Source organism: Cinclus cinclus, chromosome 6 (genome assembly GCF_963662255.1).
Source record: "Cinclus cinclus chromosome 6, bCinCin1.1, whole genome shotgun sequence".
NCBI lineage: Eukaryota > Metazoa > Chordata > Aves > Passeriformes > Cinclidae > Cinclus > Cinclus cinclus.
The window spans coordinates 7,856,165-7,925,835 of NC_085051.1; the positions used below are offsets into that span (position 1 = coordinate 7,856,165).

A 69,671-nucleotide genomic window follows, 5' to 3' on the forward strand; every position below is an offset into this window, starting at 1 on the left:
CTGGGAGAGACCGCTCCGACCCGACCGGCAGCGACCGGGGGAGGATGCCGGGGCGCGGGTGCCGCGCCGCGCACGGAGAGGGACCCGTGTGCCTGGGCAGCGTGGCCCGGAACAAATGTTGGGAAGGAAGGAGCTGGCACGACCCAAGGGAATGCGAACGGCTGCCCCGAGGGCTCGCCCTGCTTTCCCGGAGCAGCTGCTCGCCGGGAAGGTGTCGGGGGTGCAGGGTTGTTAATTAAATAGGGTCCCCCCGGACGGGCATGGGAGGCGCGTCCAGTTTCGACCTGAGAGGGCAGGGCCGTGCGCGTTTCTTCATTTAATAATAAAGCCTTCCCGGCCAACTAAAGTTGTGAAAACAGAAGCGCGTGTCCTGTGCGTGAAGCACCACAGACAGGCGGAGGGACGGGGTGCAACTTCCTCGCTGAGGGACCCTCCGGAGTTGCCCGACGGGCCGCGGCGTGCAAGGGGAACTGAGAGCACGGGGCCTCCGACATCCTCCTCCTCCTGACAGACGAGACAAAATGGAGACAAATGGTCAAGCAAACGAGCAAACGAGAAAGATGGCCAGACAGTCCGTGCAAAGAGATTACATAAACACACAACTGTGCGACAACATGCCCTGTGATCTTTGGCACTGCTCTCCCCCAGGGTCGCGCAGGAGAGATGCTCTGTCCTCCATAGCCAGCCGCCCCTGCCACCAGCTGGAGTTTCTGCCATTGGTGTCCTACCACCAGCAGGTATTCCCGACACCCGTGCAGCACCCGGCTGATGCTGAAGCGCCGAGGCCGCGGTTAATCCGTGCTCCCCAATTTACGGCCTTCCCGCTTCTCCCTGCACCGCTTTGGTGCCGGACAAGTCGCTTCTCCCATGCATCGGCCTCACCTCCGGTGTTCCCCAGCGGGCCTCAAGCTGTGCTGTCAGCCCCTGGGAAAGTGAGACTTTAAGAGGTGTCCTTTTTTCATGGAGACAGCACGGAGCAGAGCGCTCTCAGGTACAGGCGGCTCGGCCGGGAGCAGGAGTTATTTACAGCGGGGCCCCATCACGCGTGGACAGAATGTCCTGGAGACGGGGATGAGGCCCCTGCAGGCTCCGGCGGCTGCCGCCACCTCCCTCCCACCCCGCCAGCTCGTCTACCCTTAGGTGCTGGAGGGAGGCCTGGCCACCATTTTGCTGCTCCGCTGGGATATTTTTCCTGGGTGGTGGTGAGCAGTGGGGGTGGGGTGTCGAGGAGCGTGGCCTTCCCCGGTGTGCGCTGCCACCGGCTGCGCCTCGGATTAGCCCTCGCCCTGTCCCCTGCCACCTCTGTGCCCCTCTGGGAAGGTGAAACCTTTTAAGTGAAAGGAAAGACCTTAAAAAAAAAAAAAGAAAAAAAAAAGGATTAGAAAAAGAGCCATCTTGGCGGAGGGGTGGACGCCCCAATTGTTTGCAAATTTTGGTGCGCAGCAAACCCATCCTGGCTGGGAAAAAAACAGGACTGAGGAAACTGGAGAAAGGTTTTCCCTTGGGATTAGCTGCAAAGAGTAGGCGTTCAGGTTGGGAGTGCACCTTTTTAAAGGACAGTATGGCAGGTACATGCCTGTGACAGCGATAATAATAATAATAATAATAATAATAATAATAATAATAATATTGATAACAAACAGCAAGGCACTAGTGCTGCTCTGCTCCCCTCCCCGGCGCCCCCGTAAAATAATACTGTCTCCTTGCATTTCTCTCCCTGGTGCCTGTGTGTGGCCTTAGCCCCATTCATCATTTGGCTCCCAGTGCAGAACTCGCTCCATTTTTAAAATTATGCATGATCCACTGAAGAGACAATTTGGGTTTCCCCCACCTCTCCCTTGCCCTTGAAGAAAGCGAGCCCTTGTCTCATTTGCATTAAAACCCTGCTCTCTATAAGCTAAGCAAAGGGGAAGGACTTGAAGCCTATGGGATGGCTTTAGGGCTCTGCCCCTTGCTTTTGGCTCTCTCTCTCTTTCTCATTCTCTCTCGTGCTTTGATCTCTGCTTAACAACAGTAACGTCACAGGGACTACACCAGGAGAGTTTTGTTGGAAGTTAGAAAGTTTTGCAGCCTCCAGAGGGCTGTAGCGGCAGTAGCAGAAGCAGCATCCAAGGGACTCCTGGAAGGGGAAGAGAGAGGGCGAGCGAGCGACTGACTCAGTCCTGCTGCAGAGAACTGACTCGAGGCGACGAAGGCAGACATGGAACATCAGCTGCTGTGCTGCGAGGTGGAGACCATCCGACGAGCCTACCTGGATGCCAACCTCCTCAATGACAGGGTGCTGCAGACAATGCTGAAGGCGGAGGAGACCTGCTCGCCCTCCGTCTCCTACTTCAAGTGCGTGCAGAAAGAAATCTTGCCATATATGAGGAAAATAGTTGCCACTTGGATGCTGGAGGTTTGTATCTTTCCGGGAGAGTTCTCCTTGCAAGCTCCGGCACCGAAACGAATTAATCCGGGGAGCTGCTGCCCCGTCTCCCGCCCCCCCTCCCCTTCCCCCGGGATCGCTTCCCCGGCGCGGCACACGTTGCCTGCCCTCGGAGACGCCCGCGTGGACCGAGGGGAAGCGGCCCGAGGTGGCCGTGGCCGCCGCCGCCAACGCCGGCTCCGCGTTCCCCGCAGCCGCAGCCGGGTCCCGGTGCGAAGGGGCGGCGGACGGGCTCCCCTCCACCACCCCGCCCGGTGCCCCCGGGGGTCGGGGGGTGCCCGGCACCTTTTCCGGCCGTCGGGGCTCGGCGGTGCCGGCTCGGGGAGCCGGGGCAGAGCCGGCTCGGGGCTCCCCCGGCCCGGCGGGGAGCGGCCCCGGCCCGGCCGCCGAGCCCCCGGCCGCCGCCAGCCCCTGCCAGCTCGCTTTTTCTGGGGATTTTATTTTAAATTAATATCCTTGTACACGTATGCAAGCGGCTGCCCGTGCCAGTATTATGCGCCATCTTTGTTCTTTTATTTGCAAAGCAAAAGTGTTTATTAATCGGGAGAAAAACGAAGAAAGTCCCGGGGAGCAAAGCCAAGGGTGTGTGTGTGCGTGTGTGTGTGTGTGTGTGTGTGTGTGTGGCGGGGGGGAGCGGGGGAAGGGGCCGGGGGAGGAAGGTCCGGGGCCGGGGGACCCCGCTGGGGCTGCGGGCAGGGGGACCGGCCGGAGGGGCTCCGGCGTTTCTGGGGGGAGTTGCAGGGTGAAAGTTTCTTTGTTCAGCGCGAAGAGAGGCTGGAGCTGCGGTCACCCCTCAAAGGCACGCTTGTGCTGCGGCGGCGAGCGGCAAGGTCGCCTGGGAAAAGCCGGTTGGAAAGGGCCTCGTCCCTGGCGGGACACGTCTGGGGGGGCTCCCAGAGGGAGCCCCAGGAGCTGGGCTACATTTTCATGCCTTTTCGGAAGCCCTGGGTGCCCGCGATGTATTTTTAATTAATTTTTGAAACCGCAGCGCCCTGCCTCGCTCTGGGAAATGTCGCGCCCGGCTGTAATGCAGGGCGAGAGAGGGAGGCGGTGAATTTCACTTCGGGGGATCCCCCTGGAGCCCCCCAGCAGGACCAGAGGCACGGGGCTCGGTAAAGGACCCCCGCCGCTTCATTTTCAGCCTTTTTTGAGAGCTCGAATAATTTTTTAAATATTTTTAAATATTTTTTGAAAAGATGACGTCTGGGGAAATGAGGCTGGACGCCACCTTTGTGTCTCGACCAGAGAGGGGAATCGGCAGCACAACGGCAAATTAGATGAAAAAATAAAAGCAAAATAAATAAATCCGGGACCGAGCCCTGCTCTGCACCCCGTTACAAACCACGGGGGTTCCCATTTTCCTCCGCTTTCCGTTTTCTTCCCTTTTTAAAAATTTGTTCTTAGGGGCTGGAAAACTGGGCGCAGACCTCTTCTTCGATTACCCCCCTCCCCTTTTGCCAAGAATCGCCTGTGGGCTTCTAACGCAACATTTCCCCCCATTTGTCACTCGTGACTTTCATTTTCTTTGATGCTGCTGCGTTTCCCATATTTATCCATTTTCCCCAACTGCGTTTCCCCCTCGTCTCCTTCAACCTTGCCCTGCAAAGCCTGGGGTGAGGGAGGAGGGAGGGCGAGAGCAGTGGGACAAGCCTGGCTTTCGCCTCAATTAAATTATTCTTCAACGATCTCTCTCCTTCTTGCAGGTTTGTGAGGAGCAGAAGTGCGAAGAGGAAGTTTTCCCCTTGGCTATGAATTATTTGGACAGATTTTTGTCGTTTGAACCCCTCAAGAAAAGCCGATTGCAATTGCTGGGAGCTACCTGCATGTTTGTGGCTTCAAAAATGAAGGAAACTATTCCTCTGACCGCAGAAAAACTGTGCATTTATACAGATAACTCCATTAGACCCGACGAATTACTGGTAATTTCACGTTCCCGTCACTTCAAGAATAATAATAAAAAAATAGAAACAAACGTTAAAAAAATATAATATATAAAAATACATGAAAAAAAAATGAATAGAAGAACGGCAACCCCGCACGTTCGGAAGCGCCGGCCGAGACTGCGAGGCTGCTGGAGGCGGGCGGGAGCAGTGGATGCGGCGGCGGGCTGGGATGGGATGGGATGGGATGGGATGGGATGGGATGGGATGGGATGGGATGGGATGGGATGGGATGGGATGGGGATCGGGATCGGGACCCCCCCGCGCTGGGCGGCCCGCGGGCTCCCCCTGCCGGCCCCGGCGGGCGCTGCCCCGGCGCTGGGGGAGCCCCGCACCCCGCCCCGACCCCGGGACAGCGCGGCGCCCCCGGCACCGTGTGCGAACGGCTCTAACCACGCTCCCCCCCCCCCGCCCCTCTTCTTCCTCTTCTCTCCTTCCCCCTTCCCCTCCCTCTTCTCTTTGCAGCAAATGGAGCTGCTGCTGGTGAATAAGCTGAAATGGAATCTGGCTGCAATGACCCCCCACGATTTCATTGAACATTTCCTTACTAAAATGCCTCTGGCAGAGGACACCAAGCAGATCATCCGTAAACATGCTCAGACTTTTGTGGCTCTGTGCGCTACAGGTATGAGCCCTGCACGTTGCGCAAAGCGCGTTGCTCCCCGACACGCGCCCACCCCCCGGCTTGTAAAGCTTCCCGTAGCTGTTGGTCTCAGGCGTGCTCGCAGAGCTGCGGGGAGGTAGTTTAAGCCCCGATTATTGCCCCTTGTTTGCAGAAGGTGGATTACTTTGCCAGAGGTAAGTTTCTCTTTTCAGAAGATATTTCGCTTCTGAGTCGGAGTTCTGTGTGGTTCTCAGGGAGGGAGAGGGACCACCCTCCCCTGCTCTCTGTAGCTCAACGTGCCACGATTTCTTCGCCTCCCCAGCCCGAGTTTATGTGGGGGCTGCAAAAGGCTTACTGCCCGTGTGGGGAATCCCTCCCCGTGTGGATTCATTCTTTAGGACGAGTTTTTAAAGGCGGAGGGAGATTTTCCCTGTGAATAGCACTGCGTGGGGGTTTTAAACCTTCCCTCTTCAAGTTGCCTCTTCCCCCCCTCCTCGGTGGCTGGTGGATTGGAGGAGGGCCACGCGGCACAGAGGCTTTTCCTGGCACGGGACCGAGCCGCTGCCATCTGCACCCTCGTGACCACGTGCTGTGCTGGAGCCATGAGCGGGGCCGGCCTCCAAAGACGCCAAGGAGTCGTGGTATCCACGCTCCAAAACCTCGGTGGGACGTGCGCGGCTGGTGGCACCCGTTCACGCCGTGTAGCTTGTTTTCCAGAGGTTGGATTTGGTATAAAAATGTTGAAGGAAGATGGCAGGCGCTCAGAAGGGAGGAAAAAAAAAAAGTTTTATTTCACAGAACCGGGCCCCGCTGCAAGGCCTAAAGATAGAACAACCAAGCCATAAAAGAGAAGTTTATAAACGCTGGCATTGCTCTTCATCTTGGGCGTGAGGGGCAGGCTCGTAGGTGAGGTTGCCTGGAGTAATGCTCGGTGCTGGGAGCACCACAACCTTCAAACCACCGGCAGCAACTTTTTGGGAAAGTCCAATGTGTCCCTCCATGCCAGGTTCCACCAGATACGAGGCTGCTGCGACTCTGGAGGCGGGATTTGCTAAGTTTGAACCTAAAAAGAATGACCACCCGGGCTCCCCTTTGGATGTGGGGATGTTTAACCTAGGTTGTTGTGTTGACAGGGATGAAAGCAAGAGTAGTTCAAAGGTTGGAGACTTGCTAAGAGTCCAGTACTTTGATCTACTGTCAGTGTTGTTATGTTTCTTTTAGGAAGCACATCCAGAGCCTTTATTTAACACTGCTACACACCACAGCTGGAGAATGGATCAGTAAATGAGAACCATGTTCTGGGAGTTTTACTGAGCTTTAAAAAAAACCAGCGCTGAGCTCAGAATTGGGGCCCTCTTCAGCTCCCTACTGAAGTTGGGAATATTGCCTGGGGATGGAGCACTCAGGAAGGCTGCCACTAGGCTCTTATTGTTATTTTTGGATGTCAGGGTTTTCTCTACCTTTTGCTTTTCTCATGACTTCTTTGTTGGCTAGTGAATATCACATGTGGCTTAAGCAGCATCTGGACTTTGCTTTGCTGTTGCTGGGTTGTGCTGCATTCTCCCTTGCCAAAACGAACCTAGATGGACTGCAAGTGCCTTGTGCTGCCTGGATGCTGTGGGGCCTGATCCAAAGTCCACTGGAAACACTGACAGCTCGCTTAAGTGGCCTCAGGGGCAAGTGCAGTCTCTCCTTTGCCTGCGTCCTCTTCTGTAAAGGAGGTTCTCCTAAGAAGAGACTGCAAAATAATGCTTGCTTAGAAAACAAACCCTTGGCCAGTTGGCTTACCAAGGTGAAAGCTGTGGAAGTGTTTGTAGATGAGTGTGTACGTGTTTGCTTCAGGAAAAGAAGGTTGCGCTGCAAGGTGAAGTTGAGGGGAATTCCTCCTAAGCTCCCTCTCCAGTTGTCTGTCTAGTAGAAGAATTGGGTTTGTTTGATTTGGTTTGGTTTTGAAAAATCCATTTTCACCAAAGGATGCCTTTGTGCTGTGGTAGGTTCGGGAGAAAAAGCGAAGAAGAAAAAAAAAAGAAATAAAAATTACCAGGGGTTGTTTGAAGTTAACACATAATTGAGCTTAATGAATGGGGCTTTGGCATGGCCGAACAAGGCAGGGAGAGCTCAAAAGGAAGCAGGCCTCTTTTGGCCCAAGTTAAGACCGGTGTTGAGGGAGAACTGCAGCTCTATACAAGCATAACAATGAACAGCAACAAATATTGGAGCTTCAGCATTTCATTATGTTCCTCTGGTTATCAAAACATACCAGGCTCCTTTTTATTATTTATTATTATTGCTATTATTGCTGTTAATACTGTTGTTGCTTTGGTCCTCTCGGAAGGAGAAAGAAAGATCCCCCTTTGAAATGAGGGTGTTACAATTCTCCCATTCTCCGGCCTTTATAAAATTGGAAGTCTCAAGGTATGTGACCAGTTGGAACCTGTTGCATCTTGCAGCAAGTGATTTATGTTCACAGTTTTGATTTGCCTCAATGAAAAGATTTTCATTCATAGCCCCCAGCTCTCCAGACGGATGGAATTGCTGCTCCATTTAAAAAGGAAAAGGGGTGACTCGCCTTGTTAGGAATTTTTTTAAAGCGCTGCAGCGCCTATATGCCTGCTTTGTCCTCCCTTCAGGGTGGCTGGCATTCTTCTCTCTCCTCCCCCTCCTCTCTCTCTCCCTCTCTCTCTTTTTAACAACGCTGAAGTTGTTTATTCTTTTTGGATGAAGTCTCAGATAGGCTATTGGGGATGTGTGCTTCAATTGATGGGGCCCCCTACCCCATTGTGGCTGTGTCAGGTCTAATTCATCTCACCGAAGCCCCCTTGTTCCTGAGCGCTCAATAGCGCAAGATGAGGCGATGGAGGCTGACAATGATGCCACACTCTTCACTTGGGGGCATCCAATTACAGGCGAGAGGGGCCCCCTGATTAATATGCTGAAATTAGTGGCCTCTGCCACAAATAATTCCTTGTTGAGTTGTAACAAAAAGGCAGTCCATGCTGCTTGTCTGGAGTGGTTATAGGGACAGACACAAACTGGTCATTTAAACTTCATTATCACTTTTCCACCTTGGAAAGAATGAGGGTGTGACTATGAATCCATGTTCTTGTTTACTGCTCCATTTAAAAGAAGAACGCAAATATTAATCCCAAACGTGATCCTGTCAGGACGGGCTCATTAAAGTGACACATTTTAGTCATGTCCCATTTGTGGAGCTCCATAAACAGTGTCGGGAAGGCACTGCCACCCTACCCCTCTGAGCAACCCCATCCTGGTGGGATCCATGCTGGGAATCCCCCGTTTCCCAAGTCCACCTGAAGCTCTGTGTCAGTATTTCAGTTCAGGAGTGGCTTTGGAATGGCTACAGTGCCAATAAGCAGTCTGGACTGCTGCATTTTTTTGGGGGGAGGGGGGAATGATAGCAGCTTGCTGGAAGGGTGGGTGTGTTTATATCCACCCGGAAACAGGCAGCTTAGGAAAAGGGGGCAAACCAAATTTATTTTCATATGTTTATTTTAACATAAACGAGGTGAGTTTATCTTGAGTTTGCCTTTTTCTGGCAGTGCATCCTCAAAGCTTGGCCAGAATTTTGTGTATCAGTTTAATTTTGGAGGTTCGCAGGATGCTGGGCACAGTGCCCCTTTGAAGGTGGGTATTGGTCAGGGCCACAGTGAAGTGTCAGAGGTGTCTGAATAAACAGAGTCAGAGCCAGGACTTCCAAGGAGTCCTGAAGGCCTTAGTTCCACTGGTAAAACATTTACACAAAAGTAATTTTATCATAATAAAGGAGATGCATGATTTAATACTTAGACTGTTCCACTGAGCCCTCTAAGCTGTCCATTCCTTTGATTTCATTCAGGGGTTTGACAGATGGTTTATACTTTTCCAACCCAGAGGAAGTTGTATTCCGATAAAAGCTGAAGGCACGTATCTCAGGTTCTGGTGTACATTGTGGCATTTCCCTTTCTCCCTCACAAAATTGGACCTTGACTTGTGCCACTTGCTTCCTTTGTTCCTGATTCTCCTCCAAGGTGTTCACTGCCACGGATCAAATGCATTCCTGTTCAGTAGAAAAGAGTCTTATTAGTGGACTATTATTATTAAGAAATTAGAAAAACTCAAACCAAACCAAACAAACCCAAAGGAAAAACATGCTAAATGGCAGAGATAGCCCCTTAAGGGATCCTGGGAGTGGCTTTGTGGAGAGACCTACAGCAATGCAGTCTGGAAGGGGGCCCAGCCTCTTGCCAGCATGGTGTCACATCAGAATGTAACTGATTGTCCGCCAATTCTTGGGACCCCCATCACTTAGTTATGCCACATTTACATTAAATCCCTGTTGCCAGGATGGATGGCAGCCACTGACAAGAGACTCAGTTGAGACAAAGCATTTTTAAGATGAAACCTTAATTTAAATATGGATTATCTGCCTCCTGACAGGGTTAAGCAGTCTTTCTCTTTTCTTTCTTTTTGTTGATGTTGCTGTTCATTAAGGCAATATTCCTTTGAGTGTCAGAGCAAAGGTTTCTGCTTTAATGGGCCCCAGGACTCGTTGTTAGAATGCACCTTGTATCTGACCATGTAAAACACTGCAGGATGTGAACAGGTTTTCTCAGATGTGCAGTGCCATTGACCCCTGTGGCATTATTCACAGGAGCAAAGTATTTTAACACTGGAAGAATGGGGGCCCTGCTTTTGGTGAAAGTACCTTGAAGTGATGAATGGCCTCCCAGGCCGGGTGGTAGGAAGGGCCACTCTCTGCAGAGCAGTTGCTCCTGTGGATAAGTGTTTGCAGGTTTGGACCTGTACGTTTTAGAGCAGGAGGCACCTTTCTGCTCACCATTTTCCCTGCCTTTTCGGATGCAATAGTTGGCAGCTGAAAGCCATGCTGGTACAAAAAGTGTATGTGTATGGACAGGCTTCTCCCAAAGCAATCATTTCAGTCTTTTTTTTTTTTTCTCTCTCCTTTCTTCATACAGATATTAAATTTATTTCAAACCCACCCTCCATGATCGCAGCTGGCAGCGTGGTAGCAGCTGTGCAAGGCCTGCATCTGGGGAACACTAACACTTTCCTCTCCTATCAATGCCTCACACATTTCCTATCACAAGTTATCAAATGTGATCCGGTAAGTGACTCTTTCTCTCGGTTGATCTCCTGCATTAAGGGTTTTTAAGAATGAATGCCTGCTTACTGCACGGGAGCTAATCTGACAGTAAATCTTGGGAAAGGTCAAGCCTCAGTGTGGGGGTTCTCAATGTGTTCTCTTGTGCCCAGCCTGCTTGTTTGGCTGTCATGATGCCCACTGATAATCTGTGATGATGCTGCTGCAGTTCCCAGATGGGAATGGTACATCCAGCTCTGGTGCCTGGGAGAGGAGGAAGCCCTGCACCGACTTAGGACGTGGCAGAGGCTGTCTTTGGCTGGGGGTAATTAAACCAGGAGCCCCTGTAAAACAAAACTTGGGGAAAAAGACCAGGAAACAGTTACTGAGATCCTGTGCTATCTCTGACCTTATCTTTGACCATTCTTGAGGCCTTTTATTGTGCCAAGTGGTGTGAAAAAGCTCTTCTTAAAAGAGTTATAATGATCTAATTTGGTTTATTACGTGCTAGACCTGCACGGTAGCTGGTATTGAATTCCCTTTTTGGAACAAATGTTTGTCCCACGACTTTCTGACAAGGTAGATGGTCCTTGCAGGACTCTTCATTTTGCCCTGCAGCTTCCAGGAGATGCACATCAGTAACTAGTGAGCAATAAACCTTTCATGAGTGAATGGGCCAGGAAGGGAGCCTACAAGGAAGACCTAAAGTCAATGATCCATGTCATAATGGTGTGTGAAGTTGGGGCAGAGTTGAGCTTTGTTTTGTAACAATGTGGAAGACCAATAAATAGATGCTTTAAAAAGGTTCTTGTGAGGTCTCCCAGCGCTGGACAATGAGTCAAATAAAGACAACTCTGTGGTTAGGGGCAGAATCTCGGAGATGCTGTTAAATTATTTTACATGTTAATAATTTAAATTCATAGAAAACTGTCCCAGTCCAGCCACTGCAAAACTGAGTTTGTGTGATTGCGCTTTGTTGACAGGATTGAGCGATTTCATTGCAATTAATTATTTGCAAAATAATACTTTACTTTTGAAAGACTGTGTAGAAACAATTGCTGAAAAATGCAGTATCTCAGCTTGTTATTTGGATCACCTGAACAGTGCCTCAGTTTTGAACATGTTATTTTTGCCACTTATATCACTGCAGCTGAGGTAGTGCAGTGTGGAAGTGTTAAATACTCTAAGAACCTGAAATGCTGAATACTCTTAAGAAATGCTGAAATAATGGGCTTCTCAGTTTGGTATGCACGTGTGATGCTTTTAGGCAGTTTGTGAACAATGCAGATAATTCCAGTGTGCTGTTGGCTACTGTCCAGGGTGAGATGTTTGAAGCAGGTACTGAGGGAAAATACTTGCTATGTGTTCAGGCAGCATCTTGATTCAAACAAGATGATTTAACCTTTCCTGGTGCTGGGCACTGAAGTGGATTCTCTCACATTGTGCAGAACAACAGCCTGTCCTTATTTGACTTAGTTGATGACAGAGCTCTTGAGAAAGAAAACAAAATTGCTTTAGCAAGAAAGAGAATTTTTGATTTCATTTTAACTGTCCTGAGTCATTGCAAGGCCACAGTCTGTTTGACCTGGGCTTGGTTAAAAGCTTGAAAAGGGAGTAACTCCCTTCCAGCTTCCAGTGCTAAATGCATTCACCTGTTAGGCAGAAATAAGGATTTTGTGTGGATTGCTACAGAAAATAAGCATCACGAACTTCTGTGTATGTACAGGTATATTGTTGTGTTTGGAGTGGAATAAGGGAACAGCAGCTTCCACTGCAGTTGTTCTGAGAGAGGAATCTGCTTGGTTTCATACAGAGCATGATTTTCCTTCAAGGAGACTTTCCCAAAATACCTATCCATATAACCCACGGTTCCAAATGCCATTCCTGCCATCCCATTTCACTAGGATTTGTATGAAGTGTGTTATGCCCCAGTGATGGTTCCCCTTTTCAGGGAACATGTTTTATATTGGATAGTCTTGCAATGTTAAGACCAGGGCTGGTGTTCCCCCTGATGATCTGCTAGCCAGAGCAGCATGTCTGTTGGATTTCAGGTTACATAATTATACTTTTTTACCTTTAGTCTCAAAGAAAGTTGAATCTAAAGTAAAATTAATATCACCTGATTGGAATTCCTTTATGGTTCATGTTTATATGTTGGTAGGAGTCCAATTTCCCATTTTGCCTTTGATCAGGGGTAATTAGAAGTCAGATAATCACAATTAGAAGTCTTGGGCTGTCTTCCATCATTCTATTCTTGACCCCATCATCCAAACAGATGGAATTTTACCTGACATTCATTTCCAGGCCAGAAATTTGCTAAACTAGATTAGATTGGGTCTCCATGCTGTCTGTTAGTGCATTGGAATTCGCCTCCTGCCTGCCCCTTCTCAGAGGCACCTTCAAACATGTGCTTGTTATCCAGAATGGGTCAGGCAGGAACAAAGGATTTCCAAGCAGTTCCTTTTTTGTTGTCGTTTGTTTCCTCTCCTATCTGACCCCTGTAGTCTGATCATGTCCACTGTGTCTTAAAGGTATTTGACCACATCAGTTAAGCTAGCAAGTCTTTAAAATTTTTTTTTCTCTCTTTTTTTTTTTTCCACTGAGGAGCTTAATTAATCCAGGAAGAGTTTATGACCTTGAACAAACTGTGGGCATTGAAAATTTGGGTAGTCAAGCAGAAAAGTTTTTGGGAGAAGTTATCAGAGTGTAATGCACAAGTTTTGTATTTGCTTTTCAGTGTTGGGAAATATTGAGAATGAAAACATCTTTGCTGAGGTTGTTCACAGTGAACTTTATGTTTTGCAGTTGTTTTTTGCTAGCTCTAATGTATTCCTACAGGCAAACTTTATCTAATAGTCATGTGAATAAGACATGGACAAAATGCCTTGAAGAGTAAAAAACTTTTTCATTCAACTGTAGCTTAAGACAGCTTGTTCATAATAAATTGTCAAGATTGTTTTTTAAAAAATCAGTTACAACATGACACACTCTGAGAATTTTAAATGAAAAAAAATTCTGTGGGCAAAAAGTACCTTTTTTTACCTATGTAATTATTCATAACTGGACTCCAGAGGGAGAAGAATAGATATTTATAGAAATTCTTTTGAATGGTTTTAGTTTTCAGAGCTCAAACATGCTATATGCAAATGGCCAGGACTAAAAAAGCCCACAAAACTCACCATAAAATCCATACCCACCTGAAAAAAAAAAAAAAACAAAACAAACCAAAACCCAGGATGGCTCATTTTGCTCCATTTCAGTTTAGAACACTAAACATGCCAAAAGGCAATTATCCTCAGAAGTGGCTTTGTAAAGCCAGGAACACCTAAAGCTGTGTTGGTGCTCTCCTCTGTAATGTGTCTGACTCCAAGGGCGAGGGAAGAGGGAAGTTCGTGGTGCAAGGGGGAGCCTTACAGTCAGGATTGATCCATCATATCTGGAGGAGGGCTTGGGCTTGGGTGCAGGGACTTCATAGAGACCTTATTGTGGAGGCCAGAGGTATGCAGGAGCCAGAGGCATGATGACTTCAGGATATGAGGCGTTTCTTTTTGTCATTTAAAACGCTGTGTGTCTCTGTCAAGAGGAAATATTACACTAGGGTTTAAACCAGGAAAGGTCATAGGTTATGTGTTTTCAGTGAGCTGTAACTGATGGTCTGATCTGCTTAGAGGTAGGATTAACCTCCCTCTCTCTCAGAAAGGACTTGCAGAGAATTGTTTGCTTGGGTTTCTAATCTTATTTTACCCCAAATGCCATGTGCCCTTATTGGTGGCAGAGGAGATTCTTGTGGTAGTGGAATCACTGAAAAGCTGGTAGATCACACAAGAAGCCTCTGAATGAAGGCAGAATTGAAACTGGGAAATAAAGAAAACAGCAGGCAGGTCACCCTCTCAGGAAAACAACATTCATTCTCAGTCATGCACATCCTAACACTTTTGACGGCAATTTATCATGGAAGACTGGGTTCACCGCAAGGGCTAACACATGTCATAGGTTAAATCAGAAAAGGCAACGCTGAAAGGAAACTTCAAAGTCCTTAATACACAGAGTTAAAAGATGCTGGGGGGAAAAGCTTACGATGTTTGTTATGAAGATAAGGGTAAACAGCATGCTGGATGAGTTTTGGCAAAAAGCTGTGGGATTGTTTAGCCTATTTAGGGCACCATTTCTGAGTCACTGCAGTGGGTGTACAGGCTTCCACAACCTGCAGGAAGTTGTGCAGGTTGAGCTCAAAGGCCTTCTCCAGTTCTGGCTGCTGGGAATCTGATGCATCTCCTCATGGTGTGGCATAATGCCTGGGGGAAGTTGCCTTTGCCCACCACAGACAGGATCATTCTTAGTTCTTCATGGTTTTTTAATTCTCAGCGAGGCCAGTGCACCCTCCTGCACCCTCAGGAGGATTGTGTGCACATCCAGCTTGGAGAAAACACTTTGGACATGAGAGGAAAAGGTCTCACCCGACTGAGATTTCCAAGTGGATGTGGTAGCACACAGAAAGCTTGGATAGACTTGGTAGTGCATGGTTAGGGAGGTGCTTCGTGGTGCTTCTGAGAGACCTCTCCATTTTGGGGTCGTACAGTCCAGTGCAGTCCATCTCTGGAGATGCTTGCAGAGTTAGGAGTTTATCAAGGAGTTTATCAGCTGCACATTGCAGCAGCTTTGGGCACGGGCATCTAAACATATATATATATATCTGTGGCATTTCCAAGAACTTCCTGTCATTGGAATTCAACCTGGGGAAAAAAGTCACTGTTTTTGAGCATCACTTCTAGCAGACTCTACTGCTGAAGTATTCCTGGGGAAAACGCAGCAATCACAGTTGTGAGCAGTGGGCTTGTACAGAACTGTAAACAGCACAGGCAGAGAAGCAGCAGTGCAAGGTACAATGTGCAAAAAAAATGGGATTCCTCATCCACATGGTTGGGTGCTGCAGCTCTTCCCACCCTCCTTTCCAGCCTGCTGCTCTCCCAGATAACCTGGTAACATTTCTCTTGCTTTGTCAAGAAAACTGGTATTTTAGCCTGTGATCTTTCTAAAGGACTCTTCCACTGCACCCTCCTGCAGGATTGTTTACGAGCCTGCCAAGAACAGATTGAGTCCCTCCTGGAGTCCAGTCTACGCCAGGCACAGCAGCACAACGTATCTTCAGAAACAAAGACTGTAGAGGACGAAGCAGACCTCTCCTGCACACCTACTGATGTGCGAGACGTGAACATTTAAAGAGGACTTCTTCCTAAATGGATTTGCTTGGCAAGAAAAGCAGACAAAGAAAGGGCATCTGAGAAGGAATCGGCATCAGGATCTCCCCCCCAGAAACCCTTTTCTCCAGGACATTTTTATACCAGAAGGGAAAACCAGTCTCATGATATTTTTTCTTGCTCTGTCTCCCTTCCATCTGTGACTTCAAACAAACAAATAAACAAAAAATACCCCAAAAACTGTCTTAAAAAAAGAAAAAAATAGTATTTGCATTACCCCCAGGGGTTTGTGCTACAAAAATAGAGGATTTTATACAATAATAATCAACTAGTTTTTATATTAAAGTGTTCTTGTCTGTATGTTGTAAAAATAGGCATTAACACACGAAATGTCTCCAGGGGAGGTATTAGATTTGATTTCCTACATATAAAACAAACCAACCAACCATTTTTAAAGTAGAAGAGGGTTTTTTTTTTTTAGATAGTAAATGAAATATTCTTTTTCTTTAAAAAGCATAGCTTTAACGCAGTTCTAGGCTTTTCTGTATCTTGCTTGCTTATGCATTTAGTCACTTTATAATTCATCTGTAAATGTTTATTTTATTTCCTTAGGTTTTTTTATCCTCTTCACCTTATAAATGGTTAACGTAACCCATAAGTTAGTGTATGTTAGTATGCAGCATTATTATATGTTAATCTTTTTTTTTTTTTTTTTTTTTTTTTTTTTTTGTGCCTGTGGATTGCCTGTGCATTGAGGCATTTGTACGGTTCCAGCTTAGCATGGTTGGGAAAGGCCAATGTACTACTCATACAGGATCCTATTATAAAGAGAAATCAAAATAGTGACATAATATATTATATTTTTGTAATCTTCCTATTTTTGTAGTTACCTGTGTAAAAATGCTGGTCTGACCCCACAGATACTCAGCCTAATTATGGTCAGGTTCAATCCACAGTTCAGTCTTTCTTTTTTTTTTTGTTTTTTTTTTTTTGTTTGTTTGTAATATTCTAAAACCATTCCATTCAAAGCACTTTCAGTCCATTAGATATAGGAAATACATTCTTTTATTGTGTGGGATTTTTTTTTTGTTTGTTTGTTTGTTTTTTAATGGAATGGTTTGGAAATATATAAAGTGCTTGTTGGCAAACTTGGAATTGCAAAGCAAGTGCATTTAACTATGGTGTTAGAGGAGAGGTGATTCTTTTTTTCCGAAGGTTGTGTTCCAGTGAGAGAAAATTGCATTCACAAATTGCCAGGATATCTTCCTTTCCTTTTCTATAGAAAAGTTTGAAGTTTAGAATCCTTTGGTGCCAACTCATCTTTATAAATTAGGGGCCTTAAAGGTTCACATATAGGACACATAGTTTTAAGGATTATCGCTAGATGTTTTTACAACTGAAGGTTTTTAAACACTAAAATATATAATTTATAGTTAAGGCTAAAAAGAATATTTATTGCAGAGGATGTTCGTAAGGCCAGTATGATTTGTAAATTAATGCAATCGCCCCTTTTGAAAAAGAAAATCTTTCTACCCTTGATGTTGCAGTTTTAACCAGCTTATTAAAGCAAAAAAAGGACACGCTTCAAAGAACAAACCCAAAACCAAGCAGTCTATTTGGCCCCTTCCTAGACATTTTCAAAAGCAGTCTGCCCATGAAAAAACGCCATAGTTAATAGATATGAAAATTGGAGTACTTGAAAGAAGTTTTTATTCCAGTATATGCCCCCCTTTTTTTTTTTATTTAGCTACAAATAGAAAATTTGCACATCTTGGCTATGTATCTTTTTATTATTATTTTAGAAAGTAGCTGAAGGGACGTGGACATAGCTGTTGAAGTTGATGCTCGAGGAGAATGTGATGGTGAAATGTATGTGAGAAAACTGCCGCTGAGGTGTTGATTGTAAAAAAAAAAAAAAAAAAACCAACAACAAAAAAAAGAACAAAAAAAGGAAAAAATATAAAAAATTCAAAAGATAAAAAAAAGAGAAAAAGACAAAAGAAAAGGAGTGGATGCTCCATTTTTATTGAGCTGCTATGGATAAATTCCCAGCATGGTTTGAAAAAAAATTAACATTGCTTTTCTGTATCTTTGTCATTGTGTTTTGCTGCTATTTTGTGGATCAGTTTTTTTTTTTTGTTATACAATGTCATATACTGCCATGTAATAGGTTTTAATTTTCTCATAGAAAATTATATTATTGACATCAATTTTTTTGTAGATTTTTTTATGTGATCAATTTTTACTTAATGTGATTACTGCTCTATTCCAAAAAAGGCTCCTGTTTCACAATACCTCATACTTCAGTTACCCGTGTCTAGACCAGGTTTTGATGTTCTTACAGTGCCTCATAGTTCTACTGCAAATGGAAATGCATCGAACGTTGCTCTGAATGGGTCTCTGCATTAATTTAAAAACCAGCAGACATTTCAGAAGATCAAGTAATGTCAAGGGTTGGTTGGGGTTTTTTTTGTTTTGTTTTTGTTTTGTTTTTTTTTGTTTTGGTTTGTTGTTTTTCTTTTTGGGGGGGTGGGTTTTTTGTTTTTGTTTGTTTGGGTTTTTGGTTTTTTTAAATGCATTTTATAAAGCTGGATTCTTTGTCTGATCTGGGGTTTATTATCATAGTAGTTTTAAGCTGTGTTATTAGCCACATTGATATATGAAAGGTGCATTATAATATAACTCTTGTGTGCCACCTGATGTGGTTCTCCCTCTGCTGGGACACATCATTTGGTATGATAGGTTATCTTCTGGAACTCTAAGTATTTTGTGTGTTTAATCTGTTATGATATACTAGGGTTTTTTTGTTTGTTTTGGTTTTTTTTTAATTATAGCATAATGCTAATTTAAAAAAAGCCTGTAAATCTCATAAATAAGCCAGCTAACAGAGTTGTATGCTGAAGAATAATCTAGCTGTTGCCTGTATGCTGCTAAACCAAAACAGAATTAGAACTCATTTTGAGGCAAATGCAGTTAAGATCCTACATAGTGCATAAATAAGCATTGCAATGCTACTAGCAGACGCAGGACCCAGGAGGACTGGATACATTCTGTCCAAATTTCAGGAACATTTCTTACTGCTTACCTCATAAAACACTTCTGTTCGTGGCATCTCTGTGTCTCTGAACCAAACATCATTACTGAGTTTAGTGCTTGTTGGTTTTATTTTGTGTTACACTGCATGGCAGTGTGTACTGCAAATTTCTGTAAAATATGGCATGTGCTGAAAAAGGCCAAATCCAGATGAGTGGGTTCATGTGCCAGCAGAGATGCTTTATTTGTCACGTTATTATAACAATCTGTAGTAAGCAAAAGAAATTCAGATTTGTACATTTTTATATTGTACTTATTGGCATCACTGGTCTGAAATGCACATTTTCACCAACAGACCTGTAACAGACAAGTTTCCAGCAAAAAAAATCTAAAGTCTAGAAATAAAATTGGTAAAACCCAACTGCTGTCATCTTTTAATTTACTTTTTTCTTTCCAATTGCCTGGGAAATGCTGAATGGTTGTAACACCCCAGTGCTGTGAGTAAAGCACATGACATTTTCCAGGTTTGACTCTCCACATTTTAATAACTGAAGACCTTTTGTTGTTATTTTAGGAAACCGTGGGTGTTTCGAGCCATGGGTAGGTAACTGCCTGCCTGTCACACCAACATGTCTTTTAAAAGAAGCAAAATTATTTTTTTTTTTCCTGCCTGAAGACTTCATTTTTTAACATTAAAGGAAATTAGTCAGAGTAAAATGCCCTTTGGTGGTTCGTGTGAATAAAAGGTAAAACAAAGTAGGTGTTGGGTAGCACAGAATGCTTGCTGGTATTTTCTCATCAGTGGAAGGTGATGTGTCCTAGAAGACCTTTACAGAAGACACTTGGTTTTAAAAGTCATATGGTTAAGCTGCCTTCTTCTGTGCCTTCCCCTCACACAGCTTTTATAGCTAAGATAGTAAGGAATAAACCTGAAAATATTAATACAAAATATTAAATTAAACCTTTAAAATATTAAAATATATTTACATACTAAAAGTACGTAAAAATAACTGGACCTAGGACATGAATATAGGAATTAGATATTATTACAAAGTTAAATGAGAAAAAAATTATAACCTGTGCTCCAATACACATTCCAAAATATCTCTGAAGATGGGGGATGCACATTATCAATTATTATTACCATTATTTTCAGAGCTGAACACAGCAGAAACAGCTTTTTTTCAGTGGAGATGGTCAAGCTTATAATCTATGTGTTTGATTATTTATACTGTGAAATTACTCCTGCCTTAAAAAAAATCTATGTGAAAGGCCAAGTGCTTGTCCTCCCTGTCACAAATGAGAAATTCGCTATCTGCCTTCTGAGTTTCTCATTGACTAAACTTCACATTACAACTCATTCTGTGCAGCGAGTGCTACACAGGAAATGAAAAATGAAACTCCAGAGCTAACTTCTAACGTGTTAATCGTTGTCTAGTGCAGCATAAGCTCCTTTCAGGACAGTTACCACTAGATGGGAAAGCACCTGCATATCAGAAGAATCCCAGATGAGCTTGTATGAGCTCGGTGGTTTCCCAGTCATTTCAGCCAGAAACCTGAAGCCTGTGTGGCCTGCTGTAAAATCCCAGATCAGGTGGGTGAAGCAAAACCAGTGCAAATGATGTCTGGTTTGTTCCATTTGAAATGGGCAGCTCCTCTGTACAGTGAGTTACACTGGGAGGTGTAGAACACTGAACAATGACCTGAACTAAACTCACAAGGGCCTCAAAAACACATCAAGCCAAAGCTGAAATCCATCTGGGCCAAAAATGATTCATTTTCCCCAGCATATTAAAAAAACAAACAAACAAACAAACAAAAAAAATGCAAAAACCCCCAAAAGAATAAATAGTTTACTTTTGTAATTGTAATGGCTCATCCCTCTGATCTTAAGTGTCTGAAAACCAAGTGAAGACACACTTAAGGGATCTTGACTTCTGACAAAAATCTTGTGCTGATAAAAACATTACAGTGATTCAGTGAGGAATGTAAACCTGTGTTTGGTTGAATGTGTTAAGTAGGTTTTGCCATTTCTATTTCTTTTATAAATGCTATTAAACTGACTAAGTGCTGTGACTTAAGTAGGTTTAAGCCCCCATAGTCAGCTCTATTATTTACATTTTCCTTCTCCTGAACATCACCTCTAAATGCAGACTCCTAAACTCGAACGTTGGGTGAACTATGCCAGTATTACTCACATTGCAAAGGGCATAAAGACAAGAATGTAGCAAGAAAAACAATTTACTATAGGCTGTAAAAAGTATGCATGTTCAGCTAGGCTATGCTGTAGCTTATTAAAGGGAAAACTACTGTATTTTTTTGTATCAAATTGAGACATGTATGAAGAAAAATCTCCCAAGAAACCTCCCAAAAACGTCCCCAGTTCCATTGCTGAACTCAGGCCATTTGACAACCTTTTATGAATACTTAAATGCAAATGATCTTTATTAAAGAATAAACAAGAACTAGCAAATGAAGTAACTTGTAATTCACTTGCATGCAAAGCACAGCTGGCATTTTAAGTGATAGCAAACTCCAGAAGATACAGGAGAAAGAGAAGGTTGGAGCTCTTGTTTTTAAAAGAGTCATAGGGATTACCCATGCACATGAGCTACACACTCTGAGATTCCTGCTATGGGACAATGGCAGTGAAGCTATAAATTATGGCATTTTAATGAATTCCTGTCAGCATCATGTTATGAGAAATGTATCTCTTCAGACAAACAAGGTATTTTTACGATCCCACAAATATAACTGCTTGTAGAAATTGCATTGGCATGGCCAGCGTAGATTCCCATGTGGTTTCTGACTGAGTTCCACACCATATTCCAATCAAGTGACAAGAAAAGGTTTGCAAATTAGTCAACAGGATTGCACCTATAACATGACATTTGCCAGACTTCTCATTTTGTTCCTTATGGCCGAGCAGGACCAAATGTAGGAGGAAGGAAAAAAAGTTACCCTTTTGCTTCTTTAATGTGATAAACATTTAAAAGTGAAAACAGAAATAGTTCCTTGCTGATCCTATAGCACTTGCAGAGCCCTACCTAGACCTGTCATCCTTTCTGCCTGTGTGAAGACCAGGTATTAAAACATCTCATATTTCAGGGAATTCACCAAGTATTCACAGGCATACCTTTCTTGAGGGCTCTCACATGAAGGAAGAATTATTGGCAGAAAGATGCCATGTCCACGGCATTTGGGAATAAGGCACATGGGCAGCATCTTTATTCTGTGGGGGCCCTGCTTGGTGCAGGACCTTGACTACAGAAGGAGAAGAGGGTAAGAGGAGCCTCCTCCACACCAGGTGTGGAAAAAGAGAATGGCCTGGGAGCGCTTGTGCTGACAGATACATGAAACAAGAACTGGCTGAGGGCAGTCCCTCAGGGCTGGAGAGAGCTCCAGGTACAGATCTCTATCAGCACCAGGAATGCTGAACCGAAGGAGGAACTGTGACATGCAGGGGCCAAGCTCCAAGCCAAGACCTGACACGCGGACTGGCCGGAGAAGGAATCCTCCTCTTGACCCATGTGGGGAACAGAGGTCTAGACCTCTGAGTACTGCTTGCAGCATGTGCATCACAGAATGGAAATTGCTACCCACTCACCCTTCCCTGCTGAGTAAATAAATTTTAGGTTTGATGTTGCCGAGTGGTTTTGTTTCATCCATCCCACCTGGCAGCAAACCCTGTGACACTTGGCATAACTCCCTCACAAGACATATTCATAGATGCCTGGTGTCCCGTGCCAGCCACGTCGCCGTTTGTGGTCTGGGACATGATTTGTAACGTTAGCAGCAGTCTCCAGGCAGCTGGGCTGAGAGGGGCAGATCCTCACCCAAGGCCCATGAAAGCACCAGCAGGGCATTACGACAACAGCCCCGAGCCAGCCTGAGGCAGTGACCTGGTGTCCTGAGCCACCGCTCTGATGGCAAACTGTCTGCAACGGGCAATTGAGCTTTTTGATGTTTCATTTCTCCCCTTTATTAGATTGTATCACTCCAGATTGTGCAAATACGGGGTATTACTTTTGAACAGCTTTCTTTCCTCCCTGAACACCCACAAAACAGAGTTCTTCTTACAACTGGCTATTTTAAATACGAAGAGCAAAGCTTCAGCCCATGGATGCTGTTAAATTTCCAAAAGGCATCATAAGTTATTTACTCATCAGTAAACATTATTTCTTGTAAGTGTAATACATTTATTTTATGGATTTGACTCAATATTTCCGTAGCCATTTCAGTCACTCACTCTGATCATTTTATTCCTTTTAGACAACATATCTGTCAGCCACATATGTTACAGGTTTCTCTTTCCATGGAGACCCTTGGACTGCAAAAGATCAGAAGGGCTCTTCCCTTATGAATTACGATTTTCCAATGTCAGTGAAAGAAGTTTCATCTGCCTTCACCTCTGCATGACGGTGTTCAACAGCGCTGCAGAGTCAAACAATGTAAACATGTTCGTGGAACGTTGTTTCTCTCCTCCACAGACAGCTTTCCAACCACACAAATTCAGCCCTCCCATGTTTTTAAATCCCTCTGTAAACCTGCTCAACGTGTCTTCAGGCATCTCTTTCCCCCATGTTTCTGCTGAAGGAGTATTTCAGGCAAATCATAAGGCAAAACTCCTTGAAAATCTGTCTCCATGCTTTTCTTTAACACCAATTGTTTCTCCCTCATTAGTTTGAGGAATAATGATGCTACTGGAATTTTCTGAAATTTGTCCTCCTCCTACTACATAAGAGAACTGAAAAGAAGACCAAGACATAAAACTTCAAGCCATATTCTCAAAATGTGGTTTTAACAATATACTTATGGTGGAGCAGGTTAATGAACTCCCAAATTGAGGTCCAATCATTCTCTACCCTAATCAGGTGTTCTGGCTATGACACCTCAAACGATGCCATAATCCATGTGGGTTTAGGTTTCAGTGTATTTGACTACTTGCCCCACAACCAAGGTCTCCTCAGGAAGGAAATACACTGCAGATATAACCCCTAGCTCAGCTTAGAAATGACATTCTGTTCTATCTGTTCTTGGTCTCAGAGTAATTTGCTTTTTCACTTGTATTTCAGAAACTGTCAAGAGCTCACTAATAGTAACTTCTGTATGCGTGTGTGTTTTTAACAGAGGTAAACAGGGTCTCAAAAATTCAATGTCTGCACATACATTAAAAAAAAAAAGAAGCAGGCCAGTTTAGAGAACAATGTAGGCATGTGTTTTTAAACTACTGTTCGTGCAGTCTGGTCAGGGCTGTGTGACACAGTATACAGTGTTTTGTCATCCAAGGAATGTCTTTGATCAAGAGTTTATGCAAGAAGAAAAAAAAAGCCATGAAACCCTAATCCGTTCCCACAGTCCAGTAAACGTGAGCTGGACAAACAGTGGACAATAGCAGCAAAGCTTGCAGCTGGAACAATGGCTGCAACTAAAAAAATTAAAGGGTTGCTGACTCACAGTTCCTACTGTCAAGAAAGATTCCACATAGTGTTGATTATTCCCCAGAATCCTGAAGATGCTGGAAGTTAAAAGTGTCGAGATCAAGCAGCGAAAATAGGAGGCTAAAACTCAGAAATGGAAGACAGTGACAAATGCTGAATTGATTCTGTCTGATGCACAGTCAGGATGCAGGGACTGAATAATCAACCTCCTTTCTGCTGAACATTTTGCTAAAATAAAGCTCCATGATTTTATTAGGAACAAGTATCAGTTAAATTCTTTCAGACAGGAGGCCACAATTTCAGATGCCACACAAGCAAATTCTGCACAACTAGAACACAGCTTTTTGATTTTTCCAAGACAAAAGTTTTATGCCATTTCTTATTCCTATTCAGAAATATTCCCAAAATCAGATACACAGAATGCTGCACTAGTGCTCAATTAGTTATGGTTATAGAATAGGATAAAATAATTTAAAACATTGAACAGCAAGCTGCTTTCAAATCTAGTGAAATAATGTGGTTTTTTCACCTTTCATATATTCCATGGGTTTAGGAAGCCTCCCATGTTTCAGATGAGCTTAATGACCATGTCTCCTTCCACACAGTAGTGCAGCATTTGATAAGTAGCACTAAAGAATTCTAGCATGAAAAATGCTGAAAAAATGTAATTACCACACTTATGGAATAAACACTCCAGTGATTAAGGTAGGAGCATTCACAGTATGGTGTCAGATATTCAGGTTAGCTATAAATGGACTGTGCAAGCTTTCAAAACAGGACACAGAGTTTTTATTATTATTTTTCTTATAACCTCAGGCTAGGCTGGTCCTGCAATTCCAAACCCTGGGACACACTGAAGTGTTCCAACAGTGCATTGCTCCAGTTGGAGCAATCAGTCCCAATCACCACAACTTGCAACTGGGAACCTGCTGAACTCCTCACACCTCCCAAATCCCCATTTTCCCTGGTGATACATCCACTTCTGTGGGAATGTGTACTGTCACAACTTTATCCATTAAAAAAACAACTCTGGCAGACTGTAAAACGAGAATCTTCATGGTTACTTGCCAAACTATGAAAGCTGAAGTTTGAGGCTGCAATTAGATCAGAAGCCATGGTTGTAAAAAGCTGTAAAGGGCAACTCAAAAATAATTCAACAGGCACCAAGAACAGAAAGAATTACAACATTACCAGAAATATTAAGTTCTTACTCTAAAGCACCGTGGGATATTAGGGTGCAGGCAGACTTCTGATAGATGGATCTCCCTTTACTCCAATGCAGGAAGTTGTATTTCCAGCCAAAGTGTAAATAAGCACCCATAAATACAGGGCAGGCTCAAACTCTCTCTTGCATTTCTTCAAAAACCAAAACCTACATAAACGTTGAAAGTGATCTACTTGAAAATTCAAATCCAAATTTAACCTCACATGAAAATTATCACAACCTTGTTTCAGAAAAACAGACTGGGATTCAAATGAGCCAGAGAACCTCTACAGGGCTGGTTTTGAAGCAAACAATTGCATACCCAGATTCTTCTTTTTTTTTTCTGATTTATTTCACCCATTTCTGTCGACTGCAGGTATTGATTCAAAGCTGGAATTGATCACCTTCAGTACAGTTGACAAGAAATGGAAAGGAAGCTCCTTAATGAAGACAGAACAAGAATTGTGCTTGGGAACTTTACCAAATGGTATTCAATGGTATACTCTTTGCTGATGCCTCAAAATTCACTATTTATTGTACTCATCACACACTGCAGAAAGGAAAATTACAACTCTTCTGGAACTGCAGTGACTTCAGCAGCCTAGAAGTAAATGAGCTGTGTATCCACCTTTTAATAAAATTACATATTCCACAGGCTCAGGTGAGAGATGATCATGAAGAGAAAAAAACAAGCTAGAACGCAGTCCAGGCAAGTCAGAAATTGGTGAGTGAAATGTTTCAAACATTCCTCCCTAAATACTGAGCTGTAAGTAGGGGTGGTGAATGAGTACAGAGATGTATTCTTAAGTCTCACCTCTGCAAAATTTCAAGCTTCTTGGACAATCTGCACCAAGCCACAATCTCTATGTCCTGCTTTATTAATAACCAATATCATAATGTACAAGGTTACATATTTTTCTACATCTTTGTGACCCTAAGACAAAGACAAATTGATATTCTTGATGTAACGTGGGCTTTAAATCAGGCATACCCAGAACCTCAGCTGTAAATCAGACATAAGAACACCTCTACAGAATGCTGGGAATGCTCCACTGCCACAGCCCTGAATGTCGCACAAACCCCCACAGCTCACTGCAGAAAACAAAAACATCAGCACTGAAAAAAGCACAAAACTGCACATCCAACAGAATTTTGAACTGCAGTTCATTTAATAAACCAAATCAGGCTCACACAAGGTGCGAAACAGCAGATATTCAGAAAAATACAGACTCATGGAATAAGAGATTCCATCAGTGTGTACAAACAAACTTAATTAAAGACCTAATTAAAATATTAAAGCCCTAATAACCATAAACTTGGTGCATCTCAGTTGAAAATGCTGGTTGATACAATACTTACAGTTCAGTATACGTATGTTTATATAATAATTTACTGTAATGTTATTTTATTAAAAATAAAACTAAAGCATTACAAGAAAATTAGCCACCAAACCAATTTTCCAAATAACACTCACCACCTGACTGCCAAAGACCCTTTCTCTCCTGAGCTGAACAAAAATAATTGTGTTTGATACAATCTCTGGAGCAGCATCTTGGCTTGTCACTCACATACCACACACTTGTATGAAGCAAATAGAAGTTGGAGCTCTCCAAATTGGAGCTCTCACAACCCTGCCCTTGCCTTTGCAGAAATTTTTGCAAACGAGCAAACAAGTACAAATTAATTCACACCTCAACGTTACTTCATTTCACAGAAATTCTCCACATAATTAGGATTATCGTGAGTGCGTACATTCTATACTGCCTAATTTAACAATTTCACCTACGCAAACATTTGTCAACTCCTACAATCCCACGCATCCACTAGATGGCTCTGACACTGCCTGTGTGCATCAAAATTTACATGTAAGACAAATAAATGAACCAAATCCCTCAAATCTGTCTTCATGAGGCTGCACTGCGCCATGCAGGCAGAGACAGACACACACAGGGTACAGCTGAAAAAGAAATTCTGGAATTCCTTACAGAACTGGAATGCAAAGACATCCAGCAGCCCAAGCCAAAACCTGTTCCAGGTATTTCTCTTAACTAAGACAGTTAAGTACATGCAGCTGGCAGCATCCATTGATTTGGAATGAGACTAAAGAGGTCACTTTTCAAGGCTGGCACACAAAAAGCTGGTCTGTGTAAGAGGTACTAATAAATACAGTCAATGAGAATCACAACTCTTCTAGCAGTCATGTTTATCTCACCCACCATTTAAACTGGAAACTTGCTGGGGTTAGATTTTGTGGAGTTTGTTCCCTCCCCCCCCCACCAGTCTGAAAAACTACTGGAAAATCCAGGTGCAAATTCCATATTCTGAGCAGGTGTCTTCATCCTTCTCCTTTGCATTCCACCCTCTGCCCACAAAAATGTTTCCTGCTGCAAAGTCTGCAGGGAATTTATTTTATTTTCCTGTATCCACAGCATCTACACATTGTGTAAACTGAATGATCTGCAAACACAGATTTTTAAGTAACAGACATCCTTTAAACAAGGAAACCATGCAAATGCTTGTTTTCCTTTTGAGGAATTATTAGTAAAAGACTAGCAAAGAATTAAAACAAATATTTCTATTTAACAGAATTACACACTAGTGTGTGTAATATCCTAAATAAAACTTGGAGATAAATGTTAAATAACACTGCAAGCCCAGTGATTTTTCCCTTTCCCCTTTTAACATCTCTACACTGTATTGATTTTTTTTTTAATATAAAATAATATAATATAATATAAAAGTAGATAAACACTTTTCCAGTTCTGTCCTTTTAATGTTCCTTTTTCTTTGGTCATCCATGTTTATCTTCATCTGTTGCATTCAAAATGTTAGTGAAGATCTCTCAGTACCAATTCTAAAATCAGACTGAATATTTAGCATTGAACAAATCTAAAAAAGAATACACAGAAGTGTTTCAAAGGGTCTGTTTTCCAAGAAGAATGTTCAACAAAACTCCCAATTGCTCCATTTCTCTTCTTCTGGTCCCTCTTGTAATTCAAATTGTCAAAGATTATTTCCAACTTGATTTTTAATTTTTTTTATTTTATTTTTTATTTGTTATTGTTTGGGAATTTTTCAACTACCAAAGATTTTCACTTGATTTATTTCACTTCAAGTATTTTGCTATGATTGCAGAAGGGGAACAATAACTGCTCCACACAAACACTGCGTTTGGGAGTGGCTTTAGAAACTAAGTATCTTTTAAAATGAATTTATGTGCTAAAATAACAACTTAATCCTACAAACCTGTTTAAATTTTCCTCTGATTCTTTCCAGATCTTCTTGCAGCTTATCGTAAGTGGGGTCTTCATACGGGAATTTCTGAATCATCCCTATTAGTGAATCCAGAGCCTTTATCTTTTTGCTAGGGAAAAAGAAAAATCAAATCAAAATAAAACCAAATGATCCTCACACAGGAGCTTTTTCAATCAATCAGCATGAAAATTATCCTGTAATAATAATAATAATAATAATAATAATAATAATAATAATAATAATCCAGAGCACAAAACTCAGCCCTCCATCCTTCTTTAATTCAACTTCTCCCTTCTTCATCTAGCCCATTGTCAGGTGTGTTCCATACACATTTAAGAAATTATCTAAACTAGGAATTATTCCAAATTGGGAATTATGCACAACTGACAGATTTAAGGTTTCCATTTCAACTTATCTGTCCAAACCTGAGAAATATTCAAGAATCAACAAAAATAAAACACTGATTAGATGACTGGGCAAAATAAAGAAATGCAACCAAAAAGGCAATTCTGACAGACAGATTAATCAAAATGGGACAAAAAAAGAAGTCATAGCAAAATGACTTTTAACCTTTTTAACCTCACCTGTTCTTTTCATCTGTGCATTTCTGGAGCAGACAGTGCCATGTCAGTGCAAACCCAAGGTAGCAACCGATCTAAAAGTGAATTTAAACGAGTGTCATGAGGCAAAGAAAAAACCCCAAAGAACACAAAGCATACACAGTTGAACAAAAATAAAGCACTACACTGTGTCTTACTCTTCAGGAAATTAAATCCTGGATACACAAACACATCTCCAAGCTTGAAAGGCTGACAAGTGTAAGGTTACCCAAGGGTGAGGTTCTCCTCTCACTTGATGTCTCTAGTCCTGCCTCCCTCTGCAGCTTTCCCAGTATGAGATCATCAGAGCACTTCTATCCTATGCTCTGTCCAGGACCATTTTGTACAAAACCATCCAGCTCTGAAGGCTGCTGTTTGGCATTCTCACCCTGCAATTGTGACAAACTGGAGCTAGACATATGGGATGAGTTGAGGCCTACCCACCACTTTCCAGCCCCTGAAATCCTAGGAATGGTTATCAATCCAGGTGTTCCAGCACACAGAGCTGGCTCCATGTGCAGAAGGCGAACAGTGCCACAAACCCTAACAGCATTAGAATTAACGAAGAGTGCACAAGACACACAGAACTGCCTCTTTGTGTCTCAAGATTCCATGCTTTTCCCTATGGTGAGCCACAGGAGATGAGGGTGGGGGAACCTTTAGCCATAAATTTGGGAAGAAAGATTATCAAAGCTCCACACAGCAAACAAGCTCAGAAAACACAAGCTCATCTACTGAACTCTCCAGCTCGAAACAGCACCTTTAAAGCAGTTTTATGGGTCCTCCTGGTCACAGACAGAGCAGTGGAACACAGCAGACCTCAGCCTGGCCGTGCATCAGGCTTTGCCTGAAAGTTTCTGTGTGGCTGTCATTTTCTAGTGACAAGAGGATTCCAACACTGAAGCGTGTCCCCGTTTACCTCTGAGCCGATCCTGGCTCCGTGGAGTGCTCCACACTTCCTGCCCTCAGCCATCCCGGTGTGGCTGCCCTCTGCAAGCCCCTCCTGGTAGCCCTCCCCGTGGAACCTGGGAATGCAGAATCACAGCTTTGTTAACGTCCTGTCGAGCTCACACTGCACACATGTGACTCCAAGCAACAGAAATGTGCATCGCCTCCAAAGCTTAGAAATGCCACACAAAATCGATTCAGATTGCAGAATCACAGGCTCATTTCGGTTGGGAGAGACTTCCGAGATCATCCAGTCCAACCTCTGAACCATCACCACTGTCAACCAGACCAGAGCTCTGAGTGCTACATCCAGCTGTTCCTTGGACACCTCCAAAAATGGTGACTCCAGCAGCTCCCTGGGCAGCCCTTTCCAAGGCCTGGCAACCTTTTCCGTGAAAAAATTCCTCCTTATGTCCAACTTAAACCTCCTCTGGTGCAGCTTGAGGCCACTTCCTTTTGTCCTGTCACTTGTTACCAGGGAGGAAAGTCTGACCCCACACGGGGGGCTCCTGTCAGGGAGTTGTAGACAGAGGGAAGGCTCTCCCTGAGCCTTCTTTTCCCCAGGCTGAGCCCCCACATTGTTCTTCAGCCATTTCTCATGAGCTCAGTTCCCTTCTTTGGACACGCTCCAGCACCTCAAAGTCTTTCTTTCAGTGCAGGGGCCAAGGATTCAGCGCTGCCCAGCACAGGGGGACGGTCACTGCCCTGCTCCCGCTGGCCACGCTATTGCTGACACAGGCCAGGATGCCGCTGTCCTTCTTGGCACCCGGGCACACCCGGGCTCGTGTTCGGCAGCTCTCGGCCAGCACCCCCAGGCTCTTTCCCTCTGGGATGCTTCCCAGGAACTCTCCGGCTGTCCTGGAGCGCTGCAGGGTTGCGGTGACCCCAGGGCTGGAGCCGACACTTGGCCTTGCTGACCCTCACCCGGCCGGTCTCGGCCCATCAATCCAGCCTGCCGGGGTCGTTCCCATCCTGTGCTGAGAACAATTCCCTCGGCAGCCTGTTCCAGAGCTCGACCACCCTCCGGATGAAGAACCGTGCCCCGATATCCAACCCAACCCTCCCCCGACTCAGCCTCAGGCAGTTCCGCGACGCTCGGTCTCTCAGAACGCTCACGGAGGCGAATTTTCCCCGCCCTCCTCCTCGGGCTCAGCGCTCGCCCTTCTTTCCCCGACGGTGCCCTGGCAGCTCGCACAGGGAAGCACAAGCACAGGGGAGCCCCGCGGTGCCGAGGAGCCCCTCTCGGGCCGCGCCATGCTCTCTCTGTCCCCTCACCTCTGCTCCGCCATCACGATCCCATCGAACAGGTCGGCCATGGCGGCGCGGGGCACGCCGGGAGCGGACGGCGCGCGGGAGGGGGCGTGGCCTGGGAGCACGGACCACGCCCCCTCGGCGCGAGCCACGCCCACGAGCGGCCACCAGGGGGCGCCCGAGCGCCGCCACAGACCGCGCGTGAGGAAACGGTGTGCCAAAATTCCCACCCTGTGTCCTAAAAATCCTACCCGTGTCCCAAAAATCCCACCCCGCGTCCCAAACATCCCACCCCGTGTCCCAAAAATCCCACCCAGTGTCCCAAACATCCCACCCAGTGTCCCAAAAATCCCACCCCGCGTCCCAAAAATCCCACCCAGTGTCCCAAACATCCCACCTCGTGTCCCAAAAATCCCACCCCGTGTCCCAAACATCCCACCCAGTGTCCCAAAAATCCGACCCCGTGTCCCAAATCGCTGTCCGGACGCTCCCTGAGCTCTGGCAGCCTTGGTGCCCTGCGGAGCCTGGTGCAGTGCCCGACCACCCTGTGGGTGAGGAAGCTTTTCCCCATAACCATTTTCCCATAACCTTTTCCCCATATCCAGCCGGTTTGTTTTTTTTTTTTTTTTCCCTGTCAGGGAGGTGAGGCCCTGGCACAGGTTGCCCGGAGAAGCTGTGGATGCCCCATCCCTGGAAAGTGTCCAAGACCAGGCTCCATGGGGCTCTGAACAACCTGAGAAGGCGTCCTTGCCCCTGGAATGAAATGATCTTTAAGGTCCCTTCCAACCCAAACCAGTCTATGGTTCTAAAACATAAATATTTTTGGTGCAAATACCCACCTAGCAGTGTGCCATTCTAGGCTGCTCCGTTAAAATGTTTATGATTTGTTACAGATCAACACTGGTCAAAAGAAGCCACCAGATGCTTAATGAAAATGTGGCTCTGGATCACACTATCTGACAACCTGGTGTTGGAATACGTATATTTTTGCGGGGGAAAAGGGGAAATTTTATTTTATCATGTTGTTCTCTATTCATTTGCAAAGTACACTGGCAGAATAGAAAGAGTGGCCCCCAAATTTTCCACCAACAGGATTTCAGTGATTTGAGTAGAGGTAAAGTGGACACCATGACTTTTGAGTTGATTTATAGGTTTTTCACACTTCCTCCAAGTGGAAATGAAGACGCTCAGTATCTCCTTTCCTGCAGCCTCCCCACTCCTCTAACAACTCGTATTTGCACATCACAGCTTCCAGCTGAGACTTCACAAGGAGACATTTGACACCTGAGCTTTAAAAACCTTTTAGGGCTGTAAAAAGTGCTGCTGCAAATGAAAGCACCGCCATTGTCCTGCTGTCTTTGAGGGTCTCTGATGGGCAGGGGACGTGTGGGCTGAGGGCTGGTGGAGGTGTTGACATTCCCACAGAACCAAAGGTGTTTTTTCGGAGGTTTTGCACACCCGGTTCCTGACCGAGTCGGGTGTCGCAGGGCAGGGGGAAGCATTTCCCAGCCATCCTCCCACCTCAAGCCGAGATCTTGTCAGATTTTGTAAGCAAAACAGCCAAGTTTGGTCAGAGCTGGGATGGGAAAACTCCAGAGAAAACTGAAGCACTCCAGGAAGCGGTGTAGGTTAATTTAGCTCCTGGCATTCTTCCCTCTATCTGAATAAATATTGAACCAACCTCTAACCGTGCTGTTGCAGAAAAAAATCATCGTGCTGCCGGTGGAAGATGGTAATCCAAAGGTGTCAGCAAATAGGATCACGAGAGAGCTCAAGATGCTGTTCCCAAAATGAGGGAACAGTCTTTGCATCCTTGAGAAATATTCACAATATCCACTTTAGAAGCCTCACTGGTGCAATTAAACTGTACTCTCCAAACTCCATTATTTGCCATGTTTCCTGTCAAATCTGTGCAAATTTTTAGCAGAAAAGTGACTTTTTTTTTTTTTTGACAGAACTTTAAAAATTCATTTGTATTTTGGTTGGGGTTTTTTTTTGGTTTTTTTTTTTTTTTTGTTTGGTTGGTTTTTTTTTTTTTGTTTTGTTTTGTTTTGTTTTTTTTACTAAGAAAGGTCTTGAAAAGCTTTCAAAGAAAATATAGTGACTACTCAAAACTGGAAATGAAACCTCCTGAAATCTGAAAAGTTTTGGAATAAAACAACCTGAAAATCAGAACTGCTTCCCAGCACATGAGGAGTGTGACCCCTCCAGATGTGTGGCAGTGGCTCGGCACAAAAGAGAATGGGAAAACACCATGGGAGATGTTTGCTAGCCAAGAAATCTGCTGTTCTGTGACTCACAGCATTTCAAAATGGCAACATTCAGGCTCTTTTCCTGCCAGAAACTGACATTTTTTTTCAGGCAAAACCCACCGTTTTCTCCCTGGCAGCACTGGTTAGAATGGTTCCCATTTTAAAATGGGAGTAGCCTTCTACCCACAGGATTTTTTTGTCAAGAAGCTGCCCAGGGAGGGTTAAGTCACCATCTCTGGAGGTATTTAAAAGTTTTGCAGATATGGCATTTAGGGAGAGACAGAAGAGTCGAGAAGATTTCAGTGTTGAAGATGATTTTCTCTTTTATTGCAAATGTACATATTACACTACTGATAATTCACAGAAATTTAAAAATTGGCTAAAATTTCAGCTATTTAAGAATTGGCTAAAAATTGGCTACTGTTGGCTAAAATTCTGTTGATTACAAAACTTCACAAGATTTGTTACAACTAAAAAAAACCACCTTCAGAAGTATATAAATAGAATTTTTGAGCATAAATAACAGTAACAAAATAAACAGATGTATGTATTCAATAAATTAATTATAAATATTGCATTGGCAATGAAGTGCTAGGTCAGAAGAACACAGGTATTTCCAGTAGAGATTTTTTTTTTTTTGGCCAGAAATCTCTATTACAAATGAACCTTTGGAAACAAGTAGAATCCCTGAACCATCCTTTCTTTTTTTTTTTTTTTTTTTTTTCCTTTGGCTCCACCTTGGTTATTCCTTCATTGAATCTTTTCAAAGGGAGAACAGAACTTGAAGACATCAGGTGCCTTGGCCAGAGGCACTCACAATTGCTTCCTGCAAGGAGAATCCTGACCCAGTTCTGCAGCTTTTAACTCACTAAACCATCTCTCCACTGATTCCCATGGATGCTGAATCAAGCCTGGAAGTGACTTGAAAGAATTCCTGGTGGTTAAAGGTTAGACACAAAAAAACTATTTTACAACTGATTTGACCTATACATCCGTTCTCAGTGTTTTTCTCTGCTAATGACACATACATGCTTATATACAACAGAATCTTCATTTAAACATTTGTTTGAGCTGCTCATTCCCTACCTGATGAACATCAATTCTAGCCCTGGGCACTCTTCCAACTACACACTGAATTCTCACTTGTTTTGATGAGAACTCTCTGCTGGATGACTGTAATGCCACAGAGAACATAATTTAGCCTACAGAAGAAATCATTGATCAAGTTTCCCAAAGTACTTTTTAGCAGTAAGGGAAGGGAGACATTTTTCCCTTTATTCCCTTATTTTTTAAGGGAAGAAAAAGCACAATATACAACCAGATTTGTTTTCTCAGTAGGATGCTCTCAGTAGAAAGTTTTCCCTGGAAAGTTGTTAGCAGCCTCTTAAGAAGAGCATTAACTCAAGTTACAGCTAGTAGGATGTTTTCCTTCGTCTAGTTTTGGTCCAAATGTTTGAGTTTGAGGTCTCTGAAGAGAAAAAGGTTTTCTGCATTTGCTCGTATGAGCAGATACAACAGGAATAATATAGGGGAATACAGGTCAAAGTGAAGCTGCTTTAGAAAAATTACAGTTATTTTATCACCACCTATGGAGGAGTTCTGGTAAAGCTGCTAAACTTTTTGCATTTAACCCTCCTTTTCCAAACAAAACTATGGATAGGCAATTCTTTAGAGTATAGAACATCCTCTTGTCACTCATCTCTTACAGGTACAACAAGGATGAGGCTGGCTCCACACTCAAATACACAAAATGTTCCCAAATATCACTGTATACAAAAAGCTAAAACCCCTGCAGTACTCTGCAGTATTTCTGTAAAAACACGTGTGGGAGCACAGTCACTTCTGGAAGCTGGGGCTCTTCACTGGGGACAGTTTAGAGGCGATGCCAAAGGGGTCCATGCTGTCCGTCTCCAGGGGCGAGGAGAACACCTCTGGCTCAAAGGCCTGGCTGTAATCCCCATATTCACCAAAGTCTGCTGACTCCACAGGCACCGTGTTGATCATGGGCAAGAAGTGAGACAGGGGAAGGAAATCTTTCCCCTTGAACTGCTGTCTTTGTTTGGCACTGCTCAAAGACACTGATATTCCGTGTTTTTTGGATTTATATACGTTGTAGCCGTCCGGACGAATCTCCTCCTCAAAGGAACAGTCTTCAGTGGAATACCTGAGCTGAACAGCAAGGGATGGAGAGAGTTACAAATATACCCACCAGGCTGGTTGTGCTCAACCACAAAACAAACCTCGGATGGTAAAAGCTCTTGTCCCTCAGTGGGGGGTGTCCTTCTGGCTTGTCCCAATCCCTTTTCTATTCTAGTCTAGTCTAGTCTAGTCTGTTCCAGAACCCCTGAAGTTCTTTCCATGTCCATCTCATTACATAAGCTTTGAATCCTGAGATATGCTTCTCCACAGCCACCACACTTATCCTGTCCTGAGCACTAGGAAGAAGAGTCTCAGATGCCAGAGGTGATTTAGATGAACTGTCCTTAATTGCAGTCATGAGTCCTAATCCAAATATAGGACTTCTGGTCTGTTAGAGATTTACCTGTGCAAAGGTTTCAGGATCAGGTCTGGAGAAAAGTAACATGGCCAGTCAGTAAAACACTGCTAGAAGGGAATATCCACCTTTTTCCGCTGAAAATTTACTGAAATTGCCCAAGACCCTTTTACAAAGTGTCATCTTCATGTTAACATGAGAACTGTTGAATTAATACCAGCACAAGTTAGGATTTCGTACAGAAGAATGTATTTTCTTAGGTACAAATTTGTAGGATTACATTTGCAATGGCCTGTACAGATATTATATATCTGTAACATCTTAAGTTATACATATATATACATATATATATAAATAATATATTATATTTGTATATTAGACCCATATCAGCAGGTCAGACTTCTCCAGATCTTTACACCAGCACTGCATTGCTTACACCTCTGGTGCTATTTCAGGCTCAGCCACTGCAGGTGATTGAACCTGTGGTCAATAAAAGAGAATTGCTGATTATGTCTCAGTCTGCAGAGACAGAAATATCCTTACATGAATGTTCTGCCTGTCTGAACAGAGAGCATATTTAGGCCTTTCTCAGACACTCTCAGTAACATGGAGTAAAATTAAGATAATTTAAATTTATTAAGATCAAACTAAGATAATTTATCTTTAAAAAGATAATATGGTTATCTTTTAAAAGCATGTTTTAAATTAATAAAGTAATTAAAGAAAAAGGTTTTCTCCAAATAAAATGTTGCAATATTTATCCTTCCACACACACATTTTATCTCGGAAAAGTATGTGTATATAAAAAAAACTGGGGCTGGATTGTTAGCTGTCTTTATGAGTGCTCAGCCACCCTAAAAAGGATGATGAAATAAAAGAGCTTCTTGCTCAAGAAGTGCACACTACAAACAACAGATATTGATTGAATCCCCATGTCTCAGCTATACCTTTCCCTCTTCACTTCATTGGGATGGTCTCTAGTCTGTTTTTAAAGCAAGTACCAAACAGACTTTTAAAGTATTTCCAGATTATTTTTTTTTCCACAGGATTTATTTTTTTCACAGGAGGAATCACAGTCTGCCAGTATATTCATCATTACCCCTAAACTGAGTACAGCACACAGCACATTCAGAAACCAACCCCAGTCATCAGTTTTCCAGTGTCAAAACAGGCCATGTTGCAGGAGCACAGGTTCAGCCTCCAGACACCGTGTTTGCCCTTTTGTTCTCCCAGTCCTGAGCGTGGTGCTGATAAGGTAAAGATTTACCTGCAGAGCTGCCTGGCTGGGCTGTGAGCACAGAGGTGACAGCAGGTGTCCACAACACAGACATGCGACAGCACGGCTACGTGCGCCAGTGTGCTCAGAATAAAACCCCAGCCTGCATCTAATACTCTACACCAACAAATGCAGCCCCAGTCAATGTGAATGCCTTCAAAATCGTGTTACAGGAAACCCGTTTTAAAATTCTGTGATTGCTCAAGTTCAGCTGGTAGGTCCAATGGGAGCAGAATCCATGCTCTGATTTGTTTTGGATATACATTAAAGAATTAAGCTAATAATTGACCTACCATATCATCTGAACCTGTGCACCTCATCTCAGCATTGACTGATCTGAGCCCAGAAAAGCAAGGAAATTCAGAAATTCAAATTCTTTGTTCCACATTCTTAATTCTATCTGCATTCACAAACATCAGTGTTGCTGTTATTAAAGATGCTGGGAATTTTGAGAATGGGCCAAGTCCTTTCCTGACAAACCAGCAGAAATGTTGCTGTAGTAATCAGAAAAGAATCAGGCTGTATCTTTGCTGTGGCATCATGAGAAGCCATCACTCTGTGAAACTCGGGCTTCTGTACAGATTAAATCTGCCAAATTCTAGAATGAACAACGTATTCACATGCCTTACAAATGAGTTTATGTCAATGACTAGTTGCTAATTCTAGTGAAAAAGCTAATCCAGTGGCATCAGAGGGACACTTAACTCCCCAGTCCCTCAGAGTCCCACAGGTGTGCTATAACAGCAGGGCAGAAGTGAGGCAGTGGAGAAGCATCCTTTCCCCCTCAAAATAATTTTTCTGATTGCAACTTCCTAAGAGATGGTAACCCCATGTTCCTGGGAGTTGTATGCCTGGCAGCCAGCTGGCTGCAACTCTTCTCCATAGGAGCAAGCCCTTTTAAATTTTTTTTTCCCAGACTATCCGACCTGAACAGCGAGGAATTATTCATATTCTACAGCAGAGCTTAATCTATTTTTCAGCAGAATCACAGTCTCCCACTGATGAGAATTTTAAACCTAAATGCAATTTTGCCCCGGGCTGTGCTTACGGTATATTTTGGCAGGGCACACGCAAAACATCATTTACTTTCTAAATGACGTTTCCTTTCTGCTTTCTAACAATCCCCACAGCCTTTCGGGCAGCGAAGGTGACGAGAACGGCAGGTCCCAGGGAGAGCAGGCGGGGGAGGCGGCGGAGGGAGGGCGGAAAAGCTTTGTTACCCCGTTATTGAAACACGCCGCCGTTCCGGAGTGGAGAACCCCCGGGCACAGCAGCGCGGGCGCTCACCTGCCCGTGCAGCCGCCCCGCCTCGTCCATGCACAGGTACCGGGAGCTCTGCACGCCCTTGATGGCCACGGTGCGCACGGCCACGGCGCGGATCTCCAGCAGACCTGCGGGCAGAGAGACAGGGGACAGCAGTGTCACCCCCGGCCCTGCCCCGTCCCCATCCCCGTCCCCATCCCCATCCCCGCCGCCGCCGCTCACTCTGCGCGCTCTGGCTCCCGGCCGCGTCCACCCTGCCGTCGGCGCCGATGCGCAGGAAGCAGCTGAAGAGCCCGTGCTTGCTGGCGGTGTAGAGGTGCCGCAGCCGGATGGGCTCTCCCCAGCCGTAGTTGAGGTGCGGGCCGGCGTCGGGCAGCGGCAGCGGCAGCGCGGAGGCGGCGGCAGCCGCCAGACCGAGCAGCGCCAGCGCGGCGGGGCGCAGCCCCATCCCGGCACGGCACCTCGGGGCTGTAGCTGTAGCGCGGCCGCAGCCGCCCCCCGGCCTTTTATAGCTCGCCGTTATCAGCTCCATCGATCCGGCCGCATCCGATATAGAGTCCATTTCATAGCCGCATCGGTCACTCCCCCCGAAAATACTGCGCGGGTGACACCCTAAAGTCGCTTCCTTCGCATCCGCATCTCCGAGCTCTCCGCTCCTGCGAGGCTCCGGCCGCGGTCCCGGGGCATTCACTGCGCCTTCCCGCAGTCCCGACGCGGCGCCGGGACGGGGACCGGGGGTGGGCGTGTGTGTACCCAGCCCACCCAGTGGCAGGAGGCTGCCCCGCTCCCCGCCGCGGCTCAGCCCCTGCCTTCGCCCTCGCCCGTCCTGTATTTCATTTCCCTTTCCAGAAATCAAAGAGCTGCTGCCTAAACCTGGGCTCGACTCTCCGGTATCCGGTAGGGGCCGAGCGCTGGGGGAGCGGGACGGTCTCTGCCGGTTCAGGGCAGCCGGCGGGGCACACGGCGCCGGTACGGCCCGGTCCGGCCCTGCAGAGCCCGGTCCGGCCAGGTACCGGCGGCTGCGGGCGGCCCGGCACGGCTCCGGGCCGGTGCCCGCCCGGCCATCCCCGGCCGTGTCACTAGATGGAGCCTGGCCCCTGGGATGCGGCTGCCTCGCCTCGGGGGAGCCGCTCCGGGGGGGGCTCTCCGGCTCCTGTTCGTCCCCACTTCTTACAAAGAGACTGGGGACGGGGAAATCATGGGTGAAGTAAAACGGCGTCGCCCGATTTAAGCTTCGGATATAATAGAAATTTTCTTCTGGTAGGCACATGGACTTTTTCCACGTGGGCTCCTCCCAGGGAGCTCGCTTAGCGAGTGCCCCTGGGAAGAAAACACACATATTCTGGGGTTTTCCAAAGTATTTGGATCTCAGAGATATTTAAAGGTACTGCCGCCGAATTTTTTGCTGTACATCCGAAGTGATCATTGAAGGAATTTTCTCAGATTTCAAATAAGAAAACCGGTAATTTCATAAAAAAGAAGAAAAAAATTTCCCCCGCCAGACATTAAGTGACAATTAAGTAAGACATAACCAGTTTTTAAATTTTTCTACTTGTTTACTTTCATCCTTTTGTCTCGACACTTGCATCTCCCTCCTGTAAACAATCCCGCAAAAACCTTTTCTTCACGAGTAATCTTAGCGCAGTGAGGACAAGCACATAGTCAAGGCCACACAAAAATACAGAGGCTTGAAGGATGATGTCTTGCACTTATTATCATGTGCAGCTTCTGGTGTGTTTAACTGGAATTAACAACATCGATCAGTCTGAGTTTGGATGATCAGGGTCTTGCATAACAAACTCATCGAGGGATTGAATCTCATCAATCACCTCACAAGCAGCTACTGCTTTTGATTAGCTTTGGCATTTTTTGGTGGTCAGCTTGAAACATCCGGAAAAGACCCTAGTTTTTCCCTGCGTGGTTGCTGAATAGTTAATAAGGATTAAGACCACTTTTCATGCCGGTGTCTCCTGCTGCATCCTCCAAATCATGCGGAGAATGATGTACCTTTCCTACCAATTCTGGTCTTTCTTACATCATGGAAGTTCACAATATTGTAAGCCCAGTAAATAATACTAAGGCATGCGAGTCCCTAATTCTTTTTTTCCTCTGCAATGTTATTACATGGCTGCTACAAAGGCAGTTCCTGCCCCGCAACCCGGGGCCCCACAGCAGTTGTGCATGTAACTCATCCTGGCATTCTTCAAGGTACTGAGCACCACCACACACGCAGAGGTTATGGTCTGAAATTAATCTGAAAGGCTTCTTTAGCTCAATTTTTCTGTGCATCTCAGTGGATAGAAGCTATTTTATGACCACTACTTCTGCTATACTCTAGTGGGAACAATAATTATGATTGTAAGTTTTATTTTATTCATCAAGAAGTTCCAGCTTCTTTCAAGCAGTAAGGAATTGATGCTTGAAACTTGTTCATTCATCTCCGTGAGGATCAAAAACTGAGGCAGAAAGGACAAATCATTTGCACTAAATGATATTTCAAATCACTGAAAAAGCTGGCTATAAAGGACAATTTCCCAACAATTGATGGAGAGCCTTTAATATTTTTTTTCATTGTGTCTGTTGCTGATGTTACATGGGCTGATGTTTAAGGGTTTGTGTCTAATCAAATTAAAACAAATATTAAGCACTTGAATAATTTTTTTGAATGGCCTCTCTTGTTAGGGGAAGGTTTCAACCTAATAATTTGTTTAAGTTCCCTGTAGTCCATGACAGAGGAAAGTGCCTGCAAACACTTAATTGGACTGAATAGTACCAATCCCATCACAAAACAGGTCCTGAAGAGATATGAGTTAAAAATACCATGGAAGTATTCATTTCTTTATTGCCTCTGTAAAGAAAAAAAAAGCCTAGATGATTAACTCACATTCAGGGCCTTATTTTTAGCTAGAGATAAATGAGCTAATAAATGTCACTGAACTAATGAATGTCACTGAATTCAAAATACAAGAGTTGCAACACATGATTTTAATTTCAGTTCCTGTCTGTGTCACTGAACTTTATCATTTATTGGCATCTTTTATCAAAGTTCAATAGAAAGACACATGCCTTTGCATACTCCTACAAATGCATTTGCAGGTAAAAAAAGAAAATGTTAGCAGAACAAATGTATTGTAGGGGAAATCCCACCATTGCTTCCAGTGCTGGACCTGCTTCCTGCAATAAGGAAACCAGGTAGTGTCAGATTTTTTGCTTTTATGAGGACAGGAAAAACAACCAAAAACCTGGGAGGAAAGTCTTCCAGAATAAAAATACCTCCTGACCAAAGAGTACACAATTGCAAAAGCATTTTCACCTGTTGCAATGAATCATTTATTTCCACTGCATTTTTCAGTGTCCCAGTGTAATTTCTGCAGAACGAGAAGTCCAGCTTTCGATAATAATGAAGTGAATGAGTTTTGGAGGAATAAAATTAGCTTTAATTAAAAGTCAAACATCCAGAGATCCTGGAACACACCAAAAAGGTAACAGAGGGCTTGTGCCACACTGGATGACAGCATTGAAACCAACTGAAAAGAAGCTAAGGCAGGTGGCCACAAAAATGATGAGGAAATAGGGGAAGAGTCAAAGTTGGTTATAGTAGGCTACCTTATGGTGGAGATCAAAGGAAAAATTACATGGGTGAGTCACTCAAGACTGAGTGAGGGTCAAAATGTGATAAACTGGAGGTGTTTAGGATGAAGAGACATTTTCTCAGTTTTGGAATCTTTGTAATATCATGGTGAAAGCTTGGGTTGTACAACTCACTACAGGTGGAGGGAAATATCACAGAAACATTGAAAGATTTTCTGTTTCTTTTGGGGTTTCTTTGGGACCTCCTGCAGATTTTGTAGCTGGGCTTACACGAGTGTGATCCAATATTACTTTTGTGAAGAGATCTGTCAGTCTTCCCCCCTTTTCTCTGAAGTCAGAGGTGGGAGAATTACAGAGGCTGCAAATACTCTGAGGGCCGTAAGGTTCCAGGCGGGGCTGGAGATGTCAGCGCTAATGCCGCTGGTCTCTGGTTTCTGCTGTAGTTTCTGCCAGTCATCCCAGAAGTGAGAGAGAAAAGAAAATTATTTTACCCATGGCAGAGGGCCAGCAGAGCAGTCCAGCCCTCTCTCTTGCTTCTGGTGGAGAAGAATATGTCAGGAGAATGAGGGAAGGCAGAAGTGAAGACACAGGACACTGCGATACAGTTATTCGAGCACGAGCTTGTGCTATAAAGAGCCTTATCAGCACAGCACAAGTTAAAAAACCTGCCTAAGAAGGAGAGGTTACTCCACCATATGTCAGGGACTGCTCTGCTTCCCAGCTGCTTCTGCAATCCAAGAGGCATGGAGGTGACAATATTTCTCTCCAGGCTGTGAATGAGTGCAGAATTGAGATTCCACAGCTCCCGCTGCGCGCGCCCACTGACAGGATGTCATAGGATGGGACGAGCACTCAGAGTCTCTCCCCTGATACCACAGTCCTTGGTGAATTTGTAGGATTCAAATGCATCAGATACTTATAGATTTTCCAAATGATCCACTTCCAGAGAGGTTCAGCTTCTAAAATGGCTCTGCTAAGGAAGGTCAACACTCTGCGGAGATTGTTGCTACTGTAATCGGTGTGTGTTGTTGCTGGTTCATTCCAACAAGCACAACCAGACAACCAATTTCAAACATCTCTCACCATTCTGTTATCTAATGCTTCCTCAGCTATTGCTATCAGTCAACGCATTCCGGAGAGCAATACTGAGCCTGGAATCAGCTTGGAGCTTGCACAGCCAAATGATATCTTCTGGTTAGGTCTGCTCCAAAGCTCACAAAATTCCCATCAGCTTCAAATAGCCTAAATGGGGTTTTTTTGGGTTTTTTGGTTTCTTTTTCATCACTGCAAGCCATTATTTCACGTTTTGGAGGTATTTCATCCACCCCATCTTTTTTTGTGCTGTGAAATCATTCATAATTCCTCTATAGAAGAAACCTTACTGATTTTACAGGGTCATATTTGCTATAGTGCTTCTCCAGCACCTTACTTACACTAAACCAACAGAAGCTGTTTTTTTTTTTTTCTTATGCTTTTCTTTCTTATGTTTCGAGCAAACATTCATCGAGCAACAGAAATGTATAATTGTAGGTTTCTTTGCCAAGAGGTTACATTTTGATTTCCAGCTTGATCTAGGGAGTAATGCCCCTGGACTTTGTTTGCACAATATGTTTGTGGAAACCATGAGGAAAGCTTTCCTAGAAGAGGGTGGATGACTCTAGATCATCAGCTTCTCAGTCACACATGGAGCATTTACCTGCACTCTCAGGGTATTTACCTGTATTCTTTTCCTGACAGTGACTAAATAATACTGTGTTTTTCGACAAGTTCCAGCTTTACTGGAAATATTTTTTGTTTAATAGATGGAGAACAGTATAGAAGAAGATATACCAGAAATGCTTCAAACTTGCAAGAGTGTGGTCCTTAGAGCTGTGGTCCTGTACAAATACTTCTGGACAGGCAGAATTAATCAGGTGGTCTTATTCAGCCTGACATAGTGACAATTCCCATGGAATCACTCCTGAAGAGCATAGTGGAACTGCAGCAATAAGACCAATACAGGCCCATTAAAACAAACCCAAACCCAGAATAATTTCAGTGAGTGAAATCTGGGATGAATTTGTCCCACCGAGGTCTAACTTTCACTGGAGGTGCTTTCTTAGGAAGGACCCTGAGCCAGGGGTGCTCATGTGATGGTTTTTGGGAGTCAGAAGCAAGAAGGAGAGGTATGAAAGGGGTTTATCTCTGCCTGTCTGTTTGGTGAGATGCTGAATTCCTCCTTTCCTTTCAAGCTAAACCACCTCAGAAATGTGACTGTACCTTTGCTTAAAGACAGATGTTTTCTCAAAAATGCCTATGATAATAATCCTGATTTGTTGTAAAATTGGTACTACAAAGTCTTCTAATCATGAATCTGATAATAAATTATATCACTAAAGGCATTTATTATGCTTATTACCATCTAAGTAGTGTTTTAGCTAGAATCAGGCTAGACTGAGAAACTGTGGGGGAGTTGTTATGGCTTACGTGATGCCAATAATCACACCATCCTACAGGGACAGATTGTCCTTACACAGGTTAGTTCCTGATGGCTCAGTCCTGTTAAAACTGAATGATCTGAAAGGTAAGAATTGTACCTGTCTGGGGAATTTCTGCTTTACATAGTTGTGGCCTTTTTATTTATTTTTTATTTATTTTTTTAAATTTAGGCCTCAAATTCTTGAGGAAGATCAAGTAAAAATGAGTGTGTGCTGAACACATTGCAGCAATTTACCGTGTTGCAAAGTAAAAGAGGTAGATGGGGAGCTAAGGAAGCCAGCTAATACTCACAGTTTTCTTGTTGTTGTATACTTCATGCTATGCTGCTGCTTATCACTACTAGGAATTACAAGGCACCAACAGAACTGTATAAATCGTTAAGAGATGTAAATGATTATCAAATTCAGTCCATGAGTGGTTATTCACCTGCTGTCATCACCTTTGATTATGATGATACTGCAGGAAGGACTGAAACAGTGGCTTCACCTTTATGAAACAGTCTGAACAAATGTAAACTCAAAAACTTAGTACAAAGTTTCCTAATGATTTAAGGCTGTTAATATTTTGCGCAGACATATCCTCAGCTTGTGGAAAGCAAAATGATCCTCTGAGTCAACAGAAATCTAACCTTTCACTCTGGGTCGTACCCTGGAGAAGTATCTTAGAAAAAAATTCTCATGCAACTGCTCCAAAATCTGTATAGTACATGGAATTACTTCACCTGGATTTTAAAAAGGTGCAATGATATCTTTTCTCCTTCCTCAGAAGACCCCCAGATTCCATCCTTAACATTGGTGACAACCATTTAGGAAGCTTTACAATGACTTTGCTCAAGAGAGAGGAAGATTATAAATAAATTGTTCTTCCTCTTGGATGTCAGGGGAAGTAATTTTCATCTGAAATGAAGCCTAAACCGTAGACTGAGCATAGCTGCACAATTTACTATGAATTAGGAAACTGAATAACTTTCTCTGATGTTCCTTATTGCAGCTGGTCCCCTTTTCTGCCACCAGACGTGGCTGTGGGACATTTGGGGTCAAGAATTGAAGGGCAAAGGTTACTGATGCATCCTGCCAATGCAGCTAAAAGTGACCTTTAGCTGACAAAGCAGAAGTAACGCGGGATCTAAAAGAATGGTATTCAAATAGCCAGCCCATTCAAAACATTGCATTTGGATTGATCCTAATCAGCCATAATTTCCTACTTTAATGGCCAATTAAAAGGCCATTTGAAAGTAAGAGAAGCAGAACAAATCAGCATGGAAAGAGCCTGCATGGTCTTTAGAAAGTAATTCAAGTTTACTTAGGTTTTACACATCTGACTAGGAGATAGTAATGGATGTCTTACTCCAAAAGTAGTTCAGCTTCATTAAATAACTTGTTTCAGCAAGAGAGGAAATCTGAAACACTACTGGAAAGTAAAATGAAATATGTGCATTACCACAAGGTTGTGATGTATCTACCTAAACAACACAAATATTGGAAGAAATGTAGAATCCCCCACTATTTGGCTATTGTGTGATAGGTACATTGAGTTGCTATAAGAAGCAGAATTAAACTCAATGTTTTTTATGTGTATTTACAACTGCGATCAGACATACAATGGTCAGAAAAATTCTGTTTTACTTTTTTTAGATGCCAAATGTTTTTACATGTAAAATACATCTTCAATTTGTTTTCCTTTTACTGGAAACAAAATTCCTTGAACATTTCAAGTAGGAGGTGAGAGCCCCATTGCCTCTGGTTCTTTCATGTCTGGAGGTTACCAGGGGGATCCTTGCATGACCAGAGGCAGAGAGCCCTCAGTTGCTGAACGGAGCAAAGCAGAGGGATGTGCTGAGGATGGAAAAGTGGAGTCCACAGTGCCTCTTTCACACCCATCAGTGCACAGTTCATGCACTCTGGGTTGATTTGGGCACTCCTTTTGCCAAGGGGGCTGTAAAGATGGACACACACACACACACACACACACACACACACACACACACACATGCATGCACACTCCCCCCAATTAATTCAGAATTCAACCTGTTTCAGGACATTTCCAGAGCAGGGCAGGAATCCTTCTCTCCCTGTTGAGGTTTCAATCAATAGCAAAGGCTCCCTGAGACCTGTCTATTGCTCTTTATCAGAGGCCTCCAGCAGATAAAACCTGTCACAAAACAGCTACTGAGCGCTGCCACTGCAGCCTCTCTCCGAGGAAGGGCTGCTGTTGCAAGGCAGGAGATGCCCTTTCTTCCATTCCTTGGACTAAGAGGACACAGATTGCCACCAGTGTGGTTTGGACTCAGCCAGGCAGATGTTCCATGGGTTGTATAATATTGTAGAAGGAAGAAGCTAATACCAATGACATGGAAAGCAACAGAACTGTGACTGAGCCCTGAACAAACCCTTTCAGTTCATGGCTCCAGTGGTAATACCAGCACCCCATTCTCAAAAGAGAGTAATCCCCAGATTTATGAGTTTTTCTCACATACAGGGGCAGTAGTGGCAACCCTTTGCACAGCAGGTAGCAGATACAAAACCCTATTGATTCATTCATTCAACCTTCATTCCAACTCCCTGACTTACTTTCCCCGTAGTTTCAATTTAAATTAATATTTGTAATTTAGTCCTGTTAAGGCCTCATGAGAATGAAGGCTCCATTTTGCCTTATATCTTTATGAGCATGAAAATAAAAGCAACAATGTCATGTTTTCTCTTCCTCACACAACAAGATGCTCAGGGAGTGGATTTTGGAGTCCCCCAGGCTGCACATTAATTCCTCTCGAGAGTCTTGCTCCCTTTACAGCTGTGGACACACATGGCTCCAGCTTTTCCAATTTCAGCTCAATGAGCCACCCAGCAATGAGCACGGAGCTGGCAGGTCCTTGGCATTCATCTGAATGAAATGAAAGGGAGCTCAGTTCTTGGCTCCAGTTTTCTGTCACTCCATTGTCATTTAACAAAACGGACCAAAGAGAAAAGCGATCAATCCATAAACTCGTGAAGCCTCAGTCTCCAGCTGTCATCAGCTTTGAGCCGCCTCCACTGATCTTATCTGTTGCAGAGTGATTGAAAGTAATTTGTTTTGGTTGAAAGTAGTTTGTTTTGGAGAGTAATTAGATTATCTCTTGGGGGGCTTCCTACCTGGTGACCCAGTGTTTCTCCTTCGCTTGCTGCTCATTAACATCAATTACCACAGAGACACTCTTCAAAGGAAGGCTTGCGCTGCCCAGGGTGGGGAACCTATTAAGAAATGTGCTTCTCATTTCTGCTAGGAGATAATAAACCTTCTGGTGTCGCACAATTATTTGAGGGTCAGACACATATGATCCCACTGTGGCTTAAACCTTCCTTTTGCCATTCTGTGTGAAACGTTTAGCAATTAGGGAATGAGCTGGATCTCTCTATGACAGAGTACATTGAATAGAACAGGCTCAAGCATAATATCTGGGAATATTTCCTGACACTGGATGAATATCCCACACTTGCAGAGGTACTGGGATGGCAAATAAAGTTCACCTCTGTAGGGGAAATGACAGAGGCACAAAAGTTCATACTCTGATTCTTGTCCCCAGAATCAATCATTTTTAATTGAGACAATTTATATGGTTATGTAAATGACACAGCACAGATAAGCATCGTCATAAAACCAGTATCTATTTCTTTTTCTGCAATAATGTGGGTGCCAAATGAGTCTTTGCCTGACTGGGACATTGACTGGTAGTGATTGCATCATTACTACTGTGCCATCCTACAGAACAACACGAAATAAAGAACCATCGTGACCCACCTTTTGGACCAGGTCTGTCTTCAGGCACAGCAAATCTGAGTAATAAATGGCCCCAATATTCAGTCCAAATTTTTCTCTTGTTGCATCTGATTTCTGTGCTGCTCAGGAAGTAGAAATACATAAAGAGGGAGCAGAAATTATCTCTAAAGGTAAAGTTTGCTCGTGTAGATATTGTGTAGAGGTCCCAGAGTCATTGGAAGCCCCTGACTGGACCTGGGCATGCAGGATGGTCTGGGACTGACCACGGGGAAGCTGGGGGAGAAAGGTGGTGAAAACATCCTTGTTGTGCAGCTCTGGTCCATAGGGAGAGGAGTTCAAGTTGGGACAGCCTGAGTCATAAAGGCAGGGAATCATCAGCGGTGCTGTAGTCATCAAACCCCACCCTTTTAGGTGATCCTGGTTCTCGAGGTTTAACTCCCTGCTGCAGGTCCTTTAAATGGCTTTTCTGAAGAGCTGCTAAACGCTAACGTCTGAAGTAAATAACTGCTTTTTTTTTTTTTTTTTTTTTGGTCTTGTTTGAGTAATTAGGTCATTATATCTGAAAGTGATTGTTTCATGCGTGCCAAGAGCGAATAATGAAGACCTTTGATGAATCCAGCGAGCAGCATGTAAATGTGGGGAAGGAATGCAGAGGCAAAGGAATGACCTTTCTGGAACAGAATTTCTCCCCTCGCCACCATTTTTATCTGCATTAAAGTCAGTTAATGCGTTTACTTTTTCCTGCTGTGTGTATTCCTCAGTGCTACCTTTCCCTAATAAAATGCACATTGTCTAAAAGGTTTGCAACGTTCTTTAAATGGCTGCTGCAGGCTCGTTTGTGAGCCAGCCAGTGGCTGCCTGCAGAGAACTAAACATTTCCTATTTCCACAGCTTTCAAGGAGTGCTTAGAACTTACATATTTCATCAGGTTGCATTTGTGTAGTGTTGGTATTTGTGCTGAGCTATGGATGATCTGTAGCCACCTCTCCAGATCCTAACCATGGAGATGAATGGCCGTAAAAAAGTAAACTGATTTTATTACTCATTCAAGTGGTAGTTAAAAAACAAAACGGAAGGACCAATTATATGGAAAATAAATAACCTTTTGTTGCTCAGAACTGATCCTCGCAGGTAAGGGTGGATTGACTTATTCCAGTTAGCAGCTTGTGTGAGTGACTTTACAGCCCAGTGAAACTCAACTTTCGTTTCTGTGCAGCTGGAAAAAAAAAAAAAAAAAGGTCTGTTCTGGCATAATTTAAGATCGAGTCAAAATAAATGGGTTGAAGGAAAATACTTCCCTTCTTGCTGAGCTTCAGTTTGCTTTTAGGAGTAAGTGGCATCAGAGCATGGGGACTGAATTATCTTTGGAATAAGCCAGGCCTGGATTTGTGCTCACTGAGGTCCCCCAGCATGGTGCTAGCCTCAATGGCCACTAAGTCCATGGGCTCAGGATAGACCTTACCTGGAGCAGCTCCTTGCAGCCATGCCCAGTGTGGATGCTGGGTCCTCAGCACCCAGGAAAATTATGGGATAATTCAGGATGTCCACACAATCTTCTGTCTTCTTAAATAAATACCTTATTTATTTATTTATTTGTGACATACAGCAGGTGCAGTAATTCCAAATCCAGGTCCATGCTGCTCTGATTCTAAAGAGTAGGTCTGAGGAAGAATGGGGGGGATTTTCAGTGATTTGAGATTATATTCTTGTGGAAAAGCTAGCAGTGTAACAATGCAAAGCAGGCTGCCAGGGAAAAAAAATGAAACAACACCCCCCCCCCCCCCCCCCCCAAGAAAGAAAGGCAAAAAACAAACAAACAAACAAAAAACCCAACCAAAACAAAACCAAAAAAACCACCACCGTGGGTCAAAAGAGATGATATCTATGGCAAAACCCCTGAATTCCCTTTGGAGAAAATTACATATTTCCGAGCCAGAAAATTGAAAATTGCTCAAAGTCATAACAAGGACATGAGGCAGATCACAGTATCTCATAAACATACTCTGTTTACAGATGGCTTAGAGTTTTGAGCTATTTGTGGGACTATAGAAGAGAAAAACAGGGTTTAAAGATTGAGCTTCCTTTCTGGGACGCTATACAGCAAGTAGGAGCGAATTCTGAAACTAATTTCTCAACCACAGAATCACTGGACAAGATACTTTCTCAATAGTTTTGTTAGACCTCATGTGGCTTTTGTTAAGGCTCCTGTGGGCCTTGCATCTCCTGCCTACAGAAATCCTCTGTCCCTTCCTCATTATCTGTTACTGTAGTGTATTAAAGGAAAAGATAAAGTGACATAGAGGCACCCATTAATGTCTTTTAAACCACTGAATTGCTGACCATTACAAATATAATGGCCAAACTATTTTCTGTGCACACCCTGGAGGAATAATATTGTTTGTGTGACTGGTTGATCAGGAACTCTTTAGAAGCACAGCACGCATCCTTTTTTAAATGTGTAGGTCACTTATCCAGGGCAGAAATGCCATGGTATGAGTTAGGGATCCACTCGTCCAGAAGGGGAGGAAATACTGTGTATGTGCACATCATAAACACAGAAATTGCAGCAGTTTTTCTCTTTGAGACAGGTACCAGTCACAAACCTAGGTTCATATTAGAATACCCCCACTGACTACTGTTGGAACAAGTAATCACAGGTTAATTAAATAGTCAAAATGTCTTGGGGTGACTTTATGGGGGTAATCAAATCTCTGTGAGCAATTAACTAAATCCTATTTGTTGCTGTCACGTCACACTCAACCACCCTGTGCTAAGAGGTGGCTTCTTAAACTTCAGAAAACAACATAACCAAATTACAAAATGCCTAATGCAGTTGCAAGGACTTTGTCAGCTCATGCGTCCCCTTATCCTGAGATTTCAGTGCTGGCCTTCTTCCAACATTTCCAATTCATGACCACAGCTTTTCCCACCATACCCTATGGTGGCTTTGCTGGCTCTGCCTTTTCCCTCTTGATGCTGCAGGACAGCCTGGGTGAATTCCCCACAGGAAGAGCAGGGCTGTGAGGGATCCCAGCAGAGGAAAAGAAAATGCCAGCACCCTCTTTATTTGGCTGACATGAAGGTCCTGTACAATCTGGTTCATTAAAGGGACGCTGCAAGATGGTGATTACAGGGAAAGTTCAGCTTGTTTCCCTTTGAAATACAAAAGGGTGGTGCTCAGGTAATGGATGTGAACATCAGTGCTTTTGATGTCTGCAGGCTTTGCACCTGCACATCTGGAAGCCTGGACACCTTGCCACGACCAGGCCTTGCAGCTGGCTCTACAAAAGGCCAGCAGGATGCACATCACTCACAAAGGTCACTCTCCTTCCTCAGCTTGCCTCAAATTGTACCTTGTTACTTTGCTTTGGTGATGGTTTCATTCATTTCCTCTTCACCTTCAAAGAAGAAGCAATCTGGCCCCACAGGTTTGGCTGTGTTGCTGTAGGGGATGCCCAGGGTCGGGGTCCAGCATTTGTTCTTGGAAGCCCATTCAAGCCCCACTGAGGAGCTCAGGAAGGCTTCGCTGTTGGTGCCCACCATGAAAGATCTGAGGGTATCCTGGAAATCAAAAGAGATGTGCTGGGATCAGTTTGGACACAAATCTTACTAATTTCAGTCTCTCCACCCTTGTATTTAATTACCTTTTACTTCTAGATTCAACTCCATTGTATAGAAAGAGTGACAAAACATCATTATAATTCAAAAACTGTGCTATAGAGGCAAACCTCTTTGTGTCACAGATCAAAAGTAAAATGCATCTTCTCACTCAGAAGTGGAATGTCCATCACTGCTTTTTTAAATACTTTGGGGAAAAAAAATGCCATTGCACTTGGGACCGTGTTTGATTTAGAGAGCTGGCCACCTCTTCCCTGGTAAATGCTGTGTTAGTCATGGTGCCTGGTGCCAGCTCCCTGCCTCAAGAGGTTTGAGGCTTTAAGGTTGCTGTGTTAGAACTTACTCCACAGGACATCATTTTCCAGATCGATGGTTTTCCTGATTCCCAATTGGGTTTTATGTAGAACCATCTGATTTAGGGATTGGTTAAACACAGAACTGTGGTGTTCAATGTACTTCAGATATTTTGCTATAACTGGAAGAGTGGGTCTGGGGAGACTTGCAAGGACCTAAGTTTGGCTGGAATGAGCCAGGTTGAAGATGAGTTTAGTGCAGGATCCTGTCAATTTGCTTGTAGCTGGCTCCAGATAACTACAGAACAAGACAAAAAGGAACATATAGCGTCATTCTTCAACCTTGGGCAATATTTGTTAGAGGGACTTTTTGAAACAAAGGTTACAATATTTTTTTTTCCCCTTAGGGTTTCAAAAAGGTATCCAGTGCTGATTATTTGCTGATTTTTTTCTTTTAATAGCCTTCCCTTGACCCCTTTTGAGAACAGGCATCACATTTACCCTCTTTCCTTCCTCTGATACCAAGGCCGGTCAAGTAGTAAGTGTCATACCCCAGTCATAAGTTCAGTGAGTCCATATCTAAGCTCATCTCAACCCTGATACCCTTTGGTCAAGAGCATTGTGGTTAATTACCCCAATGGATTTGCCCCAGGATAGAAAGAAAATACACTGGACGGACACTTAGACAATTAAAACATTATTTATATGGCAGAATGCGTAACAGTGCTTCATCAGCTCATCTCTGTGTGGTACTCAGCGTGGTCTAAAATCTCCATCTAAATAAGACTTTTAATACCTTTTTTTGACATCACTCACCCATTGCGACATTTTTTTTTTCTTTCTTAATAAGCACATACTCGAAAGAATCTCACATTTTATCTTCTAATTTTCGAACCATGAAGAACAGGAAAGCGCCGTACGTTTAGACATGTTTTCAAACCTCCCGTTCCCATCCAAGTGTGCCCGTGCTCCCTCCCCCTTCTCCTTCCAGGGAACACATTCCTGCAGGACCTCAGCTGAAGTGGCTTTGTTGTCTTCGGGTGTCCTGCCAGCCCATGCCATGACACAGCATTCATTCCTCCTGCTTTGTTTGGGCTGTGCCACTCGCAGCTGACATTTAGCAGAGTGGAATTAATGCCTCCCCAGACAAGGGGCCTTGTTGAGTGCAGCCAGCTGAGGCTGCAAGTTTTGAGGCAGGGATGTGAGTGGGGTGTGGAGCCATGAATCCCAAAAGGAGCTCCCCCTCCCTTGGGGCTGCAGGGCTTGTTTTGCCATTTTGTCTGAGCTGGGTGTAATCCCAGCAGGATGAACAGGGGGACACCCATAGGATGGGGCATATGCTGGATGTGTTTCCTTTCCAGTATCTGATTTTGGGCTTGACTTCAGTGAAGGCAGTAGAAGGATCCCTACTCGCTCCAGTAAAGCTGAATCAGGGCTGCATGATAAAGTATTTTGCAATTTACAAAGTACAAAACTGTGAGAGTGTGTTTGTTAATTAATCAGTGCTGACTACATCTTTGAATTAGCAGCAAGTGCTCTTTTAAAGCAATCACAGGGAAAACTTTTCCCAACAAACCATCCTCTCTGCCAAAAGAGGCAGCTTTTGCTAATAGAGGCTTGTAGGTGTTAGCTGCAAAGGAGAACTAAATAGTAAATGTTTGCTTTCTACTTAGCCAATGTCTGTCATAGCCCTGCTAAGTAGCCAGAAACAAATTATGTGTGAAACTCAGCATCCCTCCCCCTCTTTCTCTCCTGTGATTGATATTTGCTTATGCAGCCCAAGTCCTTAATTTAATTAACAGGAATATGCTTATTTTACAAATTATAACCTTGTAATCTCCTTAGCAGGAAAAAGGGAGCATTTTTACCACCATCTATTCTTTGTTGCACATCATCTTATTACTAGCATTGTTGTGGCCTTGTATTTCTCAAAAAAACCAACAAAAATTATATTAGACTTTCTGACTATTTCCACTAACTTCCAAGTAGATTTTATTTGCAGAAATCTTATAGGAAAGACACAAAAATCTCCTGAGGCTGTGTGTTGCTGAACAGACTTCTAGAATAGCTCAATTTTTAAAGTGCTTGTGTCAAATACAAAATTAATTAGCACTGACTGTTCTTGAACATTTTCTTTCAACAGAAAGAACTGTTTTAAACAGTAATATTGAGAGGATTTGCTACCAGTTTGAAAAAAATTGTGAACTGTAAACTTCAGTGGCATTTCATAGATCCCCATGATAGGTAAAAAGAGGAATAGGTGTTGATAGGAAGCAGAGGTGTTTTTAACTGGTTGTACACTTGTTTACAGACACATTCACAGGGCTGTGGCTGTTGTATTTTTGTGACCCTGTACAAAGAACCTGTGCTGGATCTGCCTTAAACGTGGATTTATGGTTGCCAGTTCATTCACTCTTCCCTTTTATCAAGGAATATATCCTTCAGCGCACTCCCACCACCAACACAAAGAAATAATTTTATTAATGGTTACATTTAAAGGTAATTCTGTTAATGCAGCACCCTGTGCAGTGAGTGCCCAATTATCCCTGGCAAACCTGCAAAGGGAGTGGGGCTCTGCACAATCAAGGGGACAACGTATTTGGTGCTCCTATGAATAGAATCAGAACAAACTGGCAAGGCAGATGTATGTTTGCTTCTGTATTTTTCTTAATTAACTTCTGGGGAGTGCAAACAATGAATAAATGCAAATTTGTACTGGGTCGTCTTCCAGAAATCTAGTGGAAAGAAACCTCAGATTTCTGTCAAGAGGAGAAGAGAATGTGGTAATTTTCAATCTGCAACTCTGACACCCGCATGAACACCCAGAGCTTTTTATTAAATGTGTATCTGGTCCTTATTTTTCACCTTTCTGTAAGCGTCAGAGAAGGTGGTCACAGCAGAATGTTTCCCTGATTATTAAACTCTAATTCAATGTGGGCCATTCAGTGACTGCACTAATAGCCTTATTTATTTTTTGTCATCACTAAGCAGAAGACCAGAACTTATTTAAAAATTGAGCTTTAAACTAATATTTTAATAAACTAATAATGCTTCCAAGCAGATGCCTTCCCCATTCTGTGAGGTCACTACTTCATTCTCACCTGACTTGCAAGCCCAGAATACCGGGAGTTTCTTTTTACACCAGATGTACCTGAACAGGCATTCAGTGATTTTTCAGCCTTTATTTGCAAAGCGTTTTAAATATATTTTTCCTGTTGTTAATTTTGCTGCACACCTGTGACTTAAGAGTAAGCTGAGGCTTACAGGGTCCTGATTAAATCCTAATGATATGTGATAATTATTTTATTAGAGTCACCCAGGCTGTATAGGAGGACTTTGTTTAGAAATGTGGTAATTACAGTCTTATTTCTAACGTGAACATTGCCATTGTGCTTTTTATTTGGTAATAAGTGTAAAAAAACCCAAGACTGAAATTAAACGTCTGAATTTGTAATCTCAGGGAATATTTTGGTAGACTTTCATCACATCAACCTTTGTGCTTGTATTTACTCCTTCAATCCATATTTTGGACTAAGATATATTCCAAAATCATAACATTTACCGAATAAACTCTAGTCTAGTACACCCTGAGGAATAATCATGTGTGATCATCTTACTCCATGAGGTCACATTCTTTGCTATTTACTAACCATTAATCCAAAATATCAACTCCATGGATTATTTGCCAATCGTATTTTATATATATATATATATATATGATAGATGATATATTTATATTATATATTGTATAATTTAAATTGTGTATCTGTGTTTATATGTATATTTAAATGATCAAGATAAATAGCAAGGATTAATTTTAAACAAATCACTTCCTTGGATGTGACTAGTATTTCTAAAGATTTGCAGAAGATGCTAAATTTCTGACCCTCAGGGTCAAAGATTTTCAGTTTAGCTTACTCCATGGTTTCTTGGGTTTCCATTTATAGATCTGACTTCAGCAGCAATCAGGTTCTTTCCAACACAATCACTATCAATCCCTATTGAACACAAAGCCACGTGAGATGGCCATCTATATAGATATCTTTCTGATGAAAACACATTTTGCTGTGGTTATTCCATCAGGACATACCTTCTCTGCAGGGCATGAGACTATCACAGCTATATTTATAACTTAGATAGCTCTATAAACACTTAAGTGCCTTTCCTTGAGCACCCCAAGCATGTTGAAAAACCCTGTGCTGAAATGCCCATGCTGTGATTGCCAAAGCAGATACAGCCCAGTGAATCACATCTGATAACTTATCAGGGGGCATGTACAACCTGTTTTTTATGCTGTTCTGGCTAGTAATCAGACACTCAGTGTTCTAATTCTCCTTCCATCAGGGTTTGTGACTGGTACACCTTGCTCCTCAGAGGAATGTGTCGAACTCCTCACAGGCTGAGCTTGGCCATGGCTGGCTGAAAATTTGCTTGGTCACCTCTGCAGCCCTGAGATGTGGGGAGAGAAACTGCAAAGGACTGAGGGAAAGGAGATACATGGGTCAAAATGAAATATGGGCAAGTCAGAAGCTCTGTGCTAAACTGGAAAGGAGAGTCTACCGCAGAAGATGAAAACTAAGGGCAGATACAGATACTGACCAAAGCAGACACAAAGAGTTTTAAACTTAAACAGGGTAGATTGAGACTGAATGTGAGGAGCAACTTCTTTAAAATGAAGGTGATGAAACACTGGCGCAGGTTTCCCAGAGAGGCTGGAGATGCCCCATTCCTGGGAACTCTCAAGGTCAGCTTTGACAGGGCCTTGAGGAACATGATCTTCTTGGTGATGCCCCTACTCATTGGACTGGCTGATCTGTAAAGGTTCTTTCCAGCCCAAACCATTCCGTGATTCTGTGATTCTGTGAAAATAAACCCACCCTGACAAGAGCATAGCAGGCAGTCTGTGCGTATTAACGTCTGCAGGAGCAAATCTGAGTCATGGGGTTGGATGCAGGTACGAGTCGCTCCCACGTTGGCAGAGCTCGCATCACTGCTCTTCTGACCCTGCCTGGCCAACTGGCAGGTCCAGGCCAATGCTTGGGTAAAGCTTAAGTGTCTTTGCCCTTGAGTGTCTTTGGCCTTAATATGGTGCAAAAGGTCTCCGGAATAAAATCTACACAAAGAAGTTCGGGGTGTAGAAAAATTGTGAGGGAAATGGGAGGCAATCAGAGACAACACAACTGAAAACCATCAGGAAAGGTGGTAGAAAACCAAAGAGGAGTATGTAAATGTGCCAAAACAGGAAGTGGAAGAAAGAAGGGTGTTGGCCTGGATGGGGGATGTTTCTGGGCTTGATGTGAAGAGGAAGCCAAGCACAGGCAGGACTTCTGGAAAAAGGCAGTACCAGTCACCCTGCCCGGGCAGAGGAAGGTCAAAGCCAAGGCGAAGAGCAAGGTAATCTTGCCTAGGGGCTGTGGAAAAGCTGTAATAAATTGCAGCTAAAGTTCTGTCTGTTGGCAGGCCATTCCTGCCCAGCTTCCTGGAGGAAGCACTGCGGGAGAGCCGGGGTCATCGCACGGGAGTAACCCGTGGGTTACTGCAGCGCCAGTGCCCGGGGACATCAGCCCTTATCTCAGAGCTCAGTGAAGGAAAGGCTCCGACAGAAAGACACTCTGGCTCCAGAGTGAGAGCAGGCAGGGGAGATAGTGAACTAACTGCCAGGGTTAATGTGTAAGCCCTGTGGCTGAGCTCCTGCTCAGAGCAGCCTAGGGGTGCCTGGAGCGGGACTCGGGATGGAAGGCGAGCCCCGAGGAGCTGCGACATGCCCATTCCCAGAAAGGGGAAAGGTTTGGAGCACAGTGAGTGAGTCTCCCTCCCTCCGGGAATGTTCAGGCCTGGCAAAGCAGTGGTACTCACTCTTGGTGGAGGAGCTGAGTCTTTCCTGGCTGCTGGGGCTGCCCTGCCACGGGGCCAGGAAGGGCTTGGGATGGGAAAGGGCCATTACAGTGATGGGTTTTAGCGTTGATATTGGGCATGGGGAGGCTCTGGAGCAGCCTTGGCTTGATGGGAAGGAGCCCTGAGGAGGACATCCATCCCACTGTGCTGCTCAGCCTGGTACCATCCCCACCCTGGACAGGGATCAGAGCTGAGATCCAGTTACCATCTGGCCAAGAGAAAGAGTTTATAAAAGGTTTGTCCACTAAAGGCTCCAAAATGCTCCTCATGGATGAGCTTGCCAAGCAGCCATCAGTCAGAGGTGCATGGCTGGACATTCCTTCTTATCTTCTTTAAGGAGATCCCCGCAGGGTCGGGGTCTCTCCCATCTCTAAGGGATGCTCGTCCTGCAGGTGGTACTTCTCATCCCTTTTTCTCACAGGCACCTTTCCCCTCAGTGACATTCACCAGCTGTATTGCCCCAGCCAGCACTACAAACACCTTTCCTGAAGGCACTGGAAGCAAACAGATGTGGCTGCAGAGATAATGAAAAAGTATGTAAATAGTAGCTCCCCAGAAACCACCGAGTTTTACCAAGTGTCTTTGACACTTGCCAAATACCTTTAAGCTGATAAAGATCTGATTTGTACTTCAGAGGTAACCTGATTAGCAACCAGTTTGAGTCTGGAATATGGTAATTGGTACAAACATCACTAAATCACTTTCTTTAACCTATATGCAGCAGTGTGAATGAACGACAGTGGAGGTCAACATAGGCTGGGGAGTCATAGAGGATGGGTACTACCCACAATAAAATAGTATGATTAGTAATAAAATACAATTGCATGTACACATGCAGAATTACACGAGAAGTTACCTGAGGTCAATCCAGCACTCAGAATTTAAGAAAAACTCGATTAAACATCCTTTGAAACTAAAATCTGGTCATGCATCACTTTTTTTTTTTTTTTTTTTTTTTTTTTTTTTTTTTTTTTTGTCAGGAGTCCTGTCTCTTTCAGTGCCCAGTACAGAGGCTGCTCAATAAATGAGCACCAGTTCCCCATTTTGTGTTGTTCAGCCCCAAGCTGACTGACCTTATGCTCTTGCAAACCCCGAATCTTCAAGTCTCACAAATTTTTGATATATTAATAAACATATTTTGAAGACTACGACAGCTTGGAAACAAGGAGCTAAAAGCACAGGGATGTTAGTGTCAAAAAGCTGAATTAATGTAAACTGCCCAGTTTCAAACCTTCCTGGCATGATTTTTTTGTAGTGCTTGTCATGATCAGTCATTTATCCCCACCACACAGCTGCAGCTGAGGTACATTTCGGGTGCTCACCACCTTTGTCACACTTCATGGAGTCTTGTTGGGCATTCAGGAAGGAAGGGCTACACCTTGCTGTTGCTCCCCTCGGGGAAGAGAAGACTCCAGGGAGACTTTAGAGCACCTTCCAGTACCTAAAGGGGCTCTGGAAGAGATGGAGAGGCATGCTGGGAAGGGTACAAGGTGGTAGGACAAGGGGGAATGGCTTTAAATGGAAAGAGGGCAGGGTGAGATGGGATATCGGGAAGAAATTCTTCCCTGTGAGGGTGACGGGGGTCTGGCACACGTTACCCAGAGAAGCTGTGACTGCCCCATCCCTGGAAGTGTCCAAGGCCAGGTTAGATGGGGCTTGGAGCCACCTGGGATAGTGGAAGATGTCCCTGCCCATGAGAGGGTGCTGGATTGGATGGTGTTCAGGATCACAGAATCATGGAGTGCTTAGGGTTGGAAGGGACCTTAAAGCCCATCTCATTCCACTGCCTGCCATGGGTAGAGACACCTTCCACTATCCCAGGTTGCTCCAAGCCCCATCCAACCTGGCCTAGGAGATTATGATGAAAATGATGATGTAAGCAAGCGACATTATTTTGCATTAAGTAATTGTTCACCTGAAGTGACTGCCAGTAGACACTTCTTGGACGAGATTTTTGAGTGAACAAGTTTTTAAACCAAATGGTTCAGGGAAATATTTATTGTCTGAAGTCTGAAAATCATGATTTATATGCAGGGAACAGAAATTGTGCTGTGTCCCTCTTTTGCATATTGTATTTCCTGATAGTAGCTTGGTATTACAGTTTTGCACTGTGCCATCCATTTTTAGACTATTTAGTAGAAGGAGAGCTGGGGTGGTTTTGTTTTGGTGATGTTGTTTTGGGCTTTTTTTTTTTTTTAGCTTCAGACTGGCTTTTCTGCATTAAAAATCTGTTCTCATCTGTGCTTGGCAAGCAATAGTACTTTGTGTCATATAAAGGGAGCTGCAGCGTTTCAGGGAATTCCTTTTAACTTTCTGCGTTGCTCGCTAGTCATTATCAAAAGCCTCCTCAGCCCTTAGCAGAGTGCCTTTAATTGGCCACTTGCATGGTCAGTTCACAGGCTGCGGTGGAAACCAAGTGGTGAAGTGTGAACAACAGACTCTGGCACCATAAACTCGGTGACCGCTCTGAAAAACCTGGGGCTATTTATATACAAGGCAGTGTTTTGTCATGCTGATTTTTATTAGCGCAGATCAGATACAGACAACTTGGGAGATGTCACGAGTGAGTCACAAAATGCTCAGCACGGGCTGTTTAAAACAGGCAAGGCTGCAAACGAGGGATGGGGCTTCGAGTCTCTGTCCTTCCCCTGGAGAGCAAGGGCATGTTGCTGGGTCAGGTTGGCACAGCTCTCCTTCTGGTTATCTCACAGGCTGGATCATCCCTGGGTGGAGGAAAATCTGCCTGGCTTGAAGAACCCATCCTCAGGAAAGGTTTTTTGGTAGTTCCGTGCAGATAAATGTTTGGTAGATGGCAGGAACCTTGGACACGGCAATGCTTTCAGTGGTCTCAGAAGTGTTGCAACCTATGGCGTATCAGTGCCTTCTTTTGGAGGGTTAAAATTGATTTTTACCTTTAATGCATTTGTTTTACTGCCTTGAAAGGTAATGTGAAGAAAGTTCATCCCTGGGAGTGTTCCAGGCCAGGCTGGATGTGGCTTTGAGCAACCTGGTCGAGAGAAAGACGGCCCTGCCCATGGCAGGGGGGTTTGGAACAAGGTGGCTTTTTAAGACGCCTTCCAAGCCAAACCATTCTATGATTCTATGATTCTATGATTCTGTGACTCTATGATTCTGTGATGACTCCATGATTCTGTGAAAGCTGGTTTAGCAATGAAGCAAAAAATGGGTGATGCCAGAGGAGGAAAGTTTCTCCGGAGTCCTCTGTGACATCTCAAGCTGCTCCATCTGTGGTGGCCCTTATATTTTCCCGTGGGTAGCCCAGGAGCAGCACCAGTACTCCAGATTTTATGAACCTGAAAAGCTACTGCTCTGAAATCTCACCTTCTTCCTAACAGCCAAACTGTAGGATTTATCTCCAATCTTAAAATCTTAACTGATACAATTTCATTCACAAAGCCGAATTTATTTTTTTTTTTTTAGCACTGGTGACAACATTTTGTTATAATTTTGGCAGTCTCAGCAGTGATAAATTGGTGTTTGTTCTTTTTAGAACATTGTAAACAGAAAAGTTAATTATGAGAAATTATTATGTCTGCCTGCCTATTTATTCTGGCTCTATTCATAGCAGCATTAAATAAGCTTCAGCTATACTTGTGCAGTTATAAAAACTCCACCTGTGCCACATATTTATAGAGCCTGTGCAACTTTAGAGAGAAACTGCCCTTGTTCAGAGCCAGGGACTGGACATTCCCAGCTCATCCACTGCCTTCTTCTTTCCAGGAACAGAAAAAAAGAGAATCACTCAGTGGAAAATGAAGTCTGTATGGTGGGGTCTGGATTTCTGCTTTGTATGGTCCTTACTGAGCTGGACAAACTCCCTTTGCTGTCAGGGTGTGGAAAATCAAACCTGAATGTTGTCTTTCCCATTATGAAACCTTTCCTAATCCTAGGAAATGGGTAAAACTGAAAACACAGGAATGGGACATGATGCATGCCTGTGTGTGCAACTGCACCTGTGTGAGTATTTATAAACAAAAGGTGTGCCAAAGAACTATAAAGTCACTAGGGCTAAAAAAGACCTCCAAGATCATCCGGCCCAAACTTCGACCAGACACCACCATATCCTCTAACCCATATCACAAAGTACCACATCTACTCATGTTTTGGGCACTTTCAGGGAGAGTGGCTCCACCACTTCCCTTGGGAGCTTTCACCACTCTTCCAGTGAAGAAACGTTTCCTAATCTCACCCTGTGATGCCACACAGCACTTCAGATTTCTGTGCATTTGTACTGAGTGTGAACACTGATTTTAAAAAGATCCTGCCCCAAACCAAAGAGGTTTCTTGCATTGGTGCTGTCACATTTCACAGGAACAATGAGTCCACCAGTGCTCATTGGAGCCAAAACCAGGCAATTTGGTTTGTTTGTAACATTAACAATGAGAAACATAAACCTTGCAGCTGGTTTGTGCCTCTGACCATTCATTTTGGAAGCTGCCATTGTTAATAACCAGGGAAACAGCACAAGTGAGAGCAGCAGCATGTGGCACATGCAAGAATGCATATCTGTTACTGAGCCTGGAGCTGGGCTTTCCTGGACCACTTCCAGCTTTGGCAGGGGGAACTTTAGCTGAGTAAGAAATCCAGGCTGTCAGTCCTGGAGTAGCTGGCAAAGGTGCAAAGGCTCCCCAGGCTCTGGGAAAGTGAAATAGCATTTTTTTTTTCTTCCTTTCCTTGCAGGATGCATCCCATCATAAAGAGTCAAAAATCAATACCAGGGTGTCATGCATTGTAAACGTTTATCATTTATTATGGATTTAAGTGTGCACAGCACATACACCACAGTCTTGAACAGCACCTGTATAAAACTACAGACAAATTCTGGTAAATGGTGAAAGCTCATACCATGTAACATTGTTATCAAGGTTGCATCACAATATTTAAAAGTTACAACAACTACCTCTGAACATATCTCGTGTGAGGCCGTTGGTTGTGGATTCAGTGAAGTGGAAAGTGGCAAAGAAGAACCATTCCCAGAGAGAACCTTTGTGGTCTGATTTTGCTATCTGAAATCTGGTACAAATTCATCAGTTGCCAGAGGTAGTGGTGATAAATACACAATGATTCCTCACATATAGATAACATAGGAAGTACAGAAAATTTCCAATTTTACAGGGAAAAAGAAATTAAAAATCCTTAGGTGTGACATTTCATTTTCCTTAATTATTTTTGCTATGAGGGCAGCTGCCTTAAGGTCTGGTCCTGGTCTGCTGTGATCTTACTGAACTTGTGTGAGTAGAGCTTCTCTTCAAGGTGATTTATAAGTAGAGGATACAGGCAGGTCTATACCACTGCAAAGGAACAAAGGCTTTTGTGTAGGAATGTAAAGAGGAAAAGAAAAAAAAACTGAATCAAAGATTTGTGTGTAGTCAGAAATAATTAGTTTAGATTGGAAGATGATCTGCAAACTTCCTCTAAGTCTTCAAACATGGTGGTTAGTCCTGGTTCCCACTTAAAATATTGATGCCCCAAAGATGAAGTATCTTTTAAATAAAAGATTTAAAAATGAAAAAAGAAAGGGGGGCAAAAAAGACAAAAAAAAAGTCACATGAATCCTTTTAGTGATTCCCTCATAATCAAACCTATCTTTTCCTTCATCACATTAGAGACATGAGTTACACTTGCAAAATATATAAGGAAAAATATAGGGTTACTTGATGACGATATAGTACTGCAGCCTGACAGCTGCCTGCAAATATTTTCACCATGATTACTCTTACTAAAAGTAAACCACTGGGTAAAGATAGCTCAAACGTGACAAGGCTCAAATAGGATGCAACCGACTCTATCCTGAATACTTTTGGCTACATATGGAAAAAAAGGAGAGATTTGGGATTATGATTGTTCCCCCAGGCCTTCCTCCAGAACTTTAAGCCCAAGCAGGAAAGTGGCACCTTCCTCTTGTGCAGAATTTGTTACGAAACTGGCTTTGAGAGTTAGTGAGGTAGAAATTAATCAACTTCATCAGGGAATGAGACAGAAAAAACCAGCAGCATATTTCTCCTTCCAAATACTGCAGCAAAAAAAAAAAAATAAATAGTACAAACCAACCTCAATTCCTCATCATCAATCTAAATTCTTTCTGTGGAGCTTGTGATTGCTACAAACCAGCAAACACTTTTCCCTTGTAGAAAACTTAGGAGTGTTATAGAGCTTTCCACACTTTGAAAAATGAGGGTAGTCTCCAAATAAGAAAGGGAATTTGATTTGAGTAAAGCTGGTTCACATTGTGGCATGTTCCACAGTGCGTTTGCTGGGGGAGGGACAGACGTGTTATTTTTTAGCCTCATGCCAAGCAATTGTACCAAACAAAAGCTGCCATTAAGGGCCACAGTTTATGTGAAGAGAACCCCCAGCCCTGCTGAGCTGAGCTGACAGAGGTGTTCCAGCCTCTCCGAGGAGATGGACTGCAGGGCAGTTCAAAGTTCAGCGCTGGCGGATCTAAAAACAGATTTGCGGGGTGGCTGTGCAGCACCGAGCTCCCGTGCCGGGGTAAACCGATCCCTTGGCAGTGAAATAGCAGAGGGGATCAGGCATTGTGTGCGGCTCCAGGCTGGCATCCCACCCAGGCACCTCCTGCTCCCGGGCAGGAGCCGCGCTCGGAGCCACGGCGCTGTGGAAAACGCACAAAGCCACCGTAAAACCCAACCAACCAACCAACCAAACCAACAGACTCACACCTGCACAACAATAAACACCGAGCTACACGCAAACAGTGCAAAACGTTGGGAGAGAGGAACTGGATGTCACCTGGCTGAGGACATGGAGTAGCAGCACACCTGTGATAACTCAGAACTGAATTAAATAAACCACAAAGAAGAAGACTTCTACTGTTGAACCATGAAATGAAAGACCTTGGGTTGGAGGTTTGTTTTGTTTTCAGAGATTAAAAAAAAAAGTAGCTATAAATAAATTTTGTGACAATATATACAGATTTAAATAATTAACTTAAATATCTTACACCTACTCTTGCATAAAACTCTCCAGTAAAAGTGCACCATGTTTCTTTTCCCCAAAGGTGTTCTGCATCTTCCCCTGTGATGAGGTAGATCTGAAGGGTGATGTCTCAGATTCTAGGAAGAAAATGTGTCACTGTCATTGTGGGAGATACTTTATTGCCTTTCTTTGTTCTTCCATTTTTGCTCAGGGCTATGTACATCCCGGGATAAATCCTGGATTCATAAGCATTGTAGTTGTTTGGCAGGAGAATCTCTTTGAATTTGCACTCATCATTGAAATGGGCCTGAAATGAAAAGGAAAGAATGAGAGGGAAGGAATTTTAAACATCAGGTGTGGAAACACTCTTGCTACCAGGTGTAGAAGGTGTGTTGTGGGCAAACGTGCAGGTGAGCCCCCTCCACTTAGTAATCTTTTGAAGTAGCCTCTGAAGCTTCAAACAGAACTCAGGAGCCAGAGGATCAATTAGGGATGCTGTGCCCAGTCCAGGCACATACACCTAAAAGTGGAAAGGACACCCATGGGAGGGACAGGGTCACCTTATCAGAGCTGAGGTGGGTAAGGCCCAGGCCCACTTCCATGGTCCTGCTCATTGAATTGCTCCTGGCTTTCCCACCAGTAATAGATTGCCTGAGAGGCTTCAGAAAAGTCAGAATACTGGCACTTTATCATGTTGCTTGAGGAGAAAGAGGCATTTTAAAGCCATTCATCACAGACAGTATTTTTTGCTTCTCAAGATTTAAAATCAAAAGAAGGGTTTGGATAATTTAGGTTAATAGATCAGGAAAACAGATCAACAGTCAGCAGGCAACCTTTCAGGGATGTGGTTTCACCTGCAAGCATGTACAAAGAGGGACAGGTCTTGCAAGTCCCTTATCTGGAAAGGAGCAAATAAACTCATCTCACATTGTTGGGCAAAAGACTCAGGTTTGTGCGAGAGGTCTCAGCCTGCCAAGCTGAATACTGCACGAGGGATCATTTTACCCAGGACACCGAGCAGCAGTATCCCTAAGAAAGGATGCATTTTGGTGACTGATTCTGCCTGGCTTTTATATAAGTCAAAATCCTCAGTAACAGGATGAATGGCCCAGAAAATAATTGTGGATACTTCATGCCTTCATGTGAAAGTGCCCCAGTTAACTCTGACATAATTTGGCTCTTTCTCAGCCCAAGTTTTTTCACAGCACACTTGGGGAACATGACATAGAAAATACATGGGTGAGGAAGGAGAGCCAGGAACATGAGTTTAAAATTATGCTGATCACAGTCGCTTGTACAGAGCTGAACTCCAGAGCAGGAGGACAGCTCAACTTGGGCAAAGGTACACCCTGTTATTGTCCACCTCAAGGATATTTTAAAAGATGTCTCTATCTTTTCTGAAGATTCCATGTTAAAGAAGGCCTGTATTGTCTCCTAATGGATGTTCCTTCTCATAAACAGAAGTTCAGACCTCAAGGGTGCTGAACTACCATGGGAACTGTCTGCCTGTTCAAGAGCATTAACAAAGAGTGATCAATAGGTCATCACATCATAAAGGGCCACTTGTGGGGGTCTGGCTGATCACAAGTTCAAGTGCTCTCTGTGAGATGGAGTGAGTGACTGCCACACCTGCCTAAAGCTGCGTGTACTTCCTTATAACAAATACATGAACTAAGCCTAGCTTGTGGTCTTGCCACACAAGAGACTGATTTGTTGGTCTGAGGTAGGCAAGATGCACAGCCATGGTTGGGTGACTATAGGTTTTATGTGAGAACCAAAGAAGTGTAATGCAGAAGTTTTTTTCACTCCAAAAAACTCAGTAAGCAGTGTAACTGGGCAGTACACCTTCTGCTGGAAGGGCAGGAAGGGCTGCTCTGTGCTGCCTGACCCAGGAGGGGCAAGGATGGGGCCTGGGCAGCTTTTAGCTTTTAGCTTTTAGCTTTTTAGCACATCTCACCCCAGCTCACCACAGTCTCCTCCCCAGGCACACACTCAGTGGCTACTTACAGATCCATAGAGTTTGCCTTTGCTGTTCATGGCCACGAAGAGTCCACTTTTGACACCAAATATGCTCACCACTCCTCTTTCCACAGGAGAAATTTCCAGCAGACCTACACAGGAGACACAGAAATCAGGGGGACGAAAGGGTGTGCCCTGGAGTGTGTGGTGACAATGCTGTGCTCACCCACAGGCTGCCATCCCCAGTGTGGATCCTCACATTCCAGTACTGCTGTGGGTGGCCACAGAATCCCAGCCTTACCCCACAGAACCCCATATTCCACATGCAGCCCTGTGCCCCATGCTGGGACCTCTCTTCTTTTTAGCTATCCTCTTGTGTAGACAAGGTTAAAATAAGCCAGAGTATGCTTAGGGCAAATGAAACGTTTGTCATCATGCAGCTTATATCCCCGCTCCCGGATCTTACTATTTCAGTTGGATATCAGAGTCATGGGGCCACGGGGTTAAGTCCCCAGCAGATGCTTTTCAAGTCTGGGGGAGAGCCGGGCTTGCCCCAACCCCTGCTCAGAGTGGGCGGCCCAGGGCACTGCGGATCCTCCAGATGTTGAGGCAACCCCGACACCTGATGCCTGACGGCGGCAAGGGGACAGCACGGCGCCGAGCAGCACTGGCGAGCCCCTCCCGAGAGCCCGACGAGCTGCTCCGGAGCTCCCGATGGGGTCCGTGGCCGCCCCTCTATCCCGGGCTCCCGCCACCCGAGGCGGAGCCGAGGGGCTCAGCCCCGCGGTGCTGCCGGCGGCCGGACTTTTGCGGAAAGCTCGAGGTCCGCCACGCACCCACCCTCCTTTCGGGACGTGCCACTCTCCGGGGCAGGTCAGTCACTGCGCTCCCGCAGAACTGCCCTCCGGCGGTCCCGCGGGCGGGGAGCGTCTCACCTGCCCCCGCCGCGAGGGTTATCGCTGGCTTACTGTATCGGTTCTCGCTGTGAATCCCATCGATGCGGCCGTCGGGCAGGACCTGGATGTGGAAGCCGATGCCCACGTTGCAGTAGAGGCGCCGCAGCCGTTTGATGCCCAGGAGGTAGTCGCCGTCGCGGGCGGCATCGCGGCGCTCAGCCGGGAGGCGAGCGACGGAGCGGGCGAAAAGAGCCGCGTCCCAGCGGCGCTGGCGGATTCCGGCTGGGAGGCGACCAGGGGGCGACCGGCCACGCACCGCCCCTGGCCACAGCAGCCCCAGGAGGAGCGCCGGCAGCAGCGCCGCGGGGAAAGGCATCCCGGCTTAGGGGCGGGTAGCCACGGGCCGGCCGCCGGTCGCTCCGAAAATAAGCTCTACCCCCAGCTCCCACTTTATACTGAGGTCAGAGAAGGGGAGGAAAAAAAAAATAAAACCAACAAAAAAATCAAACAGAAAAGAAATATTAAAAAAAGGAGAAAAAAGAAAACCAGACAGCAAAGCGGAGAGGGAGGGAGGGACGGAGCTGAATGCTCAATCCCCCGAGGATCTGCGGTTTCCCTGGGCTGGCTGCATGGAGAGGAAATCCCGAGAGCAAGAGCTTCTGAACTTGATCTCAACTCCAGGAGTCTTGTCTGAAGTGCTGATCTTCTTCTATAGCTGCTCAGCCATAGCGCTTTAGCCCTAGCCACGATATTTATATATCCATGTGCGTTGGTACCTATTACATCACCACCTACTGCTGTCTGCTGCAGCCCTCCGGCTTAGCTGAAAGTCAAATTATCACCCCTAGATGCTTAACAGCTCTGAAGCGTCTTGAAGGGAGAGAGTGAGCAGCACTGGTGCTAAACAAGAGGGACAGCACAAACTTTTAAAAAGAAAAGGTTATATTTTGCACTCATCACAGCATTCTTTCTTTCTTTCTTTCTTTCTTTCTTTCTTTCTTTCTTTCTTTCTTTCTTTCTTTCTTTCTTTCTTTCTTTCTTTCTTTCTTTCTCTTTCTTTCTTTCTTTCTTTCTTTCTTTCTTTCTTTCTTTCTTTCTTTCTTTCTTTCTTTCTTTCTTTCTTTCTTTCTTTCCCTCTTTCCCTCTTTCCCTCTTTCCCTCCTTTTTCTCTCTTTCCCTCTCTTTATTATTTTCCCTTTATATCTCCTTTCTTTATATTTTTCCCTTTCTCAAATGCTTACAAATGCTAATGCAAGATACAAAAATCAAAGAACGCCCAGCACACTTCCCCCCCCAACACAATGTATGACTATGTAAATCTGTGGAATTTCAGCTTTTTGCTGTATCCAAGCGACATGGTTTACAGTTTGCTGGATGCAGAAAAATTCCCTTCATTAAAAGCCAAAACAGTTGTTGAATGGGAGGTTTAAGAAATGAAAAATGAAAGAACTTGCAAAAAACCAAACCAAAACAAAAAAAAAAAACGAAGGAAAGTACTAAGGTTTTAATAGAGGGGGAAACTTCTAAAGAGGCAGCAAGTGTTCAAAAGACGATAAAGTTTTTTGTTCTAAATATCCCTTTAAGAAGTCTGGAGTACCAGACATGTGGAGCTCCCTCTTGGTCACTGTACTGACAGGGGCTGTGGTGACACAAGTTTATTCCACAGCCTAGAGGCTGCCCACTTGTGCAAGTATTGCTGTACTTTTTAATGCAATGGCTATTTTTTAATCTTTACTTTACTTTAGATGCTGCTGCTGCTGTGTTTTAATGATGCATTTGTTCTTAGGTAATTGCTTCATTTGGTTTAGGTTCCTGGAAATGAAGCTCAGTATTTAAAAGGAGAAGTTTTGACCCCATCAGTTTAGAATTACTTTGCTTAGAGCAAATCCCATATGTTTTGTCACCTCCCATAGCTTAAGCCTCTGCCCTCAACAGGTTTTCAGC

General features: G+C 44.1%; 4 protein-coding genes across 7 annotated transcripts; 1 reads left to right on the forward strand and 3 right to left on the reverse strand.

The window, feature by feature from the left end:
- Nucleotides 1-2,098: 2,098 nt before the first annotated feature.
- CCND1 (cyclin D1) lies at nucleotides 2,099-15,306 on the forward strand. Of its 3 annotated transcripts, none has more exons than XM_062495937.1 (5): nucleotides 2,099-2,398; nucleotides 4,132-4,347; nucleotides 4,834-4,993; nucleotides 9,949-10,097; nucleotides 15,138-15,306. In XM_062495937.1, the coding sequence occupies exons 1-5, from the start codon at nucleotides 2,201-2,203 to the stop codon at nucleotides 15,291-15,293; spliced, it is 879 nt and encodes a 292-aa protein (XP_062351921.1). In that variant the 5' UTR covers nucleotides 2,099-2,200; the 3' UTR covers nucleotides 15,294-15,306. The 3 variants fall into 3 exon arrangements, with proteins under 3 accessions (XP_062351921.1, XP_062351922.1, XP_062351923.1); XM_062495938.1 differs by lacking the exon at nucleotides 15,138-15,306 and adding an exon at nucleotides 10,247-10,347; XM_062495939.1 differs by lacking the exon at nucleotides 2,099-2,398 and adding an exon at nucleotides 2,982-3,010.
- Nucleotides 15,307-31,076, reverse strand: LTO1 (LTO1 maturation factor of ABCE1). Of its 2 annotated transcripts, none has more exons than XM_062495941.1 (5): nucleotides 31,027-31,069; nucleotides 29,723-29,828; nucleotides 28,789-28,859; nucleotides 28,196-28,313; nucleotides 15,307-18,570 (listed from the first exon to the last, which is right to left on the reverse strand). In XM_062495941.1, the coding sequence occupies exons 1-5, from the start codon at nucleotides 31,065-31,067 to the stop codon at nucleotides 18,553-18,555; spliced, it is 354 nt and encodes a 117-aa protein (XP_062351925.1). In that variant the 5' UTR covers nucleotides 31,068-31,069; the 3' UTR covers nucleotides 15,307-18,552. The 2 variants fall into 2 exon arrangements, with proteins under 2 accessions (XP_062351925.1, XP_062351926.1); XM_062495942.1 differs by lacking the exon at nucleotides 15,307-18,570 and adding an exon at nucleotides 27,680-27,838 and having other exon boundaries at nucleotides 31,027-31,076.
- Nucleotides 31,077-35,090: 4,014 nt separating this feature from the next.
- Nucleotides 35,091-38,849, reverse strand: FGF19 (fibroblast growth factor 19). Its single transcript, XM_062495747.1, has 3 exons — nucleotides 38,510-38,849; nucleotides 38,312-38,415; nucleotides 35,091-35,423 (listed from the first exon to the last, which is right to left on the reverse strand). The coding sequence occupies exons 1-3, from the start codon at nucleotides 38,847-38,849 to the stop codon at nucleotides 35,091-35,093; spliced, it is 777 nt and encodes a 258-aa protein (XP_062351731.1).
- Nucleotides 38,850-65,002: 26,153 nt separating this feature from the next.
- On the reverse strand, nucleotides 65,003-69,566 carry FGF4 (fibroblast growth factor 4). The gene is made up of 3 exons (XM_062495058.1): nucleotides 67,800-69,566; nucleotides 66,880-66,983; nucleotides 65,003-65,179 (listed from the first exon to the last, which is right to left on the reverse strand). Exons 1-3 carry the CDS (start codon nucleotides 68,101-68,103, stop codon nucleotides 65,003-65,005), a joined length of 585 nt encoding a protein of 194 aa, XP_062351042.1. The 5' UTR covers nucleotides 68,104-69,566.
- Nucleotides 69,567-69,671: the final 105 nt, after the last annotated feature.

What these genes read in the sequence shown, in the direction of transcription:
- FGF19 (XM_062495747.1), bottom strand. Translation starts at nt 38,849, where the DNA reads ATGGACTCTATATCGGATGCGGCCGGATCGATGGAGCTGATAACGGCG. An exon ending in CGGGAGCCAGAGCGCGCAGA is followed by an intron (nt 38,416 to 38,509) that starts GTGAGCGGCGGC and finishes CTCTGCCCGCAG; the next exon opens with GTCTGCTGGAGATCCGCGCC. An exon ending in CGGGGCGGCTGCACGGGCAG is followed by an intron (nt 35,424 to 38,311) that starts GTGAGCGCCCGC and finishes CTTGCTGTTCAG; the next exon opens with CTCAGGTATTCCACTGAAGA.
- LTO1 (XM_062495942.1), bottom strand. Translation starts at nt 31,067, where the DNA reads ATGGCCGACCTGTTCGATGGGATCGTGATGGCGGAGCAGAG. An exon ending in TGCACAGATGAAAAGAACAG is followed by an intron (nt 28,314 to 28,788) that starts GTGAGGTTAAAA and finishes CTTTTTCCCTAG; the next exon opens with CAAAAAGATAAAGGCTCTGG. An exon ending in TCAGAGGAAAATTTAAACAG is followed by an intron (nt 27,839 to 28,195) that starts GTTTGTAGGATT and finishes ATTCTTTTTTAG; the next exon opens with ATTTGTTCAATGCTAAATAT.
- FGF4 (XM_062495058.1), bottom strand. Translation starts at nt 68,103, where the DNA reads ATGCCTTTCCCCGCGGCGCTGCTGCCGGCGCTCCTCCTGGGGCTGCTG. An exon ending in TCACAGCGAGAACCGATACA is followed by an intron (nt 66,984 to 67,799) that starts GTAAGCCAGCGA and finishes TCTCCTGTGTAG; the next exon opens with GTCTGCTGGAAATTTCTCCT. An exon ending in AAGGCAAACTCTATGGATCT is followed by an intron (nt 65,180 to 66,879) that starts GTAAGTAGCCAC and finishes TTTTCATTTCAG; the next exon opens with GCCCATTTCAATGATGAGTG.
- CCND1 (XM_062495937.1), top strand. Translation starts at nt 2,201, where the DNA reads ATGGAACATCAGCTGCTGTGCTGCGAGGTGGAGACCATCCGACGAGCC. An exon ending in TGTGGCTCTGTGCGCTACAG is followed by an intron (nt 4,994 to 9,948) that starts GTATGAGCCCTG and finishes TTCTTCATACAG; the next exon opens with ATATTAAATTTATTTCAAAC. An exon ending in AAGTTATCAAATGTGATCCG is followed by an intron (nt 10,098 to 15,137) that starts GTAAGTGACTCT and finishes ACCCTCCTGCAG; the next exon opens with GATTGTTTACGAGCCTGCCA.